The 72,089-nt window shown below is 45.2% G+C and overlaps 1 protein-coding gene across 1 annotated transcript; it reads right to left on the bottom strand.

Moving 5' to 3' along the window:
• Nucleotides 1-2,573: 2,573 nt before the first annotated feature.
• On the bottom strand, nt 2,574-33,397 carry SLF2 (SMC5-SMC6 complex localization factor 2). Its single transcript, XM_059820971.1, has 20 exons — nt 33,288-33,397; nt 28,820-28,863; nt 27,651-28,360; nt 26,608-26,665; nt 24,200-25,341; nt 21,488-21,570; nt 20,425-20,541; nt 19,983-20,150; nt 18,075-18,177; nt 16,574-16,649; nt 14,670-14,811; nt 14,102-14,210; nt 12,783-12,959; nt 12,127-12,224; nt 11,333-11,420; nt 10,706-10,828; nt 9,812-9,889; nt 8,038-8,124; nt 6,578-6,646; nt 2,574-5,401 (listed from the first exon to the last, which is right to left on the bottom strand). The coding sequence occupies exons 1-20, from the start codon at nt 33,395-33,397 to the stop codon at nt 5,366-5,368; spliced, it is 3,618 nt and encodes a 1,205-aa protein (XP_059676954.1). The 3' UTR covers nt 2,574-5,365.
• Between the last annotated feature and the right edge of the window lie 38,692 nt (nt 33,398-72,089).

Here is a 72,089-nt window from a genome sequence, read left to right on the forward strand (position 1 = left end):
GGTTAGTACACAGGGGAGGCAGGCAGCGCTCCACAAACGTGGAGGAGAGGTGATATGCAGCACAGCAGCTCGGCATCCTCGTCTGCCAGGCCTCTCCCCACAGCTTGGGTTAGGGCAAAGGGGACAGGTTCAGTTTCCAGCATGCAGATCAATGTGTCTGAGAGCCTGAACAATGCTGTCTGAAGAGCCCACGGTCAGCCGGCACAATTTACACTGCCTTTATAAAAGCCTGCAGTGTGAATAAAGCATGAAACTTAACGCCTAGCCATCCTGTGCCCTCTGCGGAGCCTGGCAGCCTTAAGCTATTATTTTCATTCCAGCCGCAGCCTGGGGGTCAGCCTGGAGAGGAAAGGGACCCCGCACTCCTGCCTGCACTCCAAGAGCAAGGACTTCCATTTCCAAGCAGGTTTTGAGAGAAGAGAGCCCGAGACCCAGAGGCAAAGCCATGGAGCTTGCAAGCTGAGCCCCAGCTCCCAGCCACTCGCTGCTCCGGTGAAGGACACTCGCCCGGTAGCACAAAAGCAGCAAAAATCTATTTACCTTTTCTGCTTTTCTCTGCAAGAGGGAAGAAGCATCGCTCGCCCAGCTTCAGGCAGCTGCAGCAGTGAATGCAAACCCAAAGGGAAGCACTGGGAGAAGGGTGTGTGAAAACAGCCCCATATCCTGTGGCAAGGAGCCCTCCCCTACACACCGTACGAGCTAAACCTGCCTTGAAAAGCTTTAGGTCTCCCCCGAGGCTGATAGCAAAGATGCCTTGATGACAATGAAGGCAACAATTCCAGTTTTCCATCCCCTCCCCTATGACCTCCCTATAGGGAACTGGGAGGCGGCAGGGAAGCGGAAGATGAAACACTAGCAGCACCTCACCATGCAGAGACAGGGGAGGCATTCAAAAAGAGTACGACACATGCAAACGCTGCTTAAAAATCCCCTGAAAGTACATCTTAACCAGCAGCCTGGAAGTATGGGGACCAGCTTTCGGCACCCAGACCAAACTATCACGACAGGAAGATATGAATGTTTTTCCTCTGTCACCACCCAGCCCTACTTTTGATACCAGATAAAATATTCCCTTTCAAATTCCTTACTGCAAAGGCAAAGAAGCGCTGGCTCAAAAAAGCGTCAGTCAGGCAAAACTAAAAGCACCTCCGCAAGGAGAAGCCCTTCAAGGAATTTACTTTCTCCTGCTGATCCTCCCCATCAGCAGACCACACCGTTCCCCAGCACTGAAAGCCCTTTTCAACACTAGGTAAGAAGGGGCCCCATCAGTAAAGCTGGCAAAACATCTACAAGGCAAAACATTAAGGTATTTTACAGCCCGGGGGAAAGATGGGAAAATGGCAATTTGAACATCATTAAGAGCGTTCTGATAACTTAAACCACAAGGAATGAGCTAAATCCACTAATGATTGACCTCTCTGTGCAGCTCCTTTGGAGCTCCACCGGCAGGTCCCACAGCAGCTGCCTAGGGTCCTACAAGCTCATCAAGCCTCTTCTCCGCTCTCCAGGCTGGCTCCCCACACAGTGCCCAGCCAGTCCCAAGAGCCTTTTCTCTTTTTTGGAATGCTGAAACAAGCCCTGATGTGCCAGTGCCAAAAGCTGCCCCTCTGGCACAGTGGGGTATTTCTCACCGGGGAACTTTGGGCAAGAATCTCAAGATCTTGTAAGCCCAAGGACTGACTCCCCAGAAGAATTAGGAAGGTCATCTCCAGCAGCACCCTTTCTGATTTGCCCCTTTCAGTGTAAAAGAAAGTCACACAAACACTAAAAGCCAGTAGAAGGAAAAAACCCCCAAACAACAAGACACAAACCCAAGCCATTACTGTGCTATATATACAGTTCTCCTGGAAAAGAAGAAAAACAAACATGCAAGACCAGTGTTAATACTGTGGCTTGAAGTATTCCTGCTAGTGATGGGGTCAGCAGAAGAATCCTCTCTGTAAGCCACCTACCTAGAAGCGCTTGCTTGAATCTCCAGGAGACAGCGTAGTCTCTCTCGCAGCCCACATGCCTAGTGCCCACCCTGGGCTAGGCCACCTCTGAACACCCAGAGCTGGCTGCTAGACGATGCTGAGCACAGGCACCTTTGACGGAGACAGACCTGGCTTGTCTGTGCTCAGAAAATTACCACTGCAGTATCCATCCCTCATTATTAAAAAGGTCTTTTTCCACACTGAAATGCTACCTATAAAATCCTATCATGTAGCAATCTCACCAGCTGCTCCACCAGTAATAACGGTGCACTTCACATGTTCGTTCCAGCCATCTGCTTTTCCCAAAGATACTCTCAGCTCAACTATCAGCGCTGGGGACTTCAGAGAGTTCCTGCAGCCACCGCATCAATGAAGCGTACATGTCCTACTGACCTTCAGCCAGACCTACCTGCAAGTCATTAATCACTTCTGAAATCCCTATCCATTACCAAGTTCCACAACAGGAACAGTGAGAATATGAGATGTGCAAATAGTTTCACTGGCAGGTTTCTTCACCTTAAAGCCAGAAGTTGTTTTTTTTAAGCCATACAGAGGCTTGTCAGAAAATGAAATTTAAAAAAAGGCCAAGAACCACAAACATCTATTTTAGAGTCAGCCTTTAATTTGTCTATGATTACTGCAATAAAGTGCACCTAATTTCACATGAAATGAGATAACATGGCTCTTAATACAGCTAACATAATATCAACAGATAAACCTCAGTGCAAAATTCTTATCTGAAGACAACCAAAGCAGTTAAGACATTTACTGTGCAAACAGCCTTTTCCAATGCATGTAACTTCTGGCTGGGGGCCAGTAAATGAGTCAGCAAAACACACAACAGCAGGTTTGTGATTTCATTTCCAGGAGTCCTGAAGCAGTGCTCAGCTCAGCAGTCTCTTGTAAAGACTCTGCAGCGATGCTTTGAGATCATCTCTGTAAGGATACTGATGAGCTCCAATTCAACCCACGTCTAGACTTAGGCAACTGGGGAATTACTACTCAGCTACAAAACAGATGGAAGAAAAGTCCGGACAAAGCTGGAGGGGGAGAGAGAGGGAAAATGCCAGAATGTATACACAGGCATTAAGCATGAAAACACAGGACTGGCTGAGCTAAGAATTACTTCAAGACCTTCTCCATTTATAGTAGGCTAATCAGCTGTGAACCCAAGAACTACAACGTGTGCCGTAAGACCAAAATAGGGCCCGCAGCCATTTTTTTTGTGAAACAGAGCTGTGGCATGCCCATTTTGTGCAGGGACATTTAATTAGAAAAGCATGTCTGGTTTTGTCATTGTTCTGTTAAATAAAAGTAAATATCAAAGTGGTTATTTCATCTGGAAAAAAAAGCCAGCAGTTTCAATGTGCTTTGAACTGTAATACAAAAGCTGTTCATCTAAACCCCTCCCCTTTCCTTCTGCAAAATATACAGGACAGCAACTTCAACTTTACATGGTAAGAAAATATATACACATCACATACAGTAAACATATTCTGCAATTTTTTTAAACTTTATACAACATCAGTGAGAAAAAATATAAACATTAATAAAATTACATACAATATATTCAACATAGTAAGCAACTGCTACCAGAGGGAAGGTTCATCAACTACTAAAGACAGGCAGAGCGAAGGACAGCTTTGCCATACCTATGTAACACCATGTAATTTTTTTAGCCTAAAGCAGTTCTATTGCCAAACAAAGACACCCTTTGAGGTAGATTCTTCCAATTCTTAAATAACATGTTGAGATTTTAAAAAAGGGATTTTCTCCCCCCCGCTCCCCCCCCAACAATGCCACGAGCATAACTTTTGTTCGAACAAAGATAAGCTGATCATCCTGTGAAGGGCACAGAGACCCTGCAGTCTTAGGCTAACTCTAACACTTGAAATGAAAGACAAAACATTTAACATGAATTTGTAAATAAAATACCTTCCCTATAAGACATGTGTCCATTCTATAGCAGTTCCTTTATATGTAATACACATACTTAAGTTTGAAGATTTTTTTTTTTTTTTGAGCCTTATTTTACATTCTCATCTTGGAAAGTTGTAAGGAATTTATCATACAAGACAGGGTCATCTACAAAAATTAAAAGGAAACAGTATTATAAAATGCACATGTTGATATTATTAAAAATCTCACTTGTTAAGGGAGTCCCAGTTGGTGCTTCTACCCAATACCTTATCTTTCTCTTCATATATACACACACACTACAGACAAACCACAGTGTAAGATTTTAAATTATGGCATTTGCAGAGAGAGCACAAAAGGAGATCACATCTTGCTTTGGTTATTTCACAAACAGCTCTTGGAGCTTTGCGCACATAATGCGTGTGCGGTAACACTTCACACAAAGGAATTTAGACCTCATACTGCTTTCGCAGGTTTTACATACGTGGCCAAATGCTCATCTCTTCAAATCTCCACTGAGGTGACATTTTAGGAATAGTATTTTCTCCATTTAGAGAAACTGCTGAAGCCAGGTAACAAATACAGATGTGATTGTCTCTTTAAAGAGCAGTACAATACTACTGGTGTAATAAGATCTCATCTATAACTTGGTCTTACAGAATCACTTCCTGTGCAGTCACATTCACCGCATAAATAAATTAATGTCGGAAGATAAGGGAGTTAAGTTATAATGAATGCATAACTATAATAACAAATTCTATTTTGTTATTTGATAAAACACAACCACAAAGCAAAGCAGCATCCACTTAACCTGTTTGGGCACAGCCACTGTTAAGCTCTATTTCCACCCTTAAGTGAGCATGAAAACAGTCACTTCTTCATGCGCAACTGCTGTATTATGTATTTTTTAGAGACATTGGATGGTCATACCAATTCTGCTTTGCAGATTAACATGTGCAGGTAATTGTTATTCATCCCAGTTCTGAACCACTTCCTCACCTGCTCACAACAGGGGAGCTCTAATACTGTTTCCGAACTCACATTCCATGTCACAGGGCAGTTCTTTCCCAGCCATCCTAAAACAATGTTTGCAGGTGTGTGCTGGCAAGAAAACTCATACATACGATATGATTTTCAAATATGTCTTGTGATTAACAACAGAAATGAGGAAACTTCCCTCAGCTTTCAATATGATAAAATATTTCTAGCCAACTCAGACAGAGCTATAGAAATAGCTGGGGTTTTTTTCAGTTTACCCACTTCAATTTTTCAGAAGTAGCATATTTGTAGTAAAAGCAATGTTAATCAAATTACATCCTTGTGTTTCTAGTATTTGCCTGAATCAAGCTCAAGTTCTAACTCAGGTGACTGATTTCTTCTGTTCTGACCAAGGTGAAGCTCCATTCATTCTACATCTTCCTTGGTTTTAGAGTTTTTCTGTTATTTCTGTTATTTTCCCTGAACTAAGCAAGATTTCATGAATCTGGCTCCCAGAAGTCATGCAGTTTTCCCTAGAGAGTAAAAACAAAATTGTAAACAAAGTCAGAAAACCTATCCAATGATAGAAGTAAAGAGTAGAGTAGGCAAGCACTTAGCTTGAGATCACCACAATGTGTTGCAAGTCCCTAGAATTTTATTTGGAAACACTTGCCAGTTTCCCCATATGCGAATCAACCCCGTATTTTATCTCTGAAAAAACAACTTTCAAAGAATTGCATCATTATCAACTTTCATCAATTGCTAAGTAGCTTCTGCAGCCATGTGTTACTAATTACCATCCCCCTCTATAACAAGAAATGTCACACTCACTACAAATTTTGTCTTTTTTGCACATTGCTGGGATGATTAATAGCCGTTACAGACAAATGGTTGATTGCACAATTTTTAACCGAAATCAATACTAAGCATATATGTATAATTTAAATGTTAATTAAGCAATACACTACATTACTGGAAAGCTAAGCTTTTCCAAGAGGGTAGCTTTATATTATTCCAAGACAGGACTCAAACAGTTGGTCTGATCACATTACAAAAGAAACTTTACAACCCTAGACTGGATGAAACAGCTCTGAACTCTGGATATCAGTAGAAATTATCCACCTATTCCACCAAGGCCAGCTAGGTATCATGAAGGCAAGTATTAATGAGACACTAATCATGACATTATTTACTACTGCATACTTTTACAGAGCATGAAAGGCTTTTCCTAATCATTGCATGAAATTCGACACATTCAAAGTGGGAGGAGTTACCAAGAGCCATTAAACATATGCGGATAGAGCCTTGGACTCAAGTAGTCTCCAAGTCACACACTGCCAGATTACAGCAGGAAGTGCATCACTGCATTCCTGCCCAAATGTCCTTTTTGAAGCACCTGCTAACAACTATAATCAGAGAGAAGCCTTGCAACTTGACTCAGTACTAGCATTTTGGTGTATTACACAAGCCATTTACAAAAGCAGCACTTTTAAGGTTAGAGATGAAATCTTGGTTTTATCAATGCCAGCAAAGTAGGAATTTTAATTAAAATCCATTCTAATACATTTAAGTGTATTCTATAGCCATGCCGTTTACGAAGAAAAAAATCTTTTTAAAAGAATATGCTATTTTCAAATGCTAAAAAAAAAAAAAAAGAGTTCAATGTACCCTGCAATATGAAAAGAGAGAAAAAGGTTTCATTACAGTACCTGAGTAGGCCGAGTGGTTTGTATCATATCTTGCCATTTGCCATATATCCTAGCAACTAAGTCTTTTACCTGCAAATTCAGATTGAGTAGTTTAGCCATTTATGTTGAAAAAGCCAAAAATCATACCCCATCTCCTCCCCCAACCCCAGAAAACCCTGGATAACCCAACACTCAAGGTTTACTGGGAGGGAACAATTTTACAGCTGGCACAAAGTATCACCACCTCAACTCCAAACAGATCCCTGTAATTTGGGACTCTGAATTCAAAGTCATGTACTCCACACAAACACGTTACAGGCACATGACTCCCCACATTAAGTGTTTGGACTCAGCATGCAAGCCTCTGGCCTCCAAACACCCACCTCATCCTTCGGGTGAGTTAGGTTTGTTACACAAGTCTGACTGTACCTAGAAAAGGTGCCTGCAACTGCAATAATAAAAGCCAACTATGCAGCACTGTCTGCTTCTGAAATTAATTCCTTACACATAAAACTGTGCTTTTTCATAACCAATCCAAGCAGGTGTTTAATCCAAGCCATTCAGAACTGAGATTTGCTTCATATTCTGTGTTAAAACCCAGCACAGTGGCATCCTCTGGAAGTTACTGTACTATTACACAAATGAAACGATGGGGAAAAACAGAGTAAGATTTTCCCCTCTCAGTGCAAGGGCAATAGAAACAAAAGTGAAAGTGACCTGAGATACAAAACACTCCAGAGCAAGAGTAATTAACTTATTAAAAGGATCCATGCTCTACTAATTTGGCTGAGTAAAAAAGAAAAAAATCTTCTTGAGAGGTAAGGACACACACAACTGCAAATGTTTGATTTAAAGCTGAAAAAGCCAAGGCTTTTCAAAGTGGAGGTTGATCAGTTTATCACTGATCTGATCTGGCTTCCTATGACACCGTGTAAAGCATGAAAGTCACAAAATTAGGACTACCGTTAGTAAGCCCCACACCACAAAGCAAATGAAAGGCAATTATCCAAGCTTGATGCTACATCACATACACTGTTAGTTAAAAATGGAGATTTAAGCCAAATCATTAGTTTGAAAATACAGAGACACATGCAAGATAGACTAGTTTTTCAGTCCTCTGTATCCTGCCCTGCATGTAGCCTCTGCTCTTAGATGTACAGTCAACTATCAGTAACTGCCAGGAAAAGAAACAGAGCAACTCTGTGGATCTAAAAGTTGAGATGCCCAGCTAAAAGGAAGCCAAGCTCACATTTTACAGTTGTTAAGAGTCCTGTTGTTAGCAAAAAGAGTATTTTCAGTGCATTACAATAGGCATATATTTATGTACATGCAAAGACATGATGCAGACAGAGAAACCAGCAGAAAACGAAACCCATGAGGAACTCTTAGAAATTCCACAGCTAGGATGAGGGAACAATACACATCAAGAACACTAAAACCCACCCCAAAACAAACAAAAAACCCAACTTAACGTGTCTTACCTTAGTTCGATAAAACAGCCTTGCATCTTCCCTAATATCACATTTTATGTGTTTATCTAAGGCACCACAAAGCTTCAGTAAGTGTTGCTAAATAAAGACAAAAGTGTACAGCTATTTAAATCCTCCATATCAAAACTAAAAGCTTTCTTCAGATATTATGTCAATTTAAAAATTATATGCTTCAGTTTGATTTATTCCTCAAATATATATATAGTAAGGAAGGGGGAAAAGAAAGAAAACAAGATCACAAGATCCTCTATCAGTTGCTGGTATGTGCCCAGTAAACCAGATCCAAGAGATTTAAAAAATAGTTTCAAAGTATAGCAGAGCTATACATCGCAAATTTTAAAGTTCCTACTAGCTAATTTGTAAATCCTTTCTGTCCCCAAAGTAGCAAGTGCAGCGCCACTCAGCTCTTTTATCATTGAAAAAAGTTCTGAAATTACAACAGCTAAAAATAACCTTTTTAGTAATGATGACTCAGGTCATTTTCTTTTGTAGGAATTGGCTGAGCAGGTAAAACATATCCAAGGTTTATGCACTGATCTTTTATTTCTTTCTAAATTTCTGATTACTTTAATATAGTAGTTTTGCAACTTCATAATCTCTGGATAATGACTCCTAAGATCTTTCGCATTCTGTGAATTTCTTCATAAAATTCCTGTTCTCAATCCCTCACTGAAGAGCTGCAAAGAGGCTCCGCTCTGCAGAACAGGTGAGAAACGCTGAAATTCTACTTATAAACATTTGTTGGTGTCTCAAGACCATAACAATTTACCCCATCTAACTGGAAGAGGACCAGAAATTAAACAGTTACATTGATTTTATACAAAGTCTAGCCTGTACAATATACAGCCACACCCCTCTTGCCACTTGATGCTAACAGGTCAGTGACTCTTTCTTCATTAAGAGACATAAAAAAAAGATCAAGTTCTCCACAAATCTTCAGGAAGGCATTTGTAAAAAACAAATCTCAAAAGATCATCACAATATAATAATTTTCTTTAACAAAGATGATTTTTGTTTCAGATTACGCTCTGTGATTATCTTTTTGCATTGAGTAGGAAACCGAGACACTTACACCCTGAAATGTAACCAAACATTACTGCTTTCCCTGTCAAACAGTTCATGTGACAGATTTCTCAAAAGCCAAGACTGATTCCATGGGGCAGAAGGTGTACACAAACACCTTGCAGCAAGCAACTCACAGCAAATGATCAAGAAATCTGTATAGGATTACTGAAAGGCTAAGCAGAATATATCACTTAACAGATGTTCACATCACATGGCACAAAGGAACTATCACTACAGAGAACAGAAGAGATAGTCCTAGCTTTCACTTGCTGCATGGCTGCATTCCCGCACAGAAAACCATGCTGTGTTTGAACATATTTTACTGGATATTTTCTTATAAGCTGAAAAATTTCAACCCTCCTTCAAGAGTTCATAGGATCACTGGACTTGTTAGAATTTCTGAGTTGAGATCTCCCGTTACTTTCTGAGAAAGATTAACAAAATAAATGCCTGCTGATCCATAGCCTTATGTTTTGAGGTAGTTCCATTTGCAGAAATGTGGAAGGAGGTTTCTTTCTCTGCAGTTAAGTGCAGAGAAAGCTCTTCTGCATTTACTTTGCCCCAGAACAACAAAGTTTCCCCCCAGTGCTATTATCCACTGGTCATCTTCTATCACATGATAGCACTTAACAAAATAGACCAAATGTGCATAATAAATAGTCTTTTAAAATCTAAAGATCTAGCCACTGAAGTTACTTACCCTTTGATTAGAATTTACAACATCAAAGAAACTAGCTTCACTGACTAGATGAAGGAGGACATAGATTAGGTAGTATGCCTGGAGAGAAATCAAAAGAGCTTTAGCAGTCAAAGCACAATCATAACTCTTCACATCTAGATACAGCCCTATCTTGCTTTCTGGAATGATTCCTCCAACAGCCAGATCAATGGACAAGTATGTCTACACGTTCGCCTAAATAACTAATTTCAAACAGTACATTCATATATTAGAAACATTTTAAAACAGTATTACACGGTTTTAAGTTACTTAAGTAACCTACAAAACTTCCTGTAGTTCTAATTACTGAAAATTAAATTTAGTAGTTGGCTTCATTTTCCCATCATCTACATCCAGATCAAAATACTAAGAGATCCCATGACAGACTCAAATAACCAAACCAGTATTCAGTTTTTGGATGGATGCAAATACTAAATCTTTCAAATATTGTTTATGAGAAAAGGTTCATAAAAGATTCATAAATCTTTCTGAAGCCTGGAGGTGAAGGTCTGGCTCAGCACCAGCTTCCACTGATTACATCAGAAGGGAGGGAGGATGGTCCTCTGATTACAGAAGACAGGACTCAAGACATCCATGTGACTTCGCCATTCAGAAAATCTGACCATTTCAGTGTTTGTAAAACAGCCTAATACAGCTTCCTCCTCCATCACATGCTACTTCTTTCCTTCCTCCATGACTATAATCAAAATTGAACATAAGTCATATTTTAATTATATAGATGAACAGCAACAAAATAGCGTATGTACAGTTCCATATACAAAACTGTCCTCAGTTAACAGAAATTAAAAAGAAACATTCTCACAGTTGTAGATGCATAAAAAGACAAATGCAAAAAAAGCACTATCAGCTATATACCTCCTGTTCTAGTTCTGTATGAAGATGGTCTCCATCAGCATTCTGCTGCTCCAGTCCTTCTCTCATCTTCTTTAGTAGATTAGAAGGTTTCATGTACACCAGAAACTGATGCAAAAGAGACATCTACAGATACAAATATTAACAAATTGGACTGGTGTACTGGCAACAGAAAATTGGAAACCAGTAGCCACTACAATATTATTTGGCCACTAAGACAAGAACATAAAAGGGATTTTTAATTAAAATGGAGGTTTTCATGGTTTGGGTAATTTTTGACTATTCCTAAAGTGTTTGTACATTGCCTCAGTAAAAGGTCAACCCTAGGAAAACAGACTCTACATCAACACAAAAGGAAGACTCAAAGAAGCGTAGACCTCTTTCCAATGTCCAAAATGAATTTTTAGGCACATAAACAATACTGCACTTGCAAGCTGCAGAACATGCACATTATACACATGTGCAAATATACTTCTAATACTAATCTAAACTAAAAATCACTAATTGATTGTTTTGCAAGGTTCTTGAAAATAGGCTTACAGTATTAAAACATAAAACACAAACAATAATGCACATGTTTTCTAAACTTTCAAATTATACACACACACCCCCATCCCACTTAGGCAGTACCTGCTTGTCACTGTCATCAGGTATTTCTATATGCTTTTTATTAAGGAGCTTTGAAATTATCACTAGGCTAAGACGTCTTCTCACTTCCCTGAAAAACAATTAAAAAAATTAATTTCCCCAGAGAATTTCTTAAATCCACACTATTTCTACAAAGTATATGAGACTATGTATGGCTTCCCTAGACATAAAATTGCCTACAACTATTAAATTGGATTTTCTGAATATAGGTGCTATTGAACTAGTAAAGAGGCTAGTAAAATATAAGTACCCTTATCTTATTGCAGCTTTTCTTCTGCACAAGTAAACACTGCTAGATGCTTGTTTCCAAGCCTGAAATTGAGGATCCAATTCATTCTCCTCGCTCAGATACATTATAATTTATTAATTTCAAAGATACAGAACTCATAACAGATTGACACATAAAAGCAGACATGAACCACAAAAAGAAAGTTTAATTTTCAGTTATTCAGACAAGAATTAGAGTAGGTGATGGATGTAAGAATCTAAAGTTAAATCCTTCTTTACTATAGGGTACCAGGAAGTCCGCAGCCCAGAAAACTACACATAAAATGTAAAATAACCCTTTCTCACAGCAGAGGTGATCAAGAAGCTATATATATATATATATACACACACACAATAAGAATTGCATATATATCTGTAACATGAGAAAACCCAAATACTTTTTTTTTAAAGCACCATGTTAATACCTGTTGCATTTATCAGACTTTGAGCTTAGACAAATAGATCAGCTGTAATGATACTATATATTGCTGATGTTACAGTGTCATTACCGTCCACGTATTATCCAGCTAGGCACCAGCTGAACTAGCCACAGGAGATTATGGTGATGACTGGAGAGTTCACTCACTGCCAGGCAGAGCTCAGGCATCTTTAAAAGAACAACAACAAAAATCGCAATACTGAAAAATAGATATGGTGGACATTTGTTTTATTTGCCAAGGAGTACACATCTACTCCCTAGAAACATACACAGCATAAATGTTAAAAGGAATTGATCTAATAAGAAATTATGTGCATGAGGATATTTCTGCATTGCACCTGTAGTTGTCTGCTAAATACTATTTTACAGTAGGGTAGCTGGGATCAGATTGCTTTTAATGACATTTTATCAGCTTAGTGCAATAATTTCTTCATTCTTTCAGAGAGCCACTTTAAACATACAGCTATTTTAGTAAACATAATATTAAGTTCAATATGACAGTCCCCTTCTAGAAGGGTAGGCAAGCATAATGTCCTGTGACAAGAACCCTTTCAGTATACCCACCCACCTCATAAATCTCACACAAATCCAAAGCTCCCAATTTGTTCACATTACATTTTCAAGCAGTATTTTTCTGATATGTCAAGAAACAATGAAAACTTCAAAACAGAAGAAGTTTCTTGCAAATTCATAAATCTAGTACAAGAAAATTATTTATGAAGTTACCTTTGTATCCCAGTCTTTTACACTTATCAGAAGCTTTATGAAAAGGCACTGAAAATCTATCAAAGGAATTTGCTTTAACTGTTTCTCCAAGCTTATTTTAAATAGCAATAGAAGCAGCAGCAGTATTTCTTGATCAGTATATCCACCTTGAATAACTGTTGTACAGAAACCTAGAAACTTTAAAAGAAATAAAAAGCATTAAAATCTGAAATTGGTTTAGCTTATTTTAAAATATGATGAGAACTTAAGTTTCCCACCCTCACATAAAAATGTACCTCAAACGATGTATTGTTCTTGCAACACTTGTATATTAACATCTCCCAGTAACTGTGCTCTATTTTTTTTTTTTAATACCTGCTGGAGGCTCATCTTTTGAACAATGGCAATATTCCCTAGACATTACAGGAGTAGGAAAGATCTTTTTCCACTGCACAGACAATCCTCATCTAACTGAAAGACTGACAGACTTTCTAAATACACAATACTGAAAACATAACTCAAGAGATTTTTTTCCCACCCAAGTATTATCACATGGGTTACTTACAAAATGGGATGTGTGTGTAAATGAGAACACAAATTAATCAAGAGATGTATATTCGGTCTCTAGTAGAGATGCTCCGAGCACTTCCTCTTGAACTAAGTGATTTTATATTTAAAAATCTCTAAAGAAACAATGTTAGGAGGATTCTAATACTTCCACAACGAACTCTTAAATCAGTTATAAATATGTCAGTATTTTCACCATACAACCTTTAATCACAGAGAACTAGCCTGTGAAGTGTGACCAGCATGCATTCAGCCTATGGTCTTGGGGTCACAGTGCATGGATCTAACAGCTCACTTCCACAGAAGAGTCAGTCACAGCTCCACCTGCCCTCCATGAGCTCGCACCTCATTCACCTGGTGCTGCACAAGGACTGATTGCATACCTCAGAGCTGCACTAACACATTGAGGCAGCATAAAACATATCACCCAACATGAACTCCCCTTCCCATTTCCACTGGAACACAGAAATGGATAGTTTCTTCTACACAAGGGAGCAAAGACATTTGATAAAGTGCCACAGCTGGAAAAGGGAGGCAGCAGAACTGTGCACCTGTGAGTGAAGCCAATGGAAGTCAGGAAACTCAAAGTTTGCAACAAGCCTGCAATAATCTCTGCTGAATGTGAAGCTGAAACCCCAGGATAGCATCTACTCACAAAACATACCCAGGACTAGATTAAGACACCAGGGTTTTTGCTAAAAAACAGAACAAAGCAATACCACCACCCCCACTCCCCACAAAAAGCCCTCCCATGCTAACTGGAGTTTTCTCACCTTAATCACATTAATTAAATTGTTTTCTGGTAGACTGGAGAAAGCTGGACTGGCAGAGATTAGGTCTCCTCTCGTCTGCTGTTTACTCACTGTTTCTTGCATCTGACTTCTAATAAGAGAGACACTAATCTGAGCAATAAATCAACAATTTATAAGCCCACAAAGGCTTATTTGCTTCAAACTGAAGAAAAAAACCTAAAAACCCGCATGTTTCAAAATGCCTTCAAAGCAAAACAATTCTCAGTTACAAAGCACACACATCTATCTCAACTTGTAACCAATTACTTGTAATTCTGCCCAGCTATTTAGGCAACAATTCCTGTAAACCTCCATTAGGAAAGTGCAGGACAAAAGGACAATGCTTTGGTTTGCCGAATCCTTACCTGGCGGGCATTGTTTGAAGTTCTGGCTCCCTTACTCTTATTAAGACCTGAGCTGAGAATTTAAAGAAGAGTATGGCTTGATGGAAAGGAGGGGAAATAAAGGAGAACCTTCTGAGTCTACGTTCTAAGCACAAGACTTGCTTTCACAGGATCTAAGCAATAAATATCAAAAGGAAAACACTTACAAAATATCACATTCGTTAAAGTTGGGCTGAAGATGCTGCAATGGAAAGAGAGATCTAAACGCAACACCCATATTGACAAAAACAGCTGACACATCAGCTAGTGAAGGAATCCATGGTTTAGACTGTTCATCACTGATGGAAGCTACAAGTAAAAGACATGGAATGGATTAGTTTTAAGTTTAGTTCTTAGCATTAGTTCCTTTTAAGGGAAACAAATAAGCTCAGCAGTCTGCATCAATTCCACCAGCTCTCATCTCAGAAGAGTTGGTATATTGAACAATATGCTTATTTTCAGAATGATGAAGAAAAAAAAGTAGTCTAACACAGTATTTTATGCTGGAGAAACATCTTGCCTAGGTAACAGGTGAGTTACTTTAAAGTTCCATCCATTTTCCCTCAGAGCTCTCTTTCCTCACAAACAGCAGAATAAGCAAGGAGACAGTATTTACTTTTAAGAGAACACATAAATTACCATTCTGTGTAGGTACAGTTAAGAGGGTGTTATTATAGCAGGACTGGAAGTGGAGCTAAGTAAGATTTTAAAACAGGCAAGCCTTCTAGAACAGAAGTGCTGAACAGATGGAATTCACTTATTTCATAGAAATAAGAAACAATGCTCTTTGCAAAAAGGGCTGATTTGTATGATGACTTGTATCTGAAAGTCTGTAGTACAGAGCAATCTCTATAGGTCGCTGAACTAGCAAAGTAACATCAATCTAGACGCAGTGTTTTCCAAACAATGACAGCAGTCACTAGAATTCTGAATTGGGTCAATTTTGTGTCTTAGATCTAAGTTTTAAGAAAAAAAAAAAACAAACCAACAAATATAATGGAACATAACACTCAAGACACTGCAAGTTCAGATCTCAATGTTCAATTCAGTAAAAAACAAAAAAGATGCATCCTTAGTTAAGCACTGGAACATAATGTCTCAGAATGGTTTAAAGACTCCACACTTGGCAATTTTAAAGTGGTCAGACAACTTCCCAGGACCAACTGTAGCCTATTTGATCCAGCTCTGAGGTCAGAGATCCGCTAGGATCTCTCCCAGCCTTAATTCTTTGAATTCTCATTCATCAACTTGAACTGTTCATTCAGAATCAAGCTTAATGCCAGCAAAGCACAAAATAAAGGACGCTACATTCCCTCTCATATCAGCTCACAGTCTGATTTCAAACAAGATTCAAAATATGGGGTCCATTTGGACAGACGTGAGCAAGTACTTCAAGGAGACCTGCATTACTTTAACGATGTTAACTGGCAGGCTTAAATGAATTAGTGACTTTTGACGGATCCAAATAAAGTGAAGACATGGAGAACATACAAGGTACTTGTACGGGAGAAGTATTTGAGAGTACAGATGAAGGAAGGCAAAACACACAAGACACGAGCGGCAGTGTGGGTTGAAGCAGATCCTTGAAAGTGTTTTTGTGCAAGCGTATGATTCTTTTCACTTTTGCCATTTGTCTGGAAAGTAAACTATGCAGTGCTACATACTGGATGCGACTATGTGAAAAACATCTTGTCCTTAAGGTATGAAATGAATGTCTGCATCTTCCAAAGTAAAAGATGGAAAGGACAGTAAACTTTTGAGCAGACTGGGCTCCTCTTCAGGTCCATTCTCTTTGTGAAATAACAGAAGTGAATTTAAAAGGGTCTGTACCAGATGCACTGCTTTGCAAATACATGACAGGACCACATCCTGTGGTACAGCTTGCACACACTCAGTGAAGACCAACTCCTAGCATTTGTGCATTACATAAGTAATGGAAGACCCTAAATTCACACCAGAATCACAGAACACAGCCAGTGCATTTTACTTCCTCCCCAATACCTTTCTATACTTAACAAAAGGGAAATGCCTTCAATTCAGCTGGTCAGTTTTCCATCCTTCAAATACTCACCATTTTTTAGTGTTATCTCCATCAATCTGTCTAAAATCTGGGTGGAAACACAATAGTCAGGATGAACAGACATCATCTGTGGAGAGAAAAGAAGCTGCATGTCAAACACCAAGTTGCATGATGGCATCAGTTTTCTTTTAACTAAAAAAAATAAACCAACTCTTTGGTATTTTTTCTTTCTGTTACCATTTCTTATTTTATTTTACCAATCTCAAAGCCTCTAAAGCAAGACACACCAAGGAGAACAGAAAATTGTGAATATTGATTATTTCAAGCAGTGCTGATGCTATGAATACTTTAAAATTCATTATTTGCAACATCAGAATGCTGTAACCCCATGTTGAATCCGTTGGTTTGTAAGAAGGTTTTGAGGGTTAAAAGGATGGAAAATATCATGTATCCCTTTGGAACCCATTTGCATCTGTGATCAAATTGAACCCCTTGATCAGGAGCCAGGGCAAGAGAGTTAACTACAACCTTTTCCAGTCATGGGCAAGTTGAACATATGCAATACTAAACTGAAACAATGAATTCTTAGTTTCTCATAGAACTCTTAACTACAAAAACATGACTGTGAAGTACAGTTCAGATTCCCTGGAGCACTTCACTAGCCCAGCAAAAAACTCTTCTTTTTCTCCCCCAAGTGCTGGACAGTTTCCTGCTCTTTAAGTAAGCTGAATTGGCTCACACTTTCTCCTTATTAGAGGAACACCAGGGATCACAGAAAGGGTGGAAGGCAATTTTTTACTGGCTGGAGGGAAGGACACGGAGAAGCAAAATGTTTCCCAGGCTGCAATTTCACAGGCGGTCCAGCCTTCTTTTTTATTTCAGGCACAGTTAGAATGTGGTAAATAATAATAGAATGGAGATTGGAGAGGGGCATTTTTGTGAGTAACAGAACAATGGAAATTCCCGGGGATTTAGACACTGACACAGACATCTAGAAAGCAGACAGCCACCACATTTCCTTTGAGGATGGCTCCAAGACTTCTTCCTGAGCCATAATGCACATCAACCTTTTTCAAATGAAAATTACCTGATAATGCAGGCATCTCTGATGATTTAGAAAGTGATATATGTAGAAATGGTACCTTTGCACTTTCGCATACTGCGGCGCGTACTTTTTAAGAGTGGAAGGAAATAAGATTAACATTTGCTTGTGATTTGACTCACACTATTATATCCTGAAGTCTCTTCTCACCTAGCACGTACTGTTCCCTTTTCAAATGCAGTAACACATATGAAGATGGACAGGGACGGGCAGCTTTGCAGTCACTCAAAGTGTGAAGAAAAAGCTATCCCTAGTGTTTTACCCCTAGTGACAATCAAAGTATTTCAGACTGGAGAACAAACCAGAACCCAGAAAGATTTTTTGATTTAAAAGTTGTTAACCTAATGCAACAGAGTCACAAACTTGTTCCGATTATTCCTGCTACAACTGGTTTCCAGAAAGAGTATTATACCTGGACGGAGTATAACTGCATGAATAGTGTAGTCTTACCTGAAAAAGCCACTTTAGAATTGGTATGGGACACAAGATACAACTGTAAGCAGAACTTACAAAACCATTAATAGCTAAAGAAAGCTGCTGTGTTACACCAGAACTGTAAGACAAAGATAGGGGTGGGGAAAGAGGAGAAAAAAATCAATTAGTGGATGAATCAGCACTTTCTTAAAAGCATAAGAACTTCCCCACCCCTCAGATCATCACCAACAGCAAAGAAAGATCTGAATATCCAAAACAGATGTTAATTCTTATGCTCTTACCTATATGAAATACTATAGTAATTCAACCTTATTTGTTATTTAGAAGAACTATCTTTTTCTCCAGAATACTGTACTATATAATTTGGAAACAGTTGTATTATTAGGGAATAATAGCTTCAAACAAACATTGATTTACACTATTGTACTATGAACCATTATGCCTGTCTACACAAACAGGCTGCTATGCTCAGTGAGACCAGTGAACAGGATTTTTTTTACTGTCCAATGACCTTTACCAACACTTCTAGAAGAAAAGAGAAAAAAACTTTCTTTGAAATTTTTAAAATAATCTTTTAAATAAAGAGTCTGGAGGCAAATTAAAGCAATTAAAATCAGTCTAATCTCACTGTCCCAATTTGTGAGGTGCAAAAAGTATCTGTTGGAAGAACAGAAAATATGCCATTTTTATGACTGAATTATTTTAGCTTTAGTCTTCTTTAGAAAGAATCAGGTATGTCATAAGTAGCTGAGTTAATGATATCCAGTTTCCCACATACCCTTTAGTCTCCTCTGTTCTCAGTGTCTACTAAAACAGGTAACTCTGTTGAGACATCTCTGCCCCAACTTCTCCATATACCCTCTACCTGTCTGACTGAGCAAGTGGCTAGGAAGACATCCATGTGAGAGCTGTGCCAACTGAGCAGAATGCATAAGCAATTACACCATAATTGCCTTCTGCAAGTGATGATTCGTTTAATTCTCATTCCTCCAGTCACTGATTTACGAGGTACTTTTGAAGCTTATATCCTTGTGATCTTCAAAACATATTAATAAAAAGAGGCCTGAAGCCAAAGGAACATAATCACAAACATCACTTCCTCAAGAGATGAAGAAAAGCCACCCTCCTCCTCTTCACACCCACAATAGCACATACATGTGTATACAAAATCCTTCAAGATTAAATGAATTCTCTCATTTGCATTGATGCAAGTTTGGAATAAAATACCAACTGAAATAACCAGAATTTTTCAGGATTTGCACTTGCGGTATTAGGCAAGAATTTGTCCAGCTATTTGTAGCCCAACAGCCTTATAAATATAAAATACAAATCCCTATGAGTTACAGAACAGTTGTGTATATACACAGAAACACACCGCTAGCTCAGTAACTGAATCTAACAGATGTCAGAAATTGTGACTTTCTGCAATCCTCATTAAGTGGAGCCCCAAGTCCCAGGCCTATTCAGGATTAAAACACGTAAAAGTCTTTCAGTAGACATAATGCAACATTGGTAGGTCACAAATCAGTTCACCACAAAAGTCCTCTTTCTGTCTTGGTATACTTAAACTTTTGTTCATTGTAACATTTCACTTCTGCATTTATCTTCCACAAACTGGTCAGATTATCAATGATAGTCCAACACAGTAGAAATACGGAAAAGGCCATAACACCTATTTTTTTTCTTTATGCCTCATTTAAGATGTTTTTCCAAGAATTCCAGAGGAGGAAAGAAGAAAGCTTCAAGTAACAATTCACTGTTCTGTAAAGCTAACCTGGAAAGGAGAATTCCAGGAAAAGGGAGTCAGTCTTGCCTACTTAGTAAGACAGCTCATTTGTATGCAAAGATACTATTTTATCTTAAAAACTGCTAACACTGAAGAAAATTATACAAGTAAACACAGAGAAAAGAGGATATTCTTACCTAAGAAGGAGCTTTTCTATAGGATTTTGAGGAACGAAATGAAAATTCCTCATGTCAAGGTTATGTTGATTGAAGATTTTCCCAGAGGTTGATAAATCAAATATATCTTCTCCAGGGTGGTAGTCAGGTATGGCATGAGCTATTACTGAAAATCTCTTTATAAATGCCCTGTAAAATTCAGAATTTCTTTTATGAGTTTAAACATTGAGAGCCTACTTCCTGGTTGAGACAGTTATTTTCAGATGATGAACACGTCAGCTTTATGTGAAAGCTGAATTCTTAAAATACAGTAATGTCCAAGAAAATCCACTCAACCCCGAAAGACAATAAAAATGGTTCACATTAAACATATTAACAACAACTGATGGAAAGAGAGGGAGATGACAAAAAAAGGCCAGAAAAGTGAAGAACTAGATTTAATTGGTTTTGGAGTTGAAAGGACCTGTGCTCTTCTGAGAGATCTTCATCTCCACTGGCATCCTCCTCATCTTCTCCATTTGAAGAATCAGTTTCCCTTCCTTGCATGTCTTCCTGTAACCGCTTTTCTAGTTCGTCTACCCTGAAATAACAGTAGCAGCAGAACATATCATCACCATTTAGTATTTACAACAGAAGACAACAAAATTTAAGCTCTGAATGTGAACCCAGGACTCAGTAGCCAATTACATGGGGCAAAAGCATGTGAGACATTGCATCTGTGCAAAAACCAAGCACCTTGCTATTCCAAGATACAAAGAGGATGTTTCCCAAAACCTAATGAATTTCCAACAGCACATTCAATTACTAGTTTGTCAGAGACAAATACACTCAACCAACTTCTGACATAATTTTTTCTAATTGCACAAAACTTTCAATCTTCTGGATGAATTTTTTTTTTTTAAATGTCATACACATTTTATTTGTTAATTAGTTATAGTAGTATTCACTACTCAGTCAGTCAGCCCACAGTTACTACGGTCAGATTCTTTAATAAAAACAGTTAATCACACATATATACCCATCACCACCGCTTGCCATTAGTACATATACCACATTACACTTCCTACCCAAAAGACCTCTTGCAAGAACACTCATTAGTTCTGTTCACTCAAGTGTGTAACTACTCAGATACCGATAGTCTACACAACTTTGGAAACTAAAACTGAGCTACAAATGCCTTTGAAGAAACTGGTACAGTCAATCTACATAAATACTTCTACTTCATGCCTGACCAGCAGCTGGTAGCTGGCTCAGTGACCTACAATGAAGGCATCGGTACATTTAGTCCATCTTTTGAGGAGTAGACAGATGTATCACAAATCACTCATTACTGCTTGGAAGGAGCCTGTCACTCAGCTTTTACAGTTAAGCCACACTTGTAGGTCCTGTCAGATGTATGTTAGTGGCACCAGCAGGCAAAGCTTAGCTTGCTGCTACCCAAACTCCATCAGCTTCAGGGAGACAAGGTAAATCTAAGCTTCTACGACTCCATCCCAAATTTTTCAAAGCAGCTTTAAAAAACAAACCTTTTAGATTCTTCCTTCTCCTTCAAGAGATGTTCTAAGCTGTTCACATATGACACCTGGCTAACAACAGGAGGCTTAGAAAGCTGTAAATGAAATAGTAAGAAATTAAGAAAAATACCACAAGCTATCAATTCATTCAGTTAGACAATAAACATAATAAAAATAGAAACCTCATCCAATTTTAATGATATTTTACCTAAAGATAAAAACTCAAAGGAGACCCCGAAAAATAGGACAACAGTTTATGTTTCTCAGTCCCTTGACTATTTTATATAATGATCAAATATCTCTCAGTGGTTAATTTAGAAATAACTGTGCTTTACAATGGATCAGAACAGCAAAGCAAGTCTCTGCTTCTCTCCCTGAGGCTGACCTCCAGCTACCCTTCACAAAGAGCATTAGCATCAGAAGCTTTTTACCTCACAGCTTTATTATCATCATCCACTGAGACCCTGGGAATCCCCATTCTCATGCACAAGACGAGAAACTCCAAAAATTATTCAGTACCTCTTTGTTACTTTCAGGAGTCCCTAGAGGGCAAAGCACCAGTGTTTGCTAAATCACCTCCAAAATCATCAGACAAAACAAAGCTTCCCATCAAAATCCTAATACAAACCCAAATTAAGAAATTAATAAATAGAATTAAAAAAACAAAACGATGCACAAAGAAAGTCTTAACAGCTAGCAAAATTAGTTTCTTTTTCAGCAGCCAGTGTTTTATTCAGCTAGTAGCAAACAACACAGATTTTAAATCTTCTATGGCCACAATGCAGTTCTTTGGACAAGCAGTGCCCTTCGGACAACACCTTCTTAAATTGCAAGCCTCCTACTAGTGACATAGCTTCTTCCTATGAGCTCCCTCATTTTAGAAGAGCACAATTCAGAAAGAGCGTTCCCTCTCATTAGGGATTTTCTATTACCCAAAGGTAAAAGAAGTTTAAGAAGTTAGTCTCCACCTGCTAATATAAGAGCCAGTTAATACAGCATTATTTTTTGGTATTCAGAGATATCTTTCAAATGTAACAAGCAGCACGTCTTTGAGTGGGAAATCTTGTGGGAAAGCTGAAGACCTCTTACCTTATTTTGTATCTGGTTAATATGCCTGAAATTACTTTTGAACTGAGGAATCAAGACTTTATTCCAATGTGCACATATGCCCCTTCTTACAAGACAAGAGAATAATGCTAGTATATGCAAAAACCACGGTCATGGAAATTTTGGGACAGTTCTTAACTGTTTTGTCTTGCTTGTCCATTAATTATGCAGAAACAGGATAGGCCAAATGTTGTAGTCACATTCATGTTCCACAAACATTTGATCTAGGCTGCATCTGTTTATCAGTCTTAACCATTAATTACATAGACATGTTGGTTAAGATTGTGGAATACATATGTAACCACAAAAGACTAATCCATTAATTATGCAAGCACGTTATAGATAAGGAGAGATAAAATAATTATGGCTGTTCAGTATCTGCTGCCTACAGAGATACTCTTAAAGAGAAACTCAGTTAACAAATTAACCATTTCAGAGATTTAAAAACAGGAGGAGACAAGTATGAGAATATTTATACAGGTATTCTGCTAACAGCAGGTTTGCTTTCTACTGTAGAAAATAGCAGTGGATTGACCCCAACTAGCAGCTAAGCACCACACAGCTTATTCATTTCCCCACCCAGTGGTGCAAGGGAGTGAATAAGAAGAGCAAAAGCAAGAAAACTCATGGGTCAAGATAAAGACAGTTTAATAAGTGAAAGAGGGGGTGAGGGGGAGAAGAAAAAGTGATGCAGAGGCAATCACTCAGCACCTCCCACAAGCAGAAGGATGCCCAGCTAGACTCTGAGGAATGGCTACATGCCAGACCAGCTCCTCTGCTTGTTTTTTGTTGCTGAGCATGATACTATGTGGCATGGAATATAACCCTTTGGTCATCTGGGGTTAGCTGTCCAGGCCACACTAAGTCCTACTGCAGGATCTTCCTAATTAAACCATTATTTTACAATAAAACTTCAAAATAACAACTTATTTGACAAGCTGTTATTGAACAAATAGGCTAACTTTTAAAAACGCAGATCAATTCACCATAATATCCTGTAAATTGGGATTCAAACACTTCTTCATCCATCCCTTGTGAGGAGAAGTCATTCAACTTCTTGAAATCCTTTCTAAAATACTTCCAACTCCCATGAAATTCAGCCTCAAAGAAAACATCACACTTACAGATCAAGAACTTGTACACAGATTTCTGACAATCACAGACTGTATAACAAGGATATATGACTAGAGTCTAGCACACAGATCTCTCAATGGATAGATCAGTGTTCTCTAGCTAACTTCAACTCATAAAAATCTTACCTGATCAGGAAAATGAAAACACTAGATCCCACACATCTTCTGAATGTAACCTCCTGCCTTTTTCTTTAGGGGGAAAAAGCAAAAACAGTACTCCTAAAAACCACTGAAAGGCATACAGCTAATGTAATCCAGCTGCACAAACCATCTTTTAGCCATTCCAAGGGTAAGCATAGTAACAAGCACCCTTTCTCTGACTACATTGCACTGTACAGCATAGGACCCTTAAGTAAGCCGAGTAACCAGTTTTGCAGGCAAATTACTCTCAGTTTTCATGCATTATGAGTAAAGGAAAAAGTCATACCAAAAAATACAACATAATAAAGCTGATGCAACATTTTTTTTGTTTTTAGCCACTTACATGAAGCTTCAGTAATGGAGTAATGGTGTCCTGAGAAAAACTGTCAAGACAGGATTCTTCCAGGGTGCCTGCCTGTGGCTTGGGACTTGAAGACAGAATTTCTTGCAGTGGCATGAATACTTCTTCATCATCATCATCATCATCTAGACTGCATTCCAAACTCTCAACTTCACTATCAAAGCTGCTTTTTGCTTTTCTATTCAACTTGAACTTGTCTGTACAGGTGTTTTCAACTTTTAACTCGCTTGAGAGTTGTGAAGACATACAGCCGCTGTCCATGCACCCTTCTTTAAAGGACAACGAACAGGCAACACTTTTACCAGTCTCTTCTGAGAGTGCAGGTTTCCCAGAACCTTCCACTGAACGAGAGTCAGAAGTATTGTCTGTTTTTGAAAAACTGTTGCTGGATTGAATACTGTAAGCTTTATCAGGTGCACGTCTTTCTGGTCTTTTCCCATCTTGCTCCTTCTTAGCATCCAATACCTGAGATAAGCCAGCATTCTGGAGATGAGATTCCACACCTTTTGTTTGTGTTAAGTGGTGGAGAAAAGGCAACACAGTACTTTTTTCCTGAGAAAAAGGAAGGGACTTTTCCAAGAAAAAGCGTGAGTTAGCCACCTGCAATTGATTCTCTTTGGTATCCACAGCAGAAACGTGGTTATTTTTACCAGGACTGTGTGCAGAATATGAAGATGATAAACCTACAGAGGAACAGTTATTTTTCTCATTTTCATCGCTTGAGTTGAGGTATTCCTCTGGAAGAGTAGAATCATGTCTAGGTAGAGCAGCAGCCTCCATTAGTTGCAGAACATCACCACAAGTAGACTTCAAAAGGATATTTTTTACAAAGTCAGACTTGCTATTTTTGCATTTTGCAGATGACCTACTAAAAGCAGGGTCATTCAAACTTGGTATTTCAGATTGATTTGAACCATCTGCATCCAAACTCACAGCAGTGCGTTTTCTTTTCCCAGGGAAGTCTATTTGTTTGGATCGCCCAGGAGACGTCTTAAATCTAAGGCAGTGTGAAGGAACAGACTGGCTCTTCCGCATACCAGTGGCCATCTCAGACATTCTCAGTGCATTTGGAGAAGATGCCTCACATTTTAAAACCTGCTTTGGCTGTGGTTGAGATGGGTCATCTATGAAGTGTTCAAGAAAAAAGTAAACTACTGTTGTCACATTTAAAAAATAAAAAAATCCCAAAACTATAACAACTTACCCTTTAAAAAAAACCCCTAACTTCTGTTTTTAAGTCAACTATGACTGAAATTTTTATCAGAAATTACAAAACTTCCACTCTGCTTGAACACAGTGGACCACAACTAAGATTTAGCTGATACTGCAGTGGTATGTTATTATTGTAACTAACTTGGAAATGAAATTAAATCCTTTATTTTAAAGCAGCTCAGTAGCCACCATAGAACACTTTTTCTATACACTAGAATTAATCAGTCTTTACAAAATAGACAATAGTCCAGTTGAGGTATGGGACTGGAAGAAAGTTTCTGTAATTACATATAATGGTTATAAATAATGAACATTATGAAAAGTATTTTGGAAACACTGCAATAATTTTAACAGTGCTCATGAAAAAGCATTCAGAATGTGAAGAAATCTGGTTTTAGCCTACCTTCCTCACCATGCTTTTCTGCTTCCTGCCTTAAGCTGGCACCAGCACCTGGACACTTCAAGGCAAGCTACTTCACGAAGCTGATGTGGCTGAGAACTTCCCAACCCAATTTTCAGCCAGATCAGCTCCTCGCATCGCTGGCCAAGTCCCAGTGCTAGCATAGGCAGAAAGTGAAGCATAGCAGCAGAGAGTATGATAGGTTTACACAGCCATGGACCCACAACATGGGAACAGTCTCCTTGTTTTGGGTCCCCTGCTGCCCCCCCCCCTTTTTTTTTTTTAAATCATGTACTGACCTAGCTTAAGCTTCTATTCATGTGAGCTTTTTAGACTCGGCTCTACCTACTGTAGAACAAAATTTTGTGGTTAAAAGGGACAAAAAGCAACAAGAATACCAGCTAAACTTTAGCATTCTGTTCAACAAGAACGTTCTTTCTGGATTAAGCTGAAAGGCAAAATTTGTTAACCACCACAGTGAATGTGGATTTTCCAAAACGCAAGAGAAACCATAAACAGGGATTAAGAGCTTAAAACAAAGAAATATCATGACTTCTAATTAAGTTACAAATAATCTGTTTTTCACTAAAATCCCAAATCACTTTTAAACCTCTTCAAGCTTGCCATGTATTAGAAATAACCTTGACTACACAGCAGTAATTTTTTTGAGAGAGAAAACAGAAAACCTAACTTCAAGGAAAAAAAAGCCATTAAAGAGAGACACTAAGTGATGAACCTGATTGTTTAATTAATTCTATATTATCAGCACTGCTTCTACCTGAGGCAGTCTCCCTTGAACCAGAATGTGGTATTTTTCTTAAAGGACATCCATTTCCCTAAAAATAAAGACGGAGAAAATAAAAAAGTTAATCACATACTTTTTAAAACCAGGATGTTGATATCTTAAGCCAAGTGTTGAATCCAGCACAGGCTTAATTCCACACAACCCCAGAAATATGGTAATATACTTCATTTCAAGTCAAACTTGAAACACAGTTGCAAAGATCTCAACAAAACACTGAATTCTGTATCTTTTTCTTCAGATTGGCCTCCCGTTCACTTTTAGGGCCATTAGCTACTTGTGTCCCTGGGCTATATGGCAACATAGCCCAGCTGGCTTTCCTCAAACAACTTATGAGCTTAAATAATAAAATGACAGAAAGCACAGACAAGGAAATACAGAGGGAGGGGTGCTAATGAGAAAAGGAAACACAAACTAAATAATCTTTTTTGTTCCATTCATAGCACATTATGGAGGCACACATAATGATCTTCCTTGCAAGTAACCAGCAACCTTTTAAAGGGTTTTCTTGGTTGGTAAAAAAGTGAACATAATTCAACCCATAATGAAATACTACATATTAAATAGGACCATTCCCACCTCTATCTGTGGCTTAAGTGCATAAATCTGAACTGCTCTTAACTGCAACTTCTAACTAGCAGAAATTTGCCAGGCTGTTCCCTACACTACATTGTAAGAAAACACAAGGTTGCAAGACATTTAAGATAAAGACATTTTCTATACAAAATACAATTTAAAATTACAATTTCCATTGCATTTTCATGCTTGCATCTAATCCAGAATATCTCCCCTGCTTTTAAACCAGGATTTCTAACTTACTGTAAATCAGTTAAGAATCAGCTTACTCAAGCACGACCTAAGATTTACAAAGGAATAGCAAAAGAGCATAAACTTTTGTTACATCTGAAAAAGGCAGCACCAAGAATCTCATCCTACATTGAAAAAATAAAAACAACAATCAAAAAACACATGCACAATGGGTCACTGATTTCCACCTTTAACGACCCTTTTAAACACACCTGATGTGATAGACTTGTTCCTGAGAATGGCTTTACAGGATGGGGCTTAGATTGTTTCACTCTATGTTTCTTCCGCTTCCTTTCTCTACAGAGAGCTTCCAGTGACAACCTAAATTCAGAGTCAGTTGGAGTGCAGGGCAATTTCATGGGAAGCCCTGGGTTTTGGCACAGAGATGTGTTGTTCCCAGCGCCATTATTTCTAGCACAGGCTTTTCCAGTATCAGCTTCTGATGACGAAACCCATTTGTCAGAATCTGAGCTAGTGTCTTCTAGATCCATACAGTCAGTTTTCTGTTCCCAACTATTTCCACAAGACAACGGTGCTCTTGTTACACCCAGACACTTCTCATTTCTTCCCTGTTCTGACTTGACAGCTTTATCCTTTTTGGCCAAGAAACAGCTGTGAGACCCTGCAGTAATAAGGAGTTTTTGAATCACGACTTTTGGGTACAATGAATCGAGTGCCTTGCATGCTCTGCCATTCTTTAAAATGTTTACACTGTCCTTCTCCTTAATTCTTCTCCGAAAGGCATCTACCACAGGACTTGTGTTTGGTGTTTGGTCTGGCATCTTTTTTCTTCTGACCTTCTTTGGAGAAGATATTTTCTTTCCAAAACGTTCAGCGCATAAAACTGACCGTCCGATTCCTGCATCTTTTACATTTCCTCTGTCTGGTGAATGCAACACAGTTCTGTCTTTATGGCCAAGGTCTAAGAGAGAAAAGAAAAGACAAATTATTTACAGTCACAATATCGGAAAAAAATAATCTTATTGGACTGTATTACTTGATAGTTTATCTCTCTCTCACACACAATCCAAAATTAATTTACTTGATAATCTAATTTTGCTAGTGCCATGCGATTTATTTCATATAAAAGACCGGCATGATCTATGTCACAGCTTCAGTTGTTATAAACAATCTAGCTTAAGCGTGAGACAATAACTTGAAATAATAGTTACATCACCATTTAAAGAAATTCTTTTTAATAGGAAACTAACGTTTTTAGTTACATTATTAGAAAAAATTCTAAATGTGTTCATTTTGCAATATTTGGTAACCCATACTCCTTATATTGCTGCTCCAATTTGGAATGAGATTGGACTATACTTCCGCACACTTACACAATTAAAACTCATACATATCTTCCATTTAAAAAAAACATATTTACCTTGGTTTAAAACTGGTCTGAAGAACTCTGTAATGGTCTGGTTTCTGAAGAGAAAACATAACTTTATCTTTTTAGAAGAACAATACCTAAATGCCCATACAGTGAATATTGATAAAATTAAAATGCTTAATTTATTCCTACGGATTTTTTTTTAATGCCAGCAGCTCTTATTTCTGATAGCTCTTTCTCATAGATCAGAGAAAGCATCATCATCCTTCTCGCCTTCTAGCCTTCACTCTGCTTGGCTAATGAAGCCAACCTGTCAGTTCCCTCACTCAAATCGTTCCCTTTATCATCCTAGTAAGTCTTAACCACCCTTCCAGCTTTAATGAAGCTTTCTTAAATGGGACTGACCTGTACCATGGGACTCACCTGTATCCAGTATTCCAGATGAGACCTCACCAGTACCTTATGCGATGGTGTTAACCACCTCCCCATCTCTACTGTAAACACTTTGAGCTGGTAACTCTTACTATTTTTTTTTTTTAAGGCGCTGCAGTGGTAAGCAGCTGGCCTTATCAATACCATCAGTGACCAAACCCTATTCAGTGCATTATTAGTTGCAATCAAGTATAACCACAAAGTTCTATCTGCAAGTTGTAAAGTTCAACTAATCCTGTGATTTTCTTCCTGTTGCCCAAAACCCATTGTGCACCAATGTTCGTTGCTTTTTTCACACTTCAGGCTGGGACACAAATTCCTATCTGAACTATTACCAGATTTCTCAGCAGGAACTTGTACCAGGACTGCCCCTTAACAAAATACGTGTTTCAGTGGCATCCCTCCCAGCACACATTATGGGCACCTGCTGTCTTCAAACAGAAACAGCAGATTACAACCATCTTATTTTTACACATACACAACAAGATTATTAACAGCTTTAAATCAGAGGTATTTTCCCTGGCAAGAATAAGTAGGATGTGAGAACACCAAGGCATTTCTCTGTGACAGAATGTCACTTCTGAAAATGTGCAGATTGTCCGAGTAACATACAATTTGAACTACAAAATACACCAAGAACGATGAACTTGCCATCTTCATCTTCTCCCACATAGCAAAGAAGTTTACTAATGACTTCAAGGCTATACGTATGCCTGTTTTGGAACTTTCTCTTCAAGTTCAACAAGATAATGGTGTGAGAAAGCAAGAATAATACAGATTTGTTTAAGACCTTCTTCCATTTTTTGTAATCTTTCTGTGCCTTCCAAAACAAAGCTATATGGTTACTGTCTGTTTAACAGCAATTACAAAAGCAAAACTTGTTTATTCCAGATTCTAAGCCAACGTATTCACGCATACATATATGACTGTGCTTTCACAGACTCAATAAACATTTTTGAAGTTCAGGTCAGAAGAACCCACTGCTCACTTGTTGAAACTGAACTTGGATTTAATTTGAATCTCTCCATAATCTTGTTACTTTCACTTTTGCATTTTCTACACGGCTTCTACACCTACACAAATACAAAAAGCTGTTTATAATGCATTGACAATTCTTTAATTGGGCTACTGGCAAGCAGTGATGTTTAAGTATACCGTAACTCAACAAAAAGCCACCTGTAATCAGAATACGTGAGTGCATAAAACTGTCTTTTTGGCTTACAAAAGAGAGCAGAAAAACTACTTGTCAAAGACTACTTGTCTCCAACCTGTCTCAGCTTCATTTGACATAGGCCAAAATATGCCCATTCTTCCCACATGCTGAAGCAACAGCGTCCCCAAATTTCAGTTCAACTAAGAATCAAAAGGCTAAATTGCAGGTTTATTTGCTGTTATTGCTGTTGCTGACTGATTTGTCTTTCTGCTCTAGATCACCTCCCACTCTGACCTCACCCTCTCACAGCAAGGCTCTCTCCGTCTCGCATTCCTCAGGACGCTCCCGATGCTTCCTTATGACTGCTCTCAATGCTGCAAAACCACGCCGTGCCCACAGCTTCCTCCACTGCATATCTTTCCAAAACCCTTCTATTTTCTTAACTAAGCAACTGTACTTCTTCCTTCCAGGTTAAAGCCCCATCTGCAATACCAGCCTCTGTCAGCAGTCCAAATCTCATCTTCAGTTACCTCTCAGGCTGCTCTCGGGACTTCAGCCTTGAAGACAAACCAAAACCAAAACCAAAGCCTTCTGCTATCTTCTTCCTTATTTCCGCAGCCACTGATTTTGAATGACTGTTTACCTCCCTCCCACATCTGCTATTTCATTGTTGTATCTTTTCGCTGTCTTTTATTCTAAATGCAAGAGCTTTGTAACAAAATTCGTATTTGTTCCATAATTATGCAAAGCCTCGTATAACATAACTGAGAGAATGGAGGTACTGCCGCTAAAAAGAAGGCTTTTTTTTTTTCCCTCCCTGGGATAAAAGTTTAACTTGAATGGAGAGTGATCTGTCTCAGACTATTTGTTCTAAAGTGCTTATCCACTGACATTTTCTACTTTGCATTCTACTGCTTTTTGAAAGAACAAGGGAGAGGAACTGTCCAACTAAAACAGAATAATAGTTTCTCAAGTGCTGTACTGTATCTCAGAGAAGGAAGTGTACTAGAAACTTCAAACAAAACCAAGGCTGAAAAAAAAGAAAGCATGTGATACAGTACAAGGAGGAATGCAAGAAAGTACTGGGCTTTCCAACCTGCCTTTCATATATATGAAAATACAAAAAGAACATGTAGTTTTCTATGTGAACAGGACCATAACTGTTCACACACTATTCACAGGAGGATTTCCACTACTGTTTTAATAAGAGGTCAAATAATCAGCCCTGAAAGAATGAAGAACTGATGAAGCAACAATAATTACTGGTTTTCACTCTTTTTTACCTGACATTAAAGTCACAGTTGTTTAATGTATCTTTGTCAACAACCACACAGCTCTGGTTAATGCTTTTCAGCAAAATATGTAAATTCAGCAAAACATATTTACCCCACTAAAAATTATTCCACCATTTTTTGTAAAATCTCATCTTAACTGAGACACCAGGAAGACCACTAAAAAACCCAGATAAGAAAAGGCAAAACCCATAAATACATGGTCTTGCTTAACAAAGAAAAAAGCTACAGAGTCAGGAGATGCACCTAACAGACCTTTCAGGTCTTTCAAAATTAAAGGCACAACCTAAATGGAAGAGGGAGGGAGGAAAATCTTTCACTTGTTTAAAAAGACAAGCCCCTGAGTATTCTTTAAAAGTAACTAGTGTTTACAGCCATATCCAATCAGAGATAACCACTGATAAGAACTGTACTTTTAAAAATCTGCTGGAAACACTAGCGGTAGCTCAGACAAAGCAAAGCCACACAACATGGAAATAAACTACAAAACGTAACTACAGCTTTGACAAAACGAAGCATCTTGAAAAGCACTGTAGAATTAACAGCAAAAAAACCACAGAAAAGAAAGTTGCACATAAAACCTCACAATGGTCTTTTAGATGACAACAGCAAAACCAAAACATCGAGTAGTTTCACTTTCTTGAGCAAAAAGCAACACAGAAGAACTGACTTTTTACCTTCTCCCTTCCAATGTCAGGGCTATCAAAACGGAGGATCAGCAGAAATGAACAAAATAAGGTGCTGCTAACAGCATAAGAAAATTATGACTTGCCTCATACTGCAAGGAACAAAACTTATTTAACTCAGCAGCCTCTGAAAAGCCTCATCACATCTTCAGCAGAATTTGGATTTCTAATTGGTAAACAGGTTCATCGTGTCTAAAAGCCATCATTGACCACCACTGCCTTCACCAGAGACCGTTAGCACCATCACCAGTAGAGTTCACAGCTGGAACAGGTTTGAGAGCCGAATCAATGACAACTGAAGTTCTCTCTTTAGAGCCAAGCTGCTGAAGCCTACCTAGCTCTACAGGTAGACTTGCTAACAAACACCGAGACACAGGATGGGAGGACATATGGGTACATGTGGAAGGACTCACATATTTTGAACAATGCGCTGAAGATGCTAGCCAGTACTTGGCCACACATCTTCTTCAGTTCCTTTGTATGCTGTCAGGTTGCCTGGCGATCAGACGCCTTTCACCTTGGCCAACAAACTATCAGCACCACATGAAAACAAGGCCCAGCGCACGAGGGCTGGAACTCCCAGTAACACAAGTAGGGAGAAGGAGGGCACCGGCTGCCCCTCGCGGCTGGCACACCGCCATCCTCCCGGACAGCCTCACCCCCCCATCTGCCAAGCTTGGCAGGGGCTGAAAAGCTGGAGCTGGGAACAGCACGGTGAGGCTCCCGCAGCCGCCGGCCACCCGCAGAGCAGCCTCGGCCCCCGGCCATGGCGCCATCCCCTCCACCCGCGCCCGCCGCGGTGCACGCCGGGAGCCGCCCGCCGGGGGCGCCCCCTGCCGGAAGCGCGCCGCACGCCGGGAGCCGAGCGGCGCCCCGCTGGGCGGGCAGGGTGCCTCGCGGCGGCCGCGGCCACCTCCCACGCCCCCGTCCGCCCCTCAGCCGCTCCCCGCCGGTACCTGAAGCCTTGGGCCGTCTCTTTGGCCGCGGCTGCCGGCGTAAAATGGCGTCGGGACCTGGTTACGGGCGGGCCCGGCGACGGCACGCCCACGCCAAGCGGCCGGGTCATGGTACGGGTTGTCCGGCTGACCCCGCGCGGCGGAGGGGACCAGGGAGACCGGCCGCTCCCGGCACCATAGGAAAGGCCGCTGGCCCGAGAGACCCTCGCCTCCGGGGGCTGCGGGCAGGGCGCGTCGGGGATGTTGTTTTTTTTTAGGGTCGGTCGGTGATTGGCTGAGCGGCTGAAGGAGTAGCACCTCCCGTTGGTTCTTTGCCGCCAGGGGCGGGACGGGTAGACGGAGCGCGGTTGTGATTGGCTGCGAAGAGAGCGGGAGGTGGGAGCGTCCTTCCGCGGCTGAAGGAGGGAGGGCAGTTTGGCGCCTTGGTCTCGTGCCACTCAACCCCCCCCGCCCATTCCCGCTCTGTGATTGGTACGCGCGGGGCGGGTCCCACCCCCGGAGCGAGCCCGAGGCGCGCGGCGGCTGTGTCTGGGCCGCCTCACCCCGGGCCCGGGCCCTCAGCGGCAGCGGGCCTCCGCCTCCCGCTTCCCTCCTCCCTGCCCGCGGCCAGTCTCCCCGCAGGGAGGGCGGCCTCGGTCTGGGGCAGCTTAGGGGGATTCCTTTACAAGCAGAAGTGTCCCGTGAGGAAAGTGGCCAGGGACGGCCAGTGCGCCGCAGGCCACGGGCCTTATGCTGCATCTGTGAGAAAACCCCGACGGCATGTCCATCTCCATAGACGTCCAGGTGTCCATCTCCATAGCCGCTTGGCACAGTTGCAGCTGTTGGGACGCTACAAAGTTGCGGAGAGAGTAACTTTGTGAAATGGCCCACATCTGCGCCAAAACAGCACGCAGTCCTGTGCCTTCCAATCACAGCCTGCTGTCCGAGCTTCGCCCCAGACCTTACTTCAACCCCTCCCCCTAAAATGCATCCTTTGCGTGATTGCACTGCCACATTTCGAACACTTTGGCCCAGGGTCAAAAAGCTGGACTAGACAACCTGAAGAACCAGATTTGCAAGCTTAGGGAAGCCCAGTACTGCTATCTGTAATGTTCTGCGCAAATTTACATAATTAGTCTCTATAAAAATAAGCGGTATCCAAATGTCTCCACAGTAGTAGCTCTACAAAAATAAAGCAGGCACTGCACAGGTACAAGCTAATCCCTGCCCTTGGTCTGCAGAAATAAGAGATAACCCAACAGTGTCCTGAAGGTTATCTCGCACAGTTTATGTTGAAATCTGTTTTGTTGGGGCTTTTGTTGGACATTTTTTTTAGCACTTTGCCTGAGAGGGGAGATGACCAAGGCCACTCTTTTTCTAATGTTTTTCTTGGATCCAGAAACACCAGGAGACAATTCACTCAAATGGAAAGGAGTGACCCATCCGATGTCTCTTTCCACACCCTACCCGAGGTAGGCTGGCCTAGGGGAAGTCTGGAAAGCAGAAGTAACAGTAATGCAAAACTGAAAGCACAAGTCAAAATAGGAAACTGCCTTTTGAGCATCTGAAGTGTCTAATTCTGCCATGTACTACATACTCCAATCCTGCCCCATCCCTCAGTCTGTTTTTCAAAAGCTTTCATCCATGTAATTTATGTTGTCTTAAACCCAGCCTCAAAAGAGCAAAACATTTACTGCCGTCACATCATGTATCTGGCTCCTTTCTTGCTTTAACCCATCCTACACACTTTCTGTCTTCAGCTGCGAGCTCTCTGCCCCAGGGACCATCTCTGACTATTATGTTTGTAAGAAACCTACCAGGAGGGGATCCAACTGTTTGACAACATACTTCAAGACCCACCATACACAACAGTACAACCACTCCATGTTTATGCTTGGTCGAACTTTCTTGAGCAACAAGCGAACAGTTGGGCTTGCTGTCATATAGGTTTGCTCAAAAAAGACAATAGTGTATATTTGAATTACTGCCTAATAAAGTGTTAAAGCAAAGTTTCATGCCCAGTGGTAGCCAGGAATTCCAGAAATATTCTTATATCACACTGAAGGAGCAGATGAAATTGAAATAATATAAACATTTGCTTTACCTTTCAGTTTAATACTTTAACCCTGCAAAATTGCAATAGACCTAGAGGCATTTTTACAGTTACATGACCTGGAAACATAAACAGTTACAAAAGACAACAGAAGAGTCAGATACAGAATACATTGGTAAGTTCACAGGAAATGCAGAGACACCAAGCAGCTTCTACAGAAAGTCTGATTCGAGCATTGGTGATGGCAAGGTGAAGTTGTTTCTCATAGGGACTAGACAGCAAGGACACAAAAAGCAGTAATTACCTAATAACATGGTTTCTAATAACTTGCTTATGGCAAGTATCTGAAATACAGAAACTGCAGAAGGTAGGGTATTGTGGCACTGAGGACAGTGAGGGCAATAAGAAAAAAGTGCAACAGCTGTAATGGTATCAGCTTGTTTGTTTTTCTTATTATTTTTTTTTTTTCCCCAAACAGGAGAGTTGTACACACGCACATGCTGTTTAAACTAATACATGCCCTACAGCAGGCCTTCGTTTCAAATAAACGGGCAATAGCAGTCATTAGGCACACAAGTATAGTTATCAGTAAGTAATCATAATACTCAAACTATTTTTAAACTTACTTTAATTAGAATAACCCTTATCACTATAGATCCTAATTATTCCCAAGAAAGAGGGAATCTTACTTTACCTGACAGTTGGGGAGCACTTCACTGCTTACAATTCCCTTCCTCCAAATTAAGCAAAAGTTAGAAGATGCTTACCTCATGCCTTGCTTTGAAAAAGTTGGAAAATCATTTGCCTCCTGCCCAATCCCATGCTATCAATTTTCATTTCTATTAGTCCTTCCCATCATGCAGTCTGAACACCCACAAATAACCACAAATTTTGAAAAAGTACAAATCTGGGAAACTTGATAAGGTTTTACAAGTAGATCTGGAACTATACTGGGGGTATTATGCAAGTCATTCTTTGCTATTTATTTCAACCCTTCCTTAATTGCCTTCCAGAATGACTCATGCTTTTATTTTCAAGCTAAAGCAGGAAGCATCCCAGAGCGTGGAGGTTTTAAGCAGTATCCACAGTGAAATGGGTTGCCCACCACAGCAGCTATATCATGATGAAGAACTGTGATTTGGCCACAGCCCATTAACATCTGAAATGTATCAGTCACAACCATGTGATCTTTATTATAATACTTTAATGGAAACATTCTAAATAGAGTTTAAAGCCCTGAATCTGAAAGGGCACATATGTTTTTGTCAAAGAAACAAAGAAGGCAAATTCAAAGCACCATTTCTAGTCTGTGAAGAAATTGCCCTTAGGCTTTTGAAAGCCTAGCTGGACTTCAGGATTGTTCAATTTTCATTTAAATATATCAGCGGTTCAGCCTTTCTTCTAGAAAACCACCCATCACCACAGAATTACCTTACTTTAACACTATAAACTAGGTATTTGTGAAGTCTTAGAATAGTAGCTGAAATCATACTGTAAAAAAACCACATCAGTTTCCTGAACAGTTTTCGTTTGCTTTCCATTTCAGAAGCCACGGAGATAGTTAACACCTCAAATTTATTTGTAGAAAAGGAAGAAGGTTGTTCCTTCCCCTTACAGATCCCTCACCCTAGAAGGTCTGTGGAGACACCTGCTCCTCTGGCAGGAGACCTTCCTAGACACACTCCAGCTTCCAGCCCTCCCAACAACTGCAACCACCACCTGGGTTAGGCTCTTCTGCTTTGTTGCAAAGGAGCAACCATCAAAGTGGCCACACATGGCCGATGCACAGAGAGCCAGCAGATCACTTGTGGCGAAGCTTAGTTAGGTATATGGGCCATCACACATTCACAGCCTTGAGGCCACCCTCAGCAGTCAGAAGAGGCTATAACCAGTGTTCAGCCATTAACTCAAACTTGCTCTTCAAACAATTTAAGAATACAGTTTTCCAGGGGGTGATTTGCAGCCCCGATCTAAACAAAGGAGGAGGTGCTGCAGGTTGCAAAGTCACATAGCATATGACATGCGGGGCATTGCACACGGACAGCCATTTTAAGCTATGAACCTGCATCCACTTTATAACATGACTGTTTTCAAGCTCCATATGAAATACTTACCCTAACCACATTCTTTAAAATTCTAGGGAGCTCCTGTCTCATTAATATGTCTGTTCATTTCCACCTTGTTTTAATATGCCTGACCTCACCAAAGGCACAGCAAAGGGTAAGTCAGTCATTCAAAATCATTGACCTTGTGCTACCTCAAGGAAATCAGAGTGAAAAGAGAAAGCAGTTTTCTGAAGTGGTAGAGGACCGTGAAACTCTCCTAGAACATTAAGTACAAGAACAGAAGCAAATACAAGCAGTGAGGCTGCAAAAGGAAGATTTCTCTAAGGAACCACAGGGAGTGACAGGTAAGGGCAAAGACAGGTATCATCATAAGTCTTTTCCCCTTGGAGTTTGAGTGTTGTAAATTGTCTTTTCCCTGACACAGGATCAAGTTTGTGGAGAAACAGATCAACCAATATTTATTAGCATACCTTTTATTAAGCTGTTATAGTAGACTTATTAATAGCAGGTAACTATCCAGACAGTAAATTCAATTATTCTTTCATGATTCACACACACGCAATCACTCGTTACCCAGTGAGGAAGCAGAAGCTGACCGCAGTGTTTTTCTCAGATACCAAGGCTCATACTGATGTGCCAGTGGCTTCAGGGTCAATGCTCAGAAAGTCCATCTGTTTCTGCAGATGCGTATGTAATCCTGTAATCTTTGTCAGCATCTAGCCACCACCCCCTTCTTGGATACGGCTGGAGTTATATGACCATTGTTGATGGCGTGTGTGCTGGTGGCCTTGTTTAGATTCATCTGACTATGTCCTGGGATCATCAGTTCCTGTGGATTCAGCAAGAATTCTTGGCTCTGGAGGTTATCCATTCCTGGGACACTTCTGCACACTGCCTCTCAGCATGTATTTTTCCTCTCTTCAGTTTCCTGTTTTCTGGTAACTATTTCTCCATCTGTATGCATCTAGATGTACCTATAGAGGCTGTTTAAACTCAGAAGGCGTATTTGAGACACAAGTGCTCTAGGTACACTGTAGGCTGTTCCTCCCTGGCACAGCACAGGCAGCTCTCTCCCACCAACCCCTATGAACATGGTTGGTCACAGTTTGCAGCACAGATTCCCAAATCTGTCTCCAAACCTGGATCTTCCAGAACACCGCTCACTCACAAAGCTCAGCGTGCCACCACTCCCGCCATGCATTTCCTTTATTTCAGTAGCAGGAATCACTACACTGTGTGTTGGCAATATAATGATGCACTTTGGGTTTGGGGTGCTGGAGAGTTGAGCTTCCCCCAAAGATTCTCATCCATCATTCGCCTTGATAGACATGTAAATAATTTCTTATACATTGCATGATGCATTTTCCTGCTTGTGATTATCTTCTACCACACATTTTTTCCATCAATTATTTTCACTACACATGCATTTAATCATGCTTTCAAGCTATATCTAATGCTTAGCTACTAGCATTTCATGCTGTATATCCCAGTGCTATATTCAAACACAATCATATATAACACTATCATAGCCTACTACAAGTGTTCTCTGACAAATACTGTTATGTTTGATGGCTGCATATACCTGCATGTTAGTCTCACCTAGCTGCTTATTAGTTATGCTTTCAAGCTTCCCCTTATTTCAGCTAAACAGCTATAATAATGAGGGTTCCTATCCTTCACAGCTTTGCTTTGGTTTACCCACACAACAATAGCAGAGATGGGGTGGGACAGGAAGCACAGACCAGCTCTGTCTCAGCATCCATTTATATATCATTTTATGTGGCTCATATGAGGAAAGACAGGAAGCAATGGAAAACAGGAGACAGATTTGAATGTGTATGTGGCAAGGAATGGACAGAGACAGGAAACATTTAAAAGATTTTTTTGTGGAAGAACACAGATGCTGAAAAAAGTTGTGGAGCTGGTGGAAGGGATAAAGCCCACACTCGTGGAAGTGTTCTGATATAGGCAGCTATTATTCTTTGCACTGCAAATGTGAAGGGGACTGCTGAATGCTATGCAGGTTTTTTTTTTTAAAGTAGAAAAACACTCATTCATGAAAACAGAATAAGGATGTTTTCTTCCGACTTAGGCTGGCTTCCTCCAGCTGAAATGTATACCTGAGCATATAGCTAGAAGCATAGCTGCAGCTCACACAAACATGTCTGAGCTAGACTGTGTAAACTCATCAAGTTGATGTACTTCTTTCCAGGTCCCTGTAGACCCAGCTTCCTGTCTGTGCCTGCTTCAGCTGCTTTTTGTTCCCTTCACCGCCAATTTGCTGTGTGGTTTCAGCACAGCCACAAATTACAGTACAGTTCAGATAAAGACATTCCCTGGCACTCCCAGTTTCCTTTTCTTCCATCTTTCTGGAGAACCTCTCCCCTTCCCACTCTAATTCCCAGATGTTATCAGATCAGATGCTCAGCAAAATCCCTACTGAGCATTCCAGGAACCAATTTACACCTCCTTTACCAAGCAGACACTGATATCCTAACACGCAGCTCACAGAGCAGAAGACTGCACTTCCATTTAGGTGAATGTCTGGATAGAATATTTATGGTACCAGTTTCAACTGCAGTAATAGTTTCATCAGTGGCGAGTTTTTGTATCTGAAGATTGTGAAGTATATGCTCTTCTTTCAGAGCCTGCTTCATTCAGGGAATTGGCATCTCTAGCCAGGAACTCAACTAGCACACTAGTTCCCTTTTTTTGACTGGACAAAAAGCTGGCAGCATTGCACTGATTTGTCAAGGGGACACATTATGTAGAAAATACCATCTGTCCTGTCTTTGTGTCCCACAATAATTCTACTACATTAATATACATTTACTAATCACTATATAGTTTGCTCACACCTTTAACATACACTGATTATTCTCCTGACATGCATATCCATTCCCACAACCATTTTCATGGAAAGCTTCAAATCAATCTAGGTCAGTTAAGTTCCACCTATTCCATTTCTCCTATACCCTAGCTTTTAATTATTTAAGCCTTTCAAAGTTGTCAGCGCCAGGACTCTCAATACTTAAACTTCATAGCAAGAGCCATATAACCACATACACTAAATTCCCTCATCAAGGGCACTAGAAATAGCTTCGTTTACAGCTTAAACAAAGTAAAAATGGAAATGGACTTCACCTGTGGCTTCCTCAGCAGACATCATCTATCACATTAACATTCACCAAAGCCAGTCCCCTTCTTTGCAGATCCCTTTCCAGGGAGGCTGTGTCTTGGAGAAGAGCAGTGCTATATTCTTGGTAAACATCCTGTTTATTGCTGATTGTTTCTGCAAAGATTAATCACTCTTGACACAAAGGTCAACCAAAATATAGCAATGAGAGGCAATCCACCGCTAGCAGTCAATGAAAAGGGTTTTCCTTTGGCAGCTTATCAGTGTTTCTCTGGCTTCTCCACAACATGAACACATTGCTTTTAGCATAACATGCCACAGAGATTTTAGTTGGTAAATTCAGTCAGCTAAGCAAAGTCGCCAGACCTCTCTCCTTTTCTTCTACTTACATGTTATGCTGTGACCAAACTCAAAATCTCTTTTGGAAATGTTGGGGGAATCCCACATCAGCCTCAAATGTTATCTTTCTTTTGCAGTCAGAGATCTGATGAAAACAGCAGGCGCTCAGCCTGAAAAATAATTAATTGGGAAATGCCTGCTGGGACAGGAGAAGAAGAATCACAGCCTCCGTCAGAAAGAAGCAGAGACAGGACATTTGATGTCTAGTCAAAGTGAGTGAACACTTTGTTATATTTCAAAAACAAGACATGCAGTCAGTCAGTAAAACCCCTACACTGCCTTACTACTATTTTTAATCCAAGTTCCACGTCTGTGAGTGAACAAATGGAAGGCTGATATATCAGAAGTGGCAAATACTAGCAAATCTTTTTTAAAAGGACTTTTTCTTCAGTAACCAGCCAAGTCTGCAGGACCAGCCATTTCACTTAGAAGCTGGTGACTGCACAGTTGTCACTTCAGTGAGGAAAAAGCCTAGTGGATGACATCATCACAGCTTGGTGAGAGAGCAACAGGCTTTGAAAATGCAGAAAAGAGTTAGATGTTAATAGAAAAAGAGGTTAGGCCAGCAAGTTAACCAGCTGGGCTGTTCAGATCTGTGCTGGTAACAAGGAATTTGTTTGGTTTTGGTTTTTAACTTGTCACTGATATCACAAATATGCCTGGGATACCAGCTGGCCTTCAGGAAACAGACATAATTACTCTAGTAGAATGATTAGTTAGGGACATTTAGCAAACTGGCAAAAGCCAACATCTACTTAACACAAATGCAAGCTGTACGTGCTAATCTGGAGTCTCTCCGTTTTATGACCAATAGCAGGGTGGCAGCAAGCTTTGTGGAGAGCCTGCGAAGGGACCGCTTCCTCCTACACCAGTTCTAAGAGTCATTGCACACCTACAAAATGGTATGGCTCACGATACACCACATACACATACCTGTTCCAGGAAGGCTGTTCAGGTAGAAACGCAGGTATTTGTAGCAGAAATACTAAGGTTGATAGGAAGGAAAGCACCAGCAAGAGCTATTAATCAATAGTTTGATAATCAAGAGTGCCTTGTATTGACAACCAAGAACATGATCAACAGCAATCAGACTAAAACATTGACAGATGAGATGTTTACATCATGAAGCCTGTGCCCGATAAGGCCACAGCAGAAACAACTCATCAGGAGGCTGTGCTCCGATAACAGGAGGATGGTGACAAAGTTGTGTCACCTTGTATGTGCCATTGCTTTCTGCTGTCCTAACAGGAAGGCAAACTGGCCATAAGGATACTCACAATAAGGTGAAGACAATGGGCAGCCTCCTTGTCTAAGACTTATGGAGGAAGAAGCAAGATTCTTAGGGGGAAAAAAATTCACTCCAATAACTTTTTGCCTTCTTAAAGGGAGTAAAAGACTTCCAAAAATTGGTTCAAACCAGCTCAAAAAAATAGACCTAGCATGATCAAGAGGAACCCAAAAGGTGGAGCAAGGATTTGACAGCCAACATCTCATCCTTTGTGTTACACAAGTGATCCTTGTGAGCTTTGACATGTCTTGGAACCCATGAGTATGTGGGTATGAAAATGTGAGTGAAATGGGTGACAATGAGTGAATAAGTTTCTTTAAACTAAACTTCCCCTTTCGTAAAGATTCACATTAAATCTTGTTACATAAGTTTTTTTTACAGGCATAGGGCAGCAAGTGCAGCATACATCTTGTCTTCCTAGAGTCTTGTATGGTTTTTTTTTTTTTACACCCTCCCAGTCTAGCACTCCAGCAAGCTCCCCCACGCTGGCCCATATCACAGATAGCGGAGATGAGTCATAAGCATTTCTTGGATCTAAAGCCAAATCACTGCTAGAAATGCACAAAACCGGGCAGCATACAGGGTTGGCTACAACAATTTCCACCTAAGAAAGATCAGGTGTTGCTACAGCGCACCACTAAATGCCCTCCTCTGGATTCCCTCAAGTGATTCACAGCTTTCCTGAAGAACAAAGTGCAAACCTGCACACAGTACTCCCACGATGGCCCCATGTAGAACAGAAACATCTATCCCCATACCTGCAGGATAAGCTTGTGCTCACACACCTAGGATTTTCTTCCCCTCACATACAGTTGTGATTTACTATGACCTGCTGATTGTTTCTTGTAGAGCTGTTGCTGAACACTTGATCTCCATCTGACAGTCTTGCAGCTCATTGCTTTAACTCACTGCAGTCCTTCGTACCCTTCTATATTGCATTCCTGAGACTATTTTTCAAGATAACTTAACTCCAATCCTGTTCTCCAGTACTCACCATCCCTCCCAAATTCATGACAGTTTAACAAACACACTCTGCAAATATAGTAAGTATACCTTTTATGGCATTATACAGACTCCTAACGAAAACACAGAATGCCCTTGGACACTGGACAGGCAAAACTTTTGCCAATAAATCCTTCTCCTCTGGCAACAAGCCCTTAATAACTCACCTGAGTACAACTGAGCACAGTATGGATACAGATGGCCAGGAACTGGTGCAATTTAGGCAAAAAAACCTCATGTCAGTTTTGCAGGCTGCACGTCAAGACAGACAGGTACCTAAATGTACATGGTACGTGCTCAAATAAGCAAATATACCTTGCCAAATTCCATTCTGCAGGGCTACATTGTTAGGGATTTCTGAGCTTGGTAGTTTGAAAGTGGTTTCAGGTATACTTACGCTAGCTGGAGTCACACTTTATAGCAATTATGTGTAAATATACTCCTAGTGACCAAGTCACAGGGTAATCAGGCAGGTAAATGCAACACAGCATTCAAAGAAATCAATCTGCTTTTTGCAAATGTTAGTCATAGGCAGTCATAGTGAAAACTAAGTTAAATTGATAAGCCAAACAGTGGAAGAATATATGCACACTTAAATCTCAGATGACACCTATCAGAGGCAGGATTTGGAAGAAATGCAGAGGCAGCTGCCTCCATACAGACACCTAGCAAACAGAATATAAGCCCAGAACTGCTTTTAGCACTTTCTCCTAGAAATTTGGTATTCTGTAGGTGATAAAATAAGAAATACCCCAAAGCTCTGATACAAACCAAGTATGCCTTGAGTAGCTGAAGTAATGAAGCCTCACTTCCTTTACCGTTGTAATTATTGCCCCTAACTCCTTTCTCTCTTATGTTTCACCCTCCCATTGGGCAGGACGCAGTGTGTTTTGGAGCCAAGTGCATACCGATGAGCAAATGCAGATGTGTGGTTGCAACTGAATATACACATATCTGTTCGGGAATTAGAGATCACTGTGACAGGAGTGCTTAGGCTGATAAATCAAACCAATTTCAAGCTTTAAAACAACTTTACTATATTGGCATTCATTGACAACACTCTTCATGACAATAATTCTCACCCTATTGAACATTATCACTACATATTAGTTCTCAAACATAGAATGGGTTTGAAGGGATCTTTGAAGATCTAGTCCAAGCCCCAGTGATGACCCACATGATCATCACATATTCAAACCAGCCAGTCCTTTATCCTAAATTAGCTGCAAGCATTCGGTATCACGGAGATGATGCTGTACAGTCAGTACTGACAACTATGACTTGCGATGGCCTAAGTCATAGATGTTTTCAGGCCCCAAAGTTCTTCAACAAGGACAGTCAAAACTGAAGTAGGCACCCTCTTTCTTCCACAGCCCAAACTGGAGATCTTACCCCTCCAAGCCTGTTGAGTTTCTAGCTAGGGGCCAGCCCTGGGTCTCTGCCTCTGGACCGAGTGCCACAAGGCTCCCGGGGAAGGGAGATTACTTTCCCAGGCTCTCGCACATGCTTTTATCACCTCCCTGCCTGGCTTTGTTCCCCTCTCCCATTTGCTAAGCAGTCTTTTCCCAGCTCGCAAGGCTACACGTTTTCAATAATCAATCATGAATAAGTTGTTTACGGTTCTCTCTCTGCTTTCAACCCACGACTGTATTTTCAAAGCCTTTGCTGCTCTCCCACACTTAAACTGGGAATCATAACAAACAGCGCCTGGTCCCAAGCTCCACTTCACACAGGCAGTTCTCATAACAAGTGATAACTAGCCTAACAAGCCAGGGCCTTGCACCATCTTCTGTCGGGGTTGAAAACAAACTAATATTGAGGTTTTAGTATGCTTCTTTCATGGGTGCAGCAGGCATCCACTTCAGCCGCAGCAGCAGTTGCATAGCTAGCTGCAGTTCTGCTTCCCAGCCCTCTGGGACCTAAATTTGGAAGAATTGTCAATGGTCTTGCAAGAAGTAATTTCTCCACAAGGACCTTTAGGAACGTTGTCTCAAGAAATTAAAAAAAATATCCATTCCTCTTCAATTATTCCTCACCTGCTTCTCTTTACTGTTCAATTCCTACATTCAGTATCCCCTACATTCAGTATTCAGCTTGGCTAAAGAGGGGAGATAGTTGGTGTGTGTCCCCCCATGCTCTACTTCATGTTTTCATTACTCTGAGCATTACTAAAAGAGATTCCCTTCACTAGAGCATCCTGCTTCCAACCATACCTGGTTCTTTCTAATTTCAGAGTTACACTGGAGAGCCAGCCTGGGACAACCATAAGCATTTTTCTCAGTAGTTAATCTGCCACTTTATGATGAACTGTTGACTCTGGCATCTACATAAACAGTCCGTGCTGATCCACAGGTCAAACCCTGAGCTAAGACAAACTGGTACAGTTTCAAAATAAACCTTGGGGAAATATGAACAACCTTCTAAAACCTGCATGGACATTTTAATCCTTAGAAACTCCATTTCTAGGTACAAGGTTAGTATTTTCAACAGGTTAGCTGAGTTTGATTATCTGAATATCATCTCTGATAATTAAATGGTTTAGAGCTCAGCTATGCCTTTAACTTTATATTGTGTGACAGCCCCAGTTTATAATTAACTTGCAATTACTAACATTTTAATTATCTTGTTTATAGAAAAGTCATAGAGGCTCTTTACTCCAAAACTTTTGTTTTCATTTAATAGCCTTGAAGAAATTAAGGATTTTTAATATACAGAGCATGATACAACACAAACTCACCTAGAAAGCATGTCCTATGTTAAACCTATGAGATGGTAGAGTTGAGTCATACAAAGCATGAAACATTTACAGCTTCATTAAATGGGCCACAAAAATGTAAGAAATGGTTATAACTTAGTAGGTATTCTTACACTTCTCTCAGCTGGGGCAAAGGAGTTCCCTTTAATTCCTTCTTAGTGAAAAGTTTAACTTGCAAAAATAATACTCTCATCAATTCAATCAGTTAGTTTCATCCATGTTCCCTATCAGCCACAACTGTGCAGAGCTCATTGCTCTCTGCCCTCTGCTAAAGGCTGCCACTGCCTCAGCTCTCCTACACTAGTACTGTAAGTGCACCTCCACCCATTTCCATCAAGGTAGCTTTTCCTGAATTTTTAAATAGAGTTTTGCTAACCCAGATGGTTTTGACTGAAATGAGTGTGTGTGTAGAAACAAAGATCTTTCTGCATTTTCCCACCAAGAGCTCCAGCTCATATATGCTTTCATTTAACTGAGTTTCTGTAAGTTAATTCACCTCTGCCTCAGTTGGGTTGACCCCAGCAGAAATATTTATCTCAAATAGTTTCTGCATGTTCCCTCTCCATATCCGCCAAGCCCTTCAAGAGGAACAGGGTGTACATTTGCAGCACGTGATTGCTCTTCCCATATTTTTGCCCTCAGAGTGAGCAGCTGTGGCCCTTCAAAGGCAAGGAAGCAAAAACATTTTCTTGTCAGGCAAGGAAGGCATTTTTCACTCTCATACACTCAAGAAAGCTCGATTGCTTCATTATTATCAATAACTGTTTTGTTATTGTTTCTTACGTAGCGCTGCAGACAAAGCTGGTTGTGTTAGGCACTGGCCAAACACAGCAGCCTTTTGCTTTTCTTTTAATTTGAGGACTGGAAAAGCATCCCTCAAAAGGCTTCGCTGGCAGTTTGATTCCTGAAATGGGGCTCTGCTGCAACAACATCCCACCAGGAACACTCCCAGTCTCCTCCTCACCATGCTGGGCTCAGCACCATACCACCAAACATCCATACAGCCCTGTGGTGAGCAGACTGCAAACTGGAAATAACCTGGAGGCAACAAGAAGTTTATATATTTCAACAGAACCAGTTCCCTGCTCTGATGCATTACAGGGCTGCGTACATGCGGGTGTGAGAGGGAGGGCACAAACCAGCTGCGAGGGAAGGGATGGAATTTACTTTTTCCCCAGCAGCAACAGCACTAAACCCCAGCCTCCTGCAAAACCAAGACAAATTGAAGAGATTTAATTACCATACCCCACATTCTGTAAAGAAAGCAGGTACTATTCTAGAGGGCATTTTGATTTACTCCTGATATCTATAACAGGAACTAATGTTTAGGATCAGAAGCCAGACAGACTGAAAAGAGAAATAAGAAACAGGAAAAGAGTGCCAGTGGTTAACTAGTAGAACAAATTATCAGGGGAAATATTGGTTTTCTCATTTCCTGATGTCATCAGATCTGTCTTTTCAGAAAAAATATGTACTTTAGTTTAGCATAAATCAGTGAGCTAATGTCAAGAGAAACCTGAAGAAATTGCATGGCCTGTGAAAGATGGGAGGTCAGTCTACAGGGTCTAATAGTATCTGCCTGTTCTGCAGAGCTGAGCTCCAGGATGAGAAATAAAGGGTTTCTTTCGCACCCGCATGGCCACGCATCCTGTGCCCGCAGAGCGGAGTACCCGCAGGCAGCTGGTATTCAGTCCCACGTGGGGTGTTCCACTGCTGACCACTGCATCCACACACAGCAGTCTGCTGCATGTTCAAAGCCACACGCCAGCTCATCTCACATCCAATTCCCAGCCCTTCTGCTTTTCTCATTCCAGGACATGAAACAAATTCAGGTTCTTCTTCCTCCTGCTCCACAGGAGCAATCATCCCAGACAAGACAGATCCCGGGAGTCCTACATACCCCATTATCCCTTTTACTACAATACAGCTTTTCTGTAGCTTCTTCTGCAGTTTGGCAGTCAGATTAGAAAAGCAACCCACAAGCACTTGTCACTTTTTGGGGTCTCACTTAGACCACCACATAAAACCAAGAATGTTTCCTTTGGCAGAAAAGTACTAACTCTGCCTCTTATTTCTTACTGATATCAGTAAGAAGCTCTTAAAAGCAAAACCTGACTAGCAATTTTCTCCCCCACTATTCTGTGACCACTCAGCTGGTGGGACAAGGTACCCAACAGGCAGCAGGTACGGGCAGCTTGGGAAAGGTCTGAACAGCCTTTCCACAGACATCGGGGTTTTCCTGAATTCCAGCATACTTAATATACATATTCCTTTACAGGCCCACATAGCAATCTTCCCAGCAGTACCACTGGGTACCCTATTCCAGTGGTTAAGCCTCAGTTATACACTGTTAATTACTGCTAACAGCCTCTTTTGGATCACTGTGATCTTTCAAGATGTCTTAGCAAAATACTCTTATCGCAAACATTGTTAGAACTCCATCCACTTCAAATACGGCACACAAATTTAGGGAATAAATCAGAGTTTTTTGCCTAGCAAAATCAAATGCCTTCTGTATGAAAGGATAATCACGTCTCATACTGCTCCTATTACTATTATATCAGCTAGCCCATCTCCCAGGCAGTTTAGCTTTTGGGAGTGCACACAGATTCCCTTCTGCCCACCAACACCAGCATTGGCAACTAAATACGGTCACCATGTCACAGGAAAATGGAGGTCAAGTACTTCTATAAAGCCACATCACAATTCATCTACCAAGCAGTAAAAAAAATACCAGTCTTAAACATCTGCTCCCACCTGACACAGCTACACTTTCCCCAGACTCTTCCAGCATGAGCAACTCAAGCGATCACACCTGCAGTGACCCACCAACACTTGTTTGTGGGGTTCAGGGTAGTTTCTCTTACACTTCCCTGTCACTCCACTTTCATGAAGGCTCTGTAACAACCAAAAAGGATGGGTTTATTCTCATCAGAAGATTAATACAAGTTAAACACTGCTAAGAGAAAGCAATTAAGCTCAGAAGAGTCTTTGCAAACATAGCAACACTCAAGATTTATCTTCATGTGAGAGGAAAATGATGCTAATCCTAAGGATTCAACATACAAGTGGTTTCTAAGTGACTGGCCTGCTTTTCCTAGGTACCATTTACTGAAGCATAGATCAGAGATGACAAGTCCTTAATGTGGAGCGAAACTAAAAGCTTCAGTTTTCAAAGAGGCAATAAATATGATTATCCAGTCTGATATGATATCAAGCAAATCTGATTTAGGATTCCTTGTACACTCACCAATGAGCCTGTGCTGACAGTACAATGAAATTGAAAATATTCTTTTACTGGAGGAACACAAACACTCACTAGTGTTGTGAAAACTGTAGGGTTTAACTCACAAAAGTATTAATGAATCCTCCCAAAGACACTGTGAGCCTAGTGTGGGCAGGTTGATTTTTACCTAATCTCCCAAGCAAGTGCTGGCTTTTTCTTCCTTTACCTTTATGCTCTATCAGTGCCCTGAGCAGTATCTGTAGCCTTTCCCTCATCCCCAGCAATTCCTGAAGTTCTTTCCCCATACTCCATTTATATCAGGCTTCTGGGGACAAAACCATTGATTTTCCTTCCCCCCGCCTAGCCAGCCAGGTTGTTACAAGGTAGGACAAGGCAGAGCTCAAAAGCCTGATGAGCTCATATGGAGACCATCTCTGACAAATGCCTTCCTCCCATGCTGCTGACACCTTTGAGGACAGAGGTTTTACTTCATCCTCCTCCTCCAGGGTACAAACATGTACAGAGAGCATCAGTTCACGCTGTCGCTGCTGGTACTTGAGGACAGCCCACATCTCTCACGAAGGACCTGAGGATTTATCCATGTGCGATGTGAAAGAAGCCAGCCATGCTCCCAAAACAGCCTTTGCAAAGGCAGAGGGGGATCTGGTCAGAAAGACTGTGCTGCTCTCCCTGGGTTTGGTGCCTCCAGGAGGTCTCAGAAGTGTTTTACAGCACAGACCTCAGCTTCAAAAGGAGCTGGTTCATTAGAACAAGGCAAACCAAGGAAAGGAAAGCAGGTTAAATTTGCTGCTGTTCTTGCCATACAATACGGTACCCTGGCCAGGACACTCGGCAGGAGACAAGAAGCAAGACCTTGAACAGCCCTGCTTAAAGGGGGGAAGGCTGTAAGATGCTTTCAGTACTTATCACACAGCTGAGGGCAAGAGCAGGCACCAAGCGGAGCACTTCCATCCTATGCTCTCAGCAGCGCAGGAAAATGACCCGGAGACAGCGTTCACCCAGCTAAAAGCAAACATCTCGCATACCTTGAGGTGCATTAATGAAAACACCAGGTTTTCCATGGTCTGCTCCTGGCCAGGGACAGCACTTGATGGGGGCACAGGACTCCCCTGAAGATGGGGGTGAGGCTGCACTGTCTCAAGCTTGCTAACGTGGGCTTTCATGCAGGATCTGGACATGACTTCTCACAGGGTGCTCCAACTGCAGCCAAGCTTTCATCTTGCATAGAAGACACCCAGGATGCCAGGGCAGGTCCATCTACAAGAGTGTGGCCACACTGAAAGGTTATTGGGAGCAAAATGTGGGAGAACTGCACCAAGGTGGGAGCTCCCGGAAGGTCTCAGGATAGCAAATAACCATACAAGAGCTTGCAAATGGGGTGGAGGAGGCCACAGCTGGCCCCAAAGCAGCAGGGACTTCCTGCAGGGGAACAGAAAGGCCAGAAACAGGTGAAAAAAGATAAAGCAGTGGACATAAGTGGTCATGTGAACATTGTTCCACAGTTACTTGAGACAGATGACTCAGAGTAAGTACACCTTAATTTTCCACCTTTCCAGTGCTGCCAGGTTCCCTAGAAATCCATGTTAGGAGGGAAGCCAGTGGATCACCCAGACCTGATGCAGGATCAGCCGTGCCTGCACCATCCCCAGCCACTGCTTAGCTACTATAAACAACCCAAGGAGACCACTGCTTCTGCCAAGGAGGCAGCTTTCCTGAGAGCAAGGGCTGTGCTGGAGCAGCAGCTCTGCTGGAGCAGCTTCCAAGTGCTAAGGGAACTGGGCAAGCTCCGCACACACCCCCCAGCATCAAGCCCACACACAACTTGCTTCCATTCACCTTGAAAGTTCGCCTAGCCAGCAGCAGACCTTGTGAAAAGCGCAATTAAAATGAAGAGAAATCCCCGCCTTGGCCATGTAGTGAGTAATTGTTATTTCTTCAAAGTTATTCACTTCTCTCTCTCAGGTCACTGAGTCTAGCAGAAGTTAATCAGCATCTCCAGACCAGGCTGTGCAGTTTGAGACACCCTGACAGCAGCAACGTGAGTGTGCAGCCCTCTAGTGCCCACTCCCAGCCACATCACAGAATCACTAAGGTTGGAAAAGACCTGTAAGGTCATCAAGACCAACCATCAGCCAACACCACCATGCCCATTAAACCATGTCCCACAGTGCCACATCCACATGTTCCTTGAACATCTGCAGTGATGGTGACTCCACCGCTTCCCTGGGCAGCCTGTTCCAGTGTCTCACCACTCTCTCAGTAAAGAAATTTTTCCTAATATCCAGCCTGAACCTCCCCTGCTGCAACTTCAGGCTGTTTCCTCTTGTCCTGTTGTTAGTCACTTGGGAGAAGAGGCCAACACCCACCTCTCTGCAACCCCCTTTCAGGTAGTTGTAGAGAGCAATAAGGTCTCCCCTCAGCCTCCTCTTCTCCAGACTGAACAACCCCAGTTCCCTCAGCTGCTCCTCATAAGACTTGTGCTCCAGACCCCTCACCAGCTTTGTTGCCCTTCTCTGGACATGCTCCAGCACCTCAATGTCCTTCTTGTAGTGGCTGAGTCCCTGCAGAGCTGCCACAGCTTTCTGCCTCTCTGCCATGAGGAGGACCTGTCACTTCTGAAACCACTCCTGATGGGCAGCAGGTCACTGGCTTTGCACCCTGAGGCCCATGGCACTTTTTTTTTTTTTTAATTCTAACTTTTTGACTTTCAGCTACACCCTTCACATGCAGGGTCTGCCCAGGAGCTCTCTTCTGCTGCACCTTCTGCTGTTCCAGCTCCATCCAGCCACAAACCTTATCTCAGCACGCAGGGCGGATACACCTGCACTTGTATTGAAGGGTAACATCCCCCTCAGCCCACAATTTTTTCTGATTCCTCTAACTTAGTCATGAGTGCTGAACATTTCCCCTTTGCCTGGGGCACCAGCTCTGGCTTGGAATGCAGAGAAGCCCAGGTTTCCTCAGGGTCTCTGCTCCAGCTTTACAGCTGCTGCACTTCAACACCTGGTGTGTGATCCAGCTGCTCCTGTCCTCTCTGGCAGGTATAACCTCACTAACCCCAAAGGGGCCCAAAGCCGGGTCAGCAGCCAGAGTGGCACCAAGGCTGCAGCCCTGTGCCAGGTCAGCCCTTTGCCACTCACTCAGCACATGCACCAGCTGTTACCACCCCTGCCTAGGGTCCCAGCTGGCTTTTAGGGGTCTTCTCCCCTTGTATCCCCACTTACCTCCACTTTCTGCTCCTAGCAACTTTTTGAAGACCCCAGAGCACACCTCTGGGAGAGACCCAGCTTTCCCCAGAGCCACAGCAGGGATCCAGCAGCAAGCTTTGAGGTTTGCCTGCCATGACCTTTATTTGCTGACCACAGGTGCCTGCAGTCTGCCCTTCCCATCTCCCACTGGCGGATCCTAACGAGGCTCAGACCCCATCCCAAATGCTCTCCAGGTGCTAAATGAATCCGGTGTCACCCTCCCCTTCTGCTACAGCCCTGGGGGCACAGCACACAGGTCTCAGCACTGGGCAGCTTGGTTTAAGGCCACATCCATGGGGAGAGTGGTTGCTCTGGCTGCCGCAGCTGGAAGGTAATGCAGCTCTTTGCGGATGCAAAAACCTTTCCTCATCTGTCATTTATTGCAGATGGAAGTAACCTTTTCTCGTGTGTGATGCTGAGGGCTCAGTTTAGCTGCCTGAGCATCTGCCTAGCACCAGAGGGCACCTGAGACAGCCCAGGGGGCTGGCAGAGAGAGACATCAGAGGACCCCAGCAGACCTGTGTCCTTCAGGAGGCCAGGTGGAGCACCCCAGCCTGTCTCCAAGGGCTCTGCAACCTGTGCTTGGGCAGCTGTAGCAGCCTGGTCCTTGCTACAGCAAACCCATATCCAGACCGATGCTTTCCTACTCCCATGTCTAGAGAAAAGCATTTGTTTCCAAGTGTCATCTCTTCCCTGCCAGCCAGGATATCTGCCTGGCAAACTGCACTTTGGGGGCCCCCCTGGGCTGGCCTGTGGGGAGCAGAGCACTACTGCTGCCCGCTGTGATGGGTTTAGCCACCCATATTTATTGGGCTGAGGTAGAAACAGGTGTCCTGTCCCAGGACACAGATCCCTCCATCCAGAGCCAGCCCTCGCACCCATCCCCGGGGCATCTGGGCTGCTGAGCTGGGTCTGCTCCCAGTCAGGTGCTCTACCAGCAGCTTTCACTTGCCCAGAAAGCTTAAAAAGGCCCAAGTTTGGTGTGCTTTCCTTCCCCACACAGATGATTCACTGCACTTTCCTTTGTAAACAGTGGGTGGATCCCAGCTGGATTTCCAGAAGCAACATGGCACCAATTCCTGGTTTGGGGAGCTGTGGCTCCGCACCTCTTTCTCCACGTCCTCCCAACCTGTCCTGCAGAAAAGCACAAGGGCAGGAGCAAACCTGTGGTCCATGCACACCTGCACAACACTTATGGGGTGCGGAGGGGAAAGAAAGCCCCAGTGTGCCCCGAGCCAGGTCGCTGGATGCAGGTGAGCTGCTGTGCATTGCGCACCCCTCGCTGCGATGCACCCCTCGCTGCAGTGCATTCCTCGCTGCCGTGCACTGTTCGCTGCCCACTCAGCCTCTGCAGGCTCCTTTCCCCATCCCGGCAGGAGAGCAGCCTGCCCAGGGAGGAGCCCAGCAGCACAGCAAGCTCATCGCATCCGCCTCACGCTGTCTGCAAAAACCTTGATGCTAGCTAAGAGCTAACCAGCTCTCGCCTCCCACTGTGCCCTAGTTACAAGACAAGGGCACTGTTTGCAAAAAGAAGTGCTGGCTAAGCCCGAAATCTTTATTTTTTTTCCAAGGGACTAATTGCAAGGCTAGCTGAAAGGAGTTACTTAGAGATGACCTGACATTTCCCTTGGCGTTCCTCATCGGGCATTTGTGGACATAGAGCAGTGTGGGAACTGGCATGATGCCTGCCCCACACCCGGCAAAAGCTTCCCATCATGTGTAACATGGTCCCTAATCCAAAATCCCTCTGCAAACTCCATCTCCTCTCAGATGAGACCTGGGCAGGCAGGAGCATCCCTGCCAGGAGGGCTGGCAGGGACTGAGGTCACCCTCCCAGAGTCCCAGCGTGGGGACTATCGGCGAGAAGGGACCCCCTGCACCCCCGGGCAATGCCGGAGGCAGTGGGAGCCCCGGGCTCAGCCGGGATTTTAGCCACTAGAGGGAGGAGTGGGAGGTCGGACGCTGCCGAGACAGTGCGCAGAACTCCGGCACTGCACTATGATGTGTCCCAGATCCGGACATGGGCACTGATCTCTCACCCTGAGATGCCTGAGCCCAACCCTGGGCTGGGACCCATCCCTGGACCCATCCTGCTCCAGCCACGCACAGTGCCTGACCCTGGCCAGGCTCTTGTCAAGCAGCAGCATGGTTTTGCTCATCAGGGGGATTTAAACCTTGGGGAAACATCAGCCCTGGGTGCAGAGTTTAAGGAAGAGGCAGCACAATGCTGCCCGGGGCTCACCAGCCTTTTCCAGCAGGGAAGTGCACCCTGTGCCTGTGCTGGGCACCCAGGCCTCCCGATGGTGCTCCCGGCACCGGCAGCACCCAGGCAATGTGGGGGCTGCACCAGGGGCAGGACATGGGGGAGCACCAGGGTCACCCCCTGCCCCCCTACAGCTCCCTGGAAGTTTCTGAGGGCAGAGAGACACCCTTTCACTGTGCTTTCATTCCTGGAGAAGCTGTTTCCAACCCTGTGACCTTCAGGGTGGCTCCTCTGCCCCCGCCGCCATGCAGACCTGGTGGGAAACTCCAGCCCTGCCGCCTTTCCTCCAACCCCTCCACCACCCCTGCCAAAAACACAGGCTTCTGCTGGTGCTGGGGCGGCGTTCGGGGTGCTCCCAGCCCTGCGTCCTCCTTGTAAGCCACTCCTCCGCTAGCCTAAATCCCTGGAGCAGCATCCACTGGGCTTGGGCCACCACCTGCAGACCGTCACCCCAAATTCTGCCCTGTTTACTAATGCAAAGCTTTCAGGGGGACCACCCCCAGCCTGCCCGCTTTTGGGAGATGCTGAACAGCAGCGGTGCCCAGCCAGCACCCCACTTTGCCGTTTCTGGTAAGAGGCTCAGCTTCCCCCCAGCCCCACTCGCCTTCGCTTTTGCTTCTGCTTCACCAGCGCAGCTTTCCCTGCTGGGAAGCCTTCCTGCCTTCTGATGGAAACCTGCCGGAGCTGGCAGCGGATGCTGCCTGGCCACCGGCCGAGCGTGTCAGGCTGGGGAGGCTCTGTCCCGGGGCGGAGGGGGAAAGGATGCGGCCATTCCTGTAAGCCGCTCGTGACGCCCCGCACAGAGGTAGCAGGAGGGGGCTCGACTGGAATTTGCCCAGATGCAAATGCCTTCGGAGGAGTGACTCAGCCCTGCGGTTTTCCTCCCTTCCCCGCCAGCAGATTTGGCTCCCAAAGAGTTTCAGGGCTGCTGGCAGGCAGGGCTGTGCCGGCAGCAGGGCAAGGGGGCACCCCCGCCTCCCCGTGCCCCCCTCTCCCGTCTCCTGAGCTCCTTCAGCCCCAGCCATCCATTTTGCTTCCTCTGCAAAGCTATGCAGAGACGGGGACAGCTGCCAGCATCTGTGGACCAGGGCTGGAGGGGAAACAGGAACCTTGACGGGAAAAACAACCCAAGAAACTCCCTTCTCCCCAGGCCACACTTCCTCCAGGGCCGTCAGTGCAGAGGGGACTGGTTTGTGCTGCCGGAGAACACGTAGCGAGGAGCTGCATGGGGTACGTGCTGCCTTCAGCATCCCTTCGGGATGGAGTTGCTCCAGAGGGGTAAATGCCTCAGGCAGTTGCACGAGCCAATCTCCCCTGTTCATTTCCATTTCTTCCCCTTTCTGGTAATTTAGGAAATCTCACCCAGTTTCTATCCATGTGGCCAGAAGGCAGAAGGTCTCAAAGGATGTGAAAATCTGACATGGGATAAAAATAGCCAGGCAGGTGGAGGGGGAGCCCAAGCTCAGAGACATGCAGCCTGAGTGAAACCCTGGCTGCGTACAGAAAGCTCTGCGGGGGAGAGAGGCAGAGCGAGTCCCCGTGGCAGGAAAATACCCACTGCTGACTGTGCCTTTGCAGGGGCAGGTTTCTTCCGAGACATCACTGATGGTTATAACGACGGCTGAGCTCCTTTGCAGCCATGCAAACACTCGGTGCAGGGCTGGGTGGGCAGCATCCCAGAATCGTACCAGCATCCCCGGGGGCTGCCGCCTGTCCTGCCAGCCCGGCTCTGAGGCCACTGGTGCAGCCCCTCGGACCTGGGTTTGAGGGATCAGGCTCCACACACGAGCCAAGGCTGCTCGGCTCTTTCAGCAAGGGTGTCTCTAGCCTCGTGCTGTCACAGTTTCACAGCGGAAAAAGCACCTGCTGAGCCCAAACTGCCCCAAACACCACATCTTTCATCCCAAGGGCAAGGCTGAAAGATGTGAGTTCCCCCACGTATTACATTTTCCGGCGGAGGAACGGGGGCGTGCAGGCGGTTTGCTGGCATAGAGGGGAGAGAAAAGGAAAGAAGCACAAGAGCCAGACACTGAATCACACTAAGCCCGATGTCCGTAGGTTTAGATCTGGAGATGGCTGAGCCTCAGCTAAGGCTGAAGCATGGGATTAGCTCTGTATTAGACACCTGTGAGTCCACGCTGGAGATAAACCTTGCCTGGGGAGGGGCTGCCGGTACTGGCTGGGCATGAGCCTGGATCTGGGTTCTCCTTTGGGCTTCTCTAGTGTCTACTAAAGGGTTGAGCAGCAACTGTTGCCCTGCAGCACCTCCAGCTACAGCCTCCCTGCTGTGTGCAGCCTGGGACTGCATCCCGCTGCCCCCTCCCAGGGAAAGGGACCGCATCTCAGCTGGCAGTGGAGCTGGGGAAGCCCTTGTCCCCCTCCAGCCCCAGAGGCTGTGGCTGGCCACTGGGACAGTCCCGCAGGCTGCAGCCGTTTCACCAGTCCCCTTTCCAGGTGTCCTCCCCGGGGCCCTGGGCAGCTGCATCAGCTTTCATCCAAAAGCCTGCAGTACTGCGGGGCACAGGCACTTGGAAAGCACGTGTCAGCCCTTTCCTTAAGGCCACTTGCTGCTTTGAGCAGTAACACTGTGAGGTGTTTTAATTGCTGGCTAATTTCTGAGCCCTAAAATGCACCTTGGTCCTGCTGGCTAGCTTTCTCTGCAGTCACGGGGGCTCGAAGGTGGTTTTTTTTAACTGGCTTTCTTTGGACAGGCAGGAAAACGCAGCTGCCGTCTCTTCCTTTGCCCCTTCCCCAGAGCTGGAAGGTGGATTTTCTTTCCCCAGGATAAAGCCCCAGCCCTGCGGTGGGCTGTCCCCCTGCCTCCCCTCCCACGGGACCCCCTGAGGGCGAACCCCCCCACGCCCACCCATGCTCCTGGCCCAGCGAGGATGCAGGAAGCTCCCGCTTCCCCCCCGATAAACACTGAGCCTCCGTGCTTCCGCAGGGACCCGGGCCAGACTGCTCCTTGCTCCCGCCTGCTGCCCTCGGCTGAGGGGAAACCAGGGGGAATCTGGAGAAACGAGGACTGGGGACAGCATCGAGTCTCATGTCACGGGGAAGGGATGGGTCCCACACACTGCAGGGTGAGCCCCAGGGTCTGCTCCTGCTCGCCCACCTCTGCCCGGGAGATCCACCAAAACTGGAAGCTGGGTGGTCATCCCAACTGCAAGCACACTCCTCCTCCTCTTCCTCCCCCTCCTCTTCCTCCCATGACTTGCAGCATGGGAGCTGGCAAAGCTGTGCATCCCCATCCTCCCACCCGTGCAGGGTCAGAGCTGCCCTGCTGCCTTGCTCACAGCCCATCCCCCTGGTGTCAGGCCTGCAGTGGCTTCCCTGTTCGCCCCACTTGTGCCTCTCTCGTGCCTGCTTCTCCCCCCATTCCCCGGCTGTTTTCTGACTCAGGAGCGCACCAGACCCTTCCCAGCAGGCAGAGGTGCGCAGAGCCGTACCAGCCCAGGTGTGCGGGCGCGTGGGGGACCCACGTGCCAAAAGGGATGGTGTGAAGCAGTGGCCGGGGCCAGCCGTGGTATTGGGAAGGGGGAAAACCCTTCTGGGGGCAAGCCTTGTCCTAGGGAAGGCGTCAGGAGCAGCCGTCAGAGGGATGTCTGAGGTCACTAGCACGCATCCAGCCCCAGCAAGGAGGAGTAACGCAGCCAGCGCCAGGGAGGGGTTTGGCCAGACCCCGTCCCTGATGGGGACATCAGTGGCATGGCCCGACGCTGCAGCACTGCTGCGGGAAGGGCTGAGCAGCCAGCTGGGGCAGCAGCTAGGGAGGAAGGAGCGGGGAGACACCCAGCCCCCCGGCGTGGGTCCAGGAGCTGCTGGGGCGATGGCTGTAGGGCGGGAGCCGTGGGTGCTCATAAGCTGTGTCATGCCCAGGTGGGACCTGCTGTGAGTGGGAGGGCAGCCCAGCCTTGAGAAATAGGAGATATTTCAGCTCACTGCTTCACATGCCAAAGTTCCAGTCCGGCCCTACCGTGATGGAGATGCTGGGCAGAGAGCAACGGCCATGCAAAGCTGGGGCACGCAGCCAAGCCCACACCTAGCCACCCAGAAGTACACCCCCAGGCCCTGAATTGGTGATGCCAGCTGTTTTTAGGGGCTTGCGTGGATAAATATGTGGCTCCAGCTCGGTCACCTCCGTGGCGCAGCGCAGCCTTCCAGGTGCTTCCCACCCCAGGAACACACAGCAGCCCCCAAAAGACAAAAACACTCTGTAAATGTTATCTAAACCTACAGGGAAGCTCTCGAGCCTGGGCAGGGGCGGTGCAGGCAGACAGGCGTGCTGAGGCATCTCACCATCCCTCTATCAATTTATTTGCCAATTTATTTACCTATTTGTTTGCTGCAGCGTAGGAGGAACGGCAGTGCTTGCCACACCGGCAGCTCAGTGCTGCAGCCTGTGCTGGCGCCCCAGACTCTTATTTCCAAACCACTGGCAGAGGGGAACCCCAGGGGACCTGACATCATTTCTGAGCAAAAACAATGGTCGGGCGTTTGGTAGCACCAGGGGAGAGGATCGGAAGACGATGCTGGCCAGTGGGACCTTACGGAAAAGGAGTCCCACCAGGCACATGCACTCACCCCTCCAGAGCCGGTGGTAACCAGCAGGGACTACCTGCCCGGCCATAATGTCCCAGGGGACATCATCTATCAATGTCCCAGGGGAGGGCAACCAGCCCCCTGGGGTGCTGACGGGGATGTTGCTGGATTGGACGCCGGCTGGCGCGTTGCCAGGCCCATGGCAGCACCTGCTGCTGGCAGGGCTCTGCGGGCTGAGGACGGACACCGCTCGCCACAGGTGTCAGCGATATGGAGGTGACCCCAACCCTGGGACTGGCACCATGTGCAGAGGCGCTACGTTAAAGGAGGAGGTGGATGGGCTTTGGCAGGGTGAGGCCAGGATGCGTCTGAGTCCCCGGGGGGGGGTGGATTTTCACTCCCAAACGGGGAGGCTGAGCCGGTGGGGCAGCCACCCTTGAGCTTGTGCCAGGGAGGCAGCACTCAGGCACCCCCTCTGCTCAGCTGGGGAGGAAAATCCCCCCAACCCAGGAGGGTCATGGGGTGCTGGGCAGCCCAGCACAAGCACAGGGCGCTCCTGGCCACGCCACATCTTCCCAGGAAAGCAGCCCCCTCTCCGGCGTCCACCCCTTCCCGGGAAGCAGAGGCTGCTGGGGGCCGCAGCCCTGGCGCGGGGATGCCGGTCGCTCCCTCCCACAGCTTCCCCTTTTCTCAGAAAGCCTGGAAACCAAAGGTGAAAGAAGTGGGTGGAAACTCTACACGCCGCCATCCAGGAAGAGAAGTGAGTAAGTCGGCTGCAATATTTAACAGTGCCTCCGGCCCCGCCGCTCGCAGACCCGCCTGGATGGGAGCCGGAGCTGCCGGGTGAGTGCTGGGGTCACACCGCCATGGGAGGGTCTGTGCCGGAGTGGAGGGGGCCGGTGCGACTGGCTGCGGGGTGATTTTTTTTGCTGCTGTTCTCCCCATAGAGCCACAGCCTGGGCGCTGCAGAGCGTGGCTCTCCCCATGCCAAGCAGCGGGGACGCCGTGACGTCTCGGAGCTGATGGCAACGTGCTCGCTCACGGCTGTGGGAAGCGGGAGAGGAGGTGCCAGACCCCGCATGTGGGGCACGAGCATCTTCACTTCTATCCCTGGCTTTTCTGGTAACGTGCAAAACCGGACCCGTCCTGCTAATATTTTAAAGTGTGGGGGAGGGGAGGCATGTAACTGTTCCTGCAAAATTCCCGGGAAGACAAAGTGAAACCCCCTGGATTAGTGCCCCAGCCACCATGTCAGTGCGGCACCCCTGTGACGCCACTGCTTGGCCCTGGGCACATCCTGGCTAATCCTGGGCTAATTAGCTGGCAACACCAAAAGGAGGGTGCTGCTTCTTAGGGGTCCTGACGAGGCAGCGGCATCCCCTCCTGGAGCAGCCGCTCGGGCTTCGCCTCCCCAGGAGCAAGGGAGAGGGGAGCCTTCCAGCTTGCCCCATGTGCCCCACAGGAGAGAGGGAGGGAGGGCGAAAGCAGGGAAGGGTTAAATGCAACTGGCAGCTCAGCACTGAACTGGTGTGGCGGTGATGGCCGTGCATGAGCATCTGCTTTCCCGCGTCCTCCCACCGCCTCCCGACACGGCTTGCTGTCGGGAAATGCACTCGTGCGGCCGTCTGTGCTGTGCCAGGCTACTCCGCTGGGGTGTTCCGTCTTTGCTGATAGTATTTCCCCTACTTGTTGCAGAGAAAGGAAACAGGGGTTTTGCAGGGAAGGCAAAGTGTACCTCACACAGCCCCTCAGAGAGGTGGGTGATGGACACACAGGGCTGGGGGGATGCCTCCCTGGGGTGGCTCTCGCAGCAGCTCGATGCACCCGTGGGTGCTGTCATGGGTCCTTCCCAGGGCCCGGCTGCCCCCGGCTCCTGGCTGGCCATTTCCAATCACTGCTGGCCTGGGGCCTCGGAGCCTCCTGCCCCAGAAGCAGGGGCTGTGAGGGGCTGCAGGTTAACTTAGTGCAACACAGAAAACCCCACAGCAGCAGCAGCAGCATCCCACTGGGCACCCGCTCGCCTGGAGTGTCTCTCTCCTCACCAGCATTTTTGGGCTGAGGTCAGGAGCCTTGAGGAGCTCTCAACTTCTTGGCTCCTGCGCTGGAGCCCATCTTTTCCCCGATACCCACTCCTGGGCACGTATGTCAGCTCCAACAAGCCGTCACCCAGCTGCTGGGATCAATGTCAGGGTCTCAAATCCAGACTTCCCCCAGAGGCAGGACAAGCCTGGGACAGCCAGCACGAGAAGGGGATGTGTACCAGAACCGTCATGGGGACCCTGCACGCCTCAAGCTGGGCAGAAAGGAGGATTTAAGCAGTGCAGGGTGCCAAGGGCTCCCACCCCAGAGTTGGGGGGGGCAGATTGCAGTGGGGCTACGAAACACTCACCTGCATGGCAGGCAGCTGGGCTGATGCAGTCCTCCCTGGGGGTGAGCTGGGGCAATGGGCTCAGCACGTGCTGGTCACCCCGTAGATCAGTGCTGCATCCTGACACGTTCTCAAGAAAACATGGGGTCGAGCCAGGGCAGGGCACCTCCACGCCAAGAAAATACCCAGCACCCAGACGGCTCTGCATCTCTGTTCATCCCTGCCCTCCCTGGAGTTACCCGCTGTGCCGTTCCAGTGGAAACCAGGGGCCAGGGATACCCCCAAAGACACAGGGCCAAATCCAGCCCTGGCCCTGCCTGGGTGCGGGAACGTGGGGCAAAGCTGGAGACGGGAATGCCAAAGAGCAAAGGCAGAGCCCAAAGATGTGCCCAGCACGTGCTGCGCATGGGAACCTGCACGAGCATCCTAAAAACACCACAGAAGCACCTGCTCCCCTGAAAAGGGATGGATCTGGAAGCAGGAGGTTGGGTAGTGCCCTCCCTTTGCCTGCGGTGTGGGAACCCAGCACCGCTGGAGGGGAGTCACAGCCTTCAGCACCCCGCGGCTGCCTGCGGTGCCATGCCCCAGGGAGAGCCCACATCGCTTCCCGCTCCCGGGGCCCCTTGGTCCCAGGGGTGCTGTGGATGCTACGCTGTGGGGACATTGCTTGCAAGAACAGCCAGGAACGAAAGAAAAGAGCTGGAGCTTGTCTAAGTTTGCATTTCGACCCCTCCCTTCCCAGCTTGGCCCCCATGGGCTTCCCATCGCACCCGGGTCAAACTGCACCCAGTGCCTTTTGGTGATAGGGTGCCCCAGCGCTAGCACCCACAGGCAGGATGCCAAAAGTGGCTTGTTGGAGCTGTCCCTGCCCCATCCCGTTGAGGGCAGGGGCACAGGGCACGGTGGGACACATGCTAGGCAGCTGCTGAGCTGCCACGCGGCCCCAGCACCCACGTCAGCTCCCTGGGGCCACGGAGCGAGGGAAGGGGACAACTCCTGGAGCACCATCAGGGAGGGCTTGTCGGGGTTGACCCCCATCCTACTCACCCACCTGTCTGCTTGAAACCCTCCCCCTTTCTTTGCAAACCAGCCCATGGAGGAAGATGGGGAGGAAGGCTTTTCCCTCGCCTTCACCTTTCGGTTCCTAAAAGCGGTGGTTGCTCAGAGCAGCCGAGGGCTGAAGGCAGGCAGCTGGCACCTTGAACAGCAGTGATCCTTCAACCCTTTTGGGGTAAATGCCTTGGAGAGGAGTTTTACAGCTTAAAAAATGAAGCACAAAGGCTTTCCATGTGTTTAAATAGCCAGGGACTGCAGGGTGACCACCCCATGGCATGAGCTGGCCAAGGAGCAGCCCCAAAGCACCCCATCCCTACCAGCCATCGCAGGCTGCCCACCCAGCTGCAGCACGGGCAGGCTGCCTTCTGGTCCCGCTCCCTCGCACAGGTGCCTGCCTGCAGAGCAGGGGGAGGAGGAGGAAGATGAAGGTCACCCCACTTTCCTGAGCTTGGGGGGCTCGGAGCTATTGAAAGAGCTCTGCCATGCCGCGGTGGTCGGAAAAACAGCACAGTGCACAGCCGGGTCCCTGAGCCACCTTTTTGACCCTGACCACCCACTGCAGGGTGGGGGGACCCTGGTGTAAGGCTCTGCTTTACCCCGTCTCCCTCTGCTGCTGCCCCTCCAGGTAGTCCCTCTGGTACTGCTGCGTGGGGTCCCTGGGACGTGCTGGGGCTGAGACCCGCAGCCTGAGACCCCACCGCTTTTTGCAATGGGGCTTGGCTCCTTTGGGATGCTTATTGGGATGATGAGTTCATGCTGCCCAGGCTGAACTTGGATTCCCTGTGGATGGATTAAAATAGAGCCGCGGGCCGGCTGTTGAGCAATCACGGAGTTAGCTCCTCATGCCAACTGTTGCTCGGTGCTTCCCCCATCAAAATCTTTGCCCATGCTCCAAAGTGGTGTGTGTCATTTCCCATCTCTTCTGCTGATCCATCAGACCCAAGGGCTCCCCTCCTGCACTGCTGGTGTACAGGCAAAGGGCTGTAACCCTCTCCCAGCGGTTACTCCTGCCCCGGCCACCCCGAGCCGCTGTTGTCACAACTGTGTCAAACTATTGCCGAGCCAAAAAAAAAGCTTCTCCCTGCCTTTCGGCTATTGGCTCAGTCCCTGGGTTTGAAAATGAACGTCTCCTGCTGAGGACCAAGGCTGCCTAAATCTGCCGGCAGCATCAGCACTGCCACGGCTGCTCACGGGGGTCCCCACATGTCCCCCAAGTCTGCCCCTCCATGCACGTGAGCTTTGCAGCCCAAAGTGGAGGGTAGGGGCAGCAGGCAGCAAAGGGCACATACGCGGTTGTAGGATGCACCAGCATGTTCCAGCTTGGCCCAGACAGAGACCAATCCCTTCCCTGGATCAACTCTCTGAGCTGCCTGGAAAAAGCCTTTCATTGCTTCATTTTAAGCTGCAGAATTACCCTCAGTCCCTTCCCAGTCCCAAATGGGCAGGCTCCCCTGCCTCTTGGGCCATCCATGGTACCACCTGCTGCGCAAACCATTTCCATCCACCAGCTGGCACATCCCGGTTCCAGCGGTTCCCACGAGCACTAGTTTCAGTATGAGCAGAGGGCTGGTGCCCAGGAGCGCTGCCCTGCAGCTCTGAGTGTCCCCCCACTGCTGCACCCCATTTTCAGATGCACACACAGAGGAAGAGTTTAGACTGCGGGATGTGTTACCACCCGCACACAGGGCAAACACGCAGGCAGGATTCCCAATGCGCCTGCAAACACCAGCCCCATCTAGAAGAAATGGCATTTCTTTTACAGCTCCAGCAGGTTTACAGAGCTCAGGGCTGACCTCAAGCTTTGCAGCAGCTCCAAAGGACAGGTCGACACGTGGAAGCAGTGGAAAAAAATAGCAGCCAACTTGCACAAAGTTTCCAAAGCAAGCCGTGGCTGCATGTACTGCTCTGGGACGAGAGTGAGAGGTGCCAGAGTCCTCTCCTTGCAGCAGCTCCCCGTTGGAGAAATCTGTGTCAGCTCAGTGCCCGCACTGTGTCAGTGACATCATGAGCTCTTTGCTATTTTTTCCCCCCTTGCAGATGGAGACACAGCTGGTTGCATCCAGGGGAAGCCGACTCACACTGGCTGCTTGGCTCTGAGAACTGAATTCCATAGGCGTTAAAGTCTCTACAAATGCCCTATGGATTCAGTTCTGCAGCTGGGCAGCAAATAAGCCTCAAACCTTCAGGAAGAGAGCACGGCTGTGAGTTGTTCCTGCAAGGAACGTGAAAATCTTTGCTCCCACATAGAGACCAGAGTAAGGATGGAGGTGAGTTACAGCCACGATGGGAAACCCTGCATTCAGACAGCCACTCGAGGCAGTGGCTGTTTGTGGCAGGCTTTCCCTCAAGGGAAAAAAAGCCCAACTACAAAATGTTTTCTTCTGTCTGGATGTGAAATGGCACTTGAGAAAATAAATACGTTGCTGCCTCCTGATGTATTGCATGCAATTGTAAACCCCTGCTAAAAATACACATTGTCAGAACAACAGCCTGGGTGTGCCCAGCAATCTCCTGTTCAGAGTCCAGGCAGCAAAACCAAACAAAACTTTGGAGAAGACAAACAGGACAGGCTGGGTAAAGTTAAGGGTTGTACCCACTCTCTCCTTACTGGCCCTGGAGATGTCCCCAGCAGTGACAGGTATTTGGAGAAAGTTATTGTGGAGGCAACAGGCTCTCTTTCCAGCCATCCATCGTATACCTCTGGGAGACCTTGGCTGCCCGCCTTGAGTTTTGGGGAACCTTTTCCACTATACCATGGTGCAAAGCTGCCACCAGGAATTTCTTGGCTGGAGGAGTGGCATTTATGATAAATTATGTAAGTCCTGGTAATTTAGGTAGCATCTGATTATCACCACAGGGCAAACCTCATGCTCCCCCCACCTTGCCGAGAAGAGCTGGTTTGTGCCTGCTCCACAATCTCACCTAAACCAGCTCCTTCCCGTGACAGGCAGCATCCAGCCCTGACAGCCCAGCTATACCCTACACCAGCTGTAGGGGATGGGGAAGAAACTCCTTCCAGCACCCCATCAGAGTGCTGCACTGCCCACATAAGGATCTGAGCCACAAACTTTGGGTTCACTGATTAAGCCACTGCTCACAGGAGCAGCTGCTGCTGGAAGGAAAGGGAGCGCAATGCCAGCACTGCAGCAAGGCTGCTGCAGGCCAGAAGAGCAGACATCTAACTGCACATCTCTACCTGTGCAGGATGCCCTGCTTAACCAAAAGAGTAAAAAAAAAAGGACAGGAATTTTTCCTATACTGGATAACCAAGGGCCACCAACCATTAGTGGAGGCCTTTTCTAGCACATTCAGAAAGTCCCATGGCCACTGCTTGTGACACAGCCAAGGAGCATCAGCTTGGTCTGAGGTTTCTGCAGCAGTTTTTCTGGTTCAGCCCTCCTGCAGGTTCATCTGGCAGCAGAATTAACCCATTTCCAAGAAGCTGATTAGGGAAGAGGAAACCCACATAGCTGTAGAGACATTCTGGCAATTGCTTAAACAAACAAAAATTGTTGCATTAACTTAAAAAAATCCACTTGCTTTGACTTTATAGCAATTTAGAGCCACCAAAGGGCTCCAAGTTCACTCTCACAGACTCCCTCCATTACTGTGTAGATAGGGAGCACCCAGTTCCCTCCTGCATTAGAAGACCTTCCTCTCATGCAGCATGTCAGGGGAGGCTACAGGAGGACAGAGTGGGTCCCCTTTTTCTCTGTTATGCTCAGAATTCACTGCTGGTCCCCAAAGAAGCAGCTGTCAGGCAACAAACTGGGGCAAGGCAGGATTTTGCCAAGCAGAATAACCCGCCACGACTGGGCAAGAGCAACAAGTTAGAAGTCATCGCCAACTTTGCAAAAAGGTGTCAGATCAGATTGCAAGTTGTTCACAGGACAGACTGCTGTCAGGTAGCTAAAAACCACAAATTTAAACATTTGCATTTGGGGTTTTTTTTATTGTTTATTTATAATCATTTAAAAGGTACAGAAGTTTGCAAGCAAATCAGACCCAACCCCTCACAACCCTCCAGGTTTCCAGCACAACTCTCTGAAGTCCACCCTTCCAAGAGACCAAGATGTGGAAGTGCTGTGCTTCACACAACTCCAGTAACCTTGCTGGAAAGCCAGCACCTCCAACCAGAGCTGAGTCAGACCCAGAGCAGGGACTCAAGCAGCAAGTTCAATAAGGACACAGGGCCAGGGAAACTGAGCACCAGGTTACCAAGTGTAAGAGGATGGGGACACCAGGATCTTCTGCCAGCATGTAGGGAAGTGCTGCGTACAGGCACCACACAGTGATTAAGCACAATGGTATGGTCATAACAGCAGTGACAAGATATGCAGACAATTGCTCTTTACAGTGTTCAACCCCTATCTCCTCTGGGACCTGCACTGCCCCCAGCCTGGAGGAAATCCTGCTTTGATCTCCTTAACCGAGTGCCAGGAAGGGGGCCAGCTTCCAAGACCTTTCCTCGGACAGGGTAGGAAGAGGCCCATCTTCTAATCAAGGACTGCTGTCTGGAAAACCCCCCACCTGACTGTGACTACTCAACCAAACCAGTGGAAAGCAAATGTTCATTTCAAAACCAGGACCGAAGAGCTGATCCGACAGAGAGTCAAGTGCCACGTGGTTTCTTCACAGGATGGGCATTGTGCATCAAACAGGGTAAAGTTGCCATAATCTTGCGGAGGATGGGGAGCAGTTAAAAGCCAACAGGAGTGGTGGCATCCATTGCTTGTGCTACTTGGCAGCTCCACCAAGAACAGCTGCCAACTGGCTCCCATGAGGGCTCTAGAGCATCTGTCCATCAAGTGACTGACTACATCAACGTCTCAGTTTCTTTTTCTTCTTACGGTTTCGGTCCTCACTGCTGTCATCTGCCTCGCTGGCACTGGGGGTCACAGCCCGCTGGACGACTTTTTTTTCCACTGCGTATTCCTGCTCTCCTACCTTGGGGTCTCCCTTGACCAAGAACTCCCCTTTCCGGTAGGTTATGGAGACGTTGGTCCGTGGGTATGTGCCATATACCCTCCGGAGATCATCCTTCACAAATTCTGGGAGGTCTTTCCTTGGTCCAAACACCTTTCCGAGCTTCCCCCATTGAAGCTCCCCCCTCATCGTGAAGCCTTCTGGCCACGTGTCTCGATACTGATCTGACCTCTGGTAGGAGGCATAGGGATTGTAGTTTGTATAGGGATTGTAGAGAGGGATGGGGACCATGGGGGGGAAGTGCCAGGTGTAGTATGGACGGAAGCAGGGATTGGAGGCACTGTAGAGATGATGATACTCCACCTGACCGCCCGCATAGTCAGGGTAGCCATTCCGGTCCACCACAAAGGTGATGGGTCGGCTGTAGAAGTTGTGCATGTGGATGGGAGGGAACATCACGGAGCTGGTCATATCTTCTGCTCTCCCAGTCCGCAGCAGTGGGTAGGTGTAGGCAGAAGGTGGGATCACGGTCGGGTAATACTCCCGCGGCACAAAGCCAGACTGGTACATGATACAGGAGCTGGGTTTGGTGTTTTTTTTTTTTTTTTTTTTTTGTTTGTTTTTTTTTTTTTTTTTTTACACAGGGGGCATTTCTCCAAAGCAGTTGCCTAGTCTCAAAAGCTGCAAGGACAGGAAGGGAAGAGAAACAATTTACATTGGTTATATACATTCCAGAAACAGGCTGGATAAGGAGATATGCCTAGCACTGTAAGCATACCAACTAATTAATAAAAGGAGCCACCTGCATCTGCAGCTTGCAGGGGCAGTAACATACCAAGAGCAAACAGAGCCGCATTGCCAGTGACTGCCCATTAGCTGCTCAGCAAGACTCATCATTTAACCCACCCAGATCTTGGACTTAAAAGGATGGGAACAAGCTGGCATAAAAACCACTGAGGGCAGAAGAGATAGCCTCACATCCTTGTGACATGGTTTTGCACTGCTGGGAGGCAGCAAGACAGACTGCAAGAAGCTAGAGACCCTTGAGCGGGCATGAAAATGGGGAGGCAAGCACAAATGAAAGAAGTCCAAAAATAAAGCAAGCAGGCAAAGAGACGAAAGAGGACACAGCCCAGTCTGGCTGCAATTGTTTCAGCTGCCATCCTGCCCAGACAAGGAGATCTTAAAAAAAAGTCTTCAACTGTCCTTGACTCTCTCCCCATCCTCCCAAAACCCTGCTTCTATTTTGATAAGTAAACAAGAGCTGTGCCTACTATTTGTTTCTAGAGCAAAATCCAGGTGCATCTACATTTCCTCCAACAAGCTCTCATGTAATGGCACCTCATTTTGGTCTCACTAGTTATCATTCATGTTTAAGTGTGCATTTGCCTTGAGCAACTCTGACCCACAGCTGAATTTTTTCCTAGCCTGCCCTCACCAGACAATCCAAGCACCCTTCAGGGCGTTAAGCAATGTCCTCCCATGACTCATTATCCTCTCCCCAAGGGCAGGAAGGGAAGCTGTACATAGCATGGGTTTTTTAAGAAGTTTGCTACCAGAGACAGGAAAAGACTATGTACAGAACTAAAGGCAGCAAGTTTTTTCCCCCATGGAGTTCAGATCCTGTAGGCTCTTTTTGCTTCAGCCTTAACTACTGAGTTGCCTCTCACACAGGTGCTGACCAACAAATTGAAACTCATCCCTCAGTCCAGTGCTTTCTTCCAGCTTAACAGGAAATTTGGCAGCCCCCTAAGAATCTGCCTGCCACAAGCAGTACTGATACTACACAATGGAGGTTTTTCTTTTTTCAACCAGCACAAGTTGTTCCTGTCCCTTGAGGTTCATAATCTGCACTAGCTCAAGCCTGCTTTTGCCATGTGTACAGAGCTAGAAGTCTACCCACTGCACAGGGGAACAGTACAAGAGTATTCAGACAAGACCAGGTAGTACCCTTAAGCAAGAGCTGCAGCCTAGGAGCCAAAGCCCATCACCACCATCATCTCCTCAAATAGGAGGAAAGAAAAAAGTTAATCTACTTCATTAAAGCCCTTACAAAGAAAGGCTCAAACAGCTTCAAGCAAAATAAAGACAGCTCAGAGAGCTTTGACCTGAGGTCTCCCCAGCTTGCTAGCAAGTGTTGGGGAGGAGGAGAGCAGGCACTGTGACATTTCCTGCATTTAGCCCAGCTTACAACAGAGCATAGCTCAGGCACGCACCAGGCAAGGACAGGGCTGGACGCCCCTCTGTGCTTGAGAGCTCCTAAACGTCTCTTACCGAGTTTGCCTGACCACTTTTAAGAGGTTTACAGCTGAGCCTCCTGCAGCAAGGAGCTCCACTGCACCCTGTTTGTGCACACTTTGTTGGACTTTTATTGAAATGAGACTATTAGCTAGCTTCCAAACACATTGCCTGCCTAACTTGCTCAGAACCACCACAAAAATCCAGAAGGGCATTATATGTCAATGGCAGCCCAAGGTGGGTAAATAGAATAAATGGTCTCTCCTTAACAACCAGTCTCAGTGCCTCTTTTAATCCAGTTCAACCCTGCATCCCTACTGAGATCCACAGGAGCATTTCCATCGATCCATTGCCTGCAGAGAGACCACGTAACTGTTGCATCCATTAAGCGACACAAAGCAAGCCCAGCTTACCGCTCCTGCTGGATCACAGTGTGCTGCTTCATGCCAGTTTGGGACAGCCCTGGGGAGGCTGTTATCTCAGCTAGTTGATGACCAGCTCTTCCTCAAAAAACTACAAAGGTTCTATCTACCATGCAGTGCAGCACCCTGCATTTTGCCTGGCAGCATCAGTGCTCCTGGGCCTTCCCGGCAGCTGAGGGAGAAGGGGGTAACAGGCTGTCTAAATCACTCAGGTTTTAGCACCAAAGCAGCCCGAGCACAGCTATTAATTGCTTTGATTTTGCACTGGAAAATAAGGGGAACAAGCTGGTGGGTCAGCCAGGCAGGATGGCCTGCAAGAGGAAGCATGAATGAAGAGGCAAGAGGAGGAATGAGATGAGGATTAAGCAGGGCTGGGAGCGCTTCAGGGTAGCGTTGTCACATGCCCGACCACAGAAATTAAGACATCTCCTTGGAAGCAGATCACCCAAGAGGAGGGTGTTGACAATGGACACAGTGTAGACAATACTTCTCAGCCCCAGAGGAAGTTTGCAAACCCATCAGGGCGAGCTTTGGCTCGGCGGCTGGGGCTGTCGCTGGCTTTGCCCTTCCTGGGCTCCACTGCCCAGCTGCCTGGCACTGCCCTGTCCCTGCCTGCTCCACCACGCAGAGCTCACCCCCCGTGCCTGAGCACCAGAGCTCTCAGGACTGCTCCGACACAGGCTTACCTTTGCAAGCACAAGGGCTCAAATCCCAGCTCCTGGCTTGCAGGGCACGGCACTGCTCTGAATCATTAGGTGTGCTGCAGCAACATTTTAGTATGCAGGAGGTACAAGGCTCCTGCCCTGCCCCTCCAGAGCTGCAGCCCTGTGCTCCAAGGGGCTGACAACATGGTTTACTCCACCATTACACCAGTGCCTGTTGCTCATATCAATCCTCAAGCTGCTCCAGCATCCAGAGGCTGGTTTTGGGAGAACACAGCTGGAGCAAAGCCCCGCTAGACTGTGTAGGGCTGAGCAAGGGTGTGACAAATCCATGTGTACAGGAGGAGCAAGGGCTTTGAGAACACCAGTACCAGCTCGCCTGACCCTGTCCCATGCTCAGCAGGAAGTGAGAGCATGCAGTGCTTCAGGGAAAACAGGGTTTGCCAGAAGGGTGATCTTTTGTTAGGCTATCTGATGGCCTGAAGGCATCCAAAGCCAGGTGCATAAGAAAACCAACTCCCAAACACCAACATTACCTAGTGGTACCCCTTGAGGAAAGGATCCAACCCCCAGGCTCTTCTCCACTTCCTCTTCACCTGCTCCTACTTCTCTCATTTCTCCAGTGCCAGCAGCCAGAGGCTGCCCTGGCTTTGGAAGTAAACATCCAACAGCCTCCAGCTCTCTCTCCATCTCTTCAGGAGCAATTGTAGGACCAGAAGGGGAGAAGGGATCCTGGCTGACCTGTCTCTTCAGGCTACCATCCACTTTCTTTCCTTGCTCCAATTTCAAGCTCTGCCATGCCTTGGGAAAAATCACCACATCCATTGCCTGGCACCTGCGTGTCCTGAGCAGGAAAGGGCAAAACAGTCCTTAAAGCTCGAGCTGAGCTCTGCTAAATGCCTCCTTGGTCCTGAGAGCCACTAACAGCCATCAACCAACACTTGGTAGCACAGACTGTAAGGATGAATGGGCAGGCACCGTGCCATGCCTGGGAGCCAAGCCTCCCCAGTCAGGACACCAGGAGCTGTGGTTGCCAGCTGTGGGAGCAACAAGGGACCAACCCAGTAAAAAAGGCCAAAGCAAGAGACAAGGCAGCATCTCCCTTCAAACCTTTCCAGCAATTTTGACCTTGGAAAAGGGTTCAACCCCACT

This window comes from Gavia stellata, chromosome 9, assembly GCF_030936135.1.
Source record: "Gavia stellata isolate bGavSte3 chromosome 9, bGavSte3.hap2, whole genome shotgun sequence".
NCBI lineage: Eukaryota > Metazoa > Chordata > Aves > Gaviiformes > Gaviidae > Gavia > Gavia stellata.

What these genes read in the sequence shown, in the direction of transcription:
- SLF2 (XM_059820971.1), bottom strand. Translation starts at nt 33,397, where the DNA reads ATGACCCGGCCGCTTGGCGTGGGCGTGCCGTCGCCGGGCCCGCCCGTA. An exon ending in ATAGAAAAGCTCCTTCTTAG is followed by an intron (nt 18,178 to 19,982) that starts GTAAGAATATCC and finishes TTTGTCTTACAG; the next exon opens with TTCTGGTGTAACACAGCAGC. An exon ending in ATTTAATTAATGTGATTAAG is followed by an intron (nt 12,960 to 14,101) that starts GTGAGAAAACTC and finishes TTTCTTTTAAAG; the next exon opens with TTTCTAGGTTTCTGTACAAC.